The 72,089-nt window shown below is 39.0% G+C and overlaps 1 protein-coding gene and 1 long non-coding RNA gene across 2 annotated transcripts; both read right to left on the reverse strand.

Moving 5' to 3' along the window:
- Positions 1-4,933: 4,933 nt before the first annotated feature.
- On the reverse strand, positions 4,934-46,542 carry LOC110676773. The gene is made up of 2 exons (XR_002500708.1): positions 45,997-46,542; positions 4,934-5,368 (listed from the first exon to the last, which is right to left on the reverse strand). It is a non-coding gene; the product is annotated as an uncharacterized LOC110676773 (long non-coding RNA).
- A 2,292-nt stretch (positions 46,543-48,834) lies between these two features.
- Positions 48,835-50,010, reverse strand: LOC110676776 (uncharacterized membrane protein DDB_G0293934-like). Its single transcript, XM_021845926.1, has 2 exons — positions 49,895-50,010; positions 48,835-49,804 (listed from the first exon to the last, which is right to left on the reverse strand). Exons 1-2 carry the CDS (start codon positions 49,922-49,924, stop codon positions 49,220-49,222), a joined length of 615 nt encoding a protein of 204 aa, XP_021701618.1. The 5' UTR covers positions 49,925-50,010; the 3' UTR covers positions 48,835-49,219.
- Positions 50,011-72,089: the final 22,079 nt, after the last annotated feature.

Here is a 72,089-nt window from a genome sequence, read left to right on the forward strand (position 1 = left end):
TCAGTTTTCGGTCGAAACTGCATCACGTTTTTTACGGTTCGAAGGTGGGCCAGCCGGTTCCTAACTACCGACGCTAAGACGTTCCACGTTTCCAGTGGCTTCGTCGTTTGCAAAAATCCCGCGCCAAATTCGTCATCAATCACTATCGGGTAATATCTCGGCACCTTTCAAGCCGCGTTCACCGACAACATCATCGGTTTCTGAGGGAATTACCTAGCCACTCTCCGACTGGTTTCGGAAAGCAGCATCAGGATATGTGGACGTTGGGCTCCGCTCCCCGATCACGTCCGCAACGTTATTGGGCTCTCCAACCAATTCTGTATCGCTCCACGGGCAACCAGGACGACCTCGATAGTGCTTCGCAGAGTGTTCACTCGTCCAGCGTCCAGCAATATCATCGGCCACTTTCCAGCCACACCCCAGCCACACCACTGAAGCGAGGCCTGTATTCGACGTGTACCGTCACTCCGCTGTAAGACGAGCCCCAGAAGAGGCAACATAAGGTGATTGCTGACAAACTTTGTTTTAGGACTTCCCCGCCGAAAACTCCGTCACCTAATTACGCCCTGGGATCCGGGAGGCAAAAGAGGCCTTCGGTGCCCACCCTGAAAGCTTCCGTTGACTAGTACCAGCCAACCTAACCGGATATGGTTATGAAGGTTATGCAGAAATGCTTGGATGAAGGTCAATTTCCAGAAATATGGATAATTCAGAAAGTGGTTGCTGAAACCAGGAAACACACCCGGGGATGCAGGATCATATAGCTCTATATGTTTATTGGATATACTCGGTAAACTCTTGAAACGGGATATCCTCAACAGTGTGATGAAATGCACAGAGAGCGAGGACGGACTATTTGAAAGGTAGTTTGGATTCCGGAAAGGAAGGTCGATGGTGGATGCAATTCGAACGGTGCTAGAGAGGGTCGAAACAGCATTGAAACAAAAGCTGTGACGAACGCGTTTAACATCATCAGGTGCCATTGCCACAGCTGTGCACAGAAGGCGGGTTCCCGAATACTTGTGCCAGATTTTGAAGAGCTACTTTCAGAACCGCGTACTGAGGTATGATACCGACGCCGTCCCGAAAGAGTTTAGAATAACGACTGGAGTCCCACAAAGTTCCATGCTGGGTCCAACGCTGTGGCATGCGATGTACGGCGGAGTTGGGTCGCTGGAGCTACCAAAGGGGGTCGGCTTCGCCGATGATGTCGGCACAAAGGTAAGGTGAGACGCAGGAGGAAGTAGAAATACTGACAATGGAGGCAATTGCCCTGGTTGCCCATGACCAACACCATCTATCTATGAAGCAGTAAGAGGCATCTTCAGGCTGGCGTATCACCATCGCTTCTAAGATACCGTACACCAGCCTGAGACGCAGCGCTACGGACCAAGCGGAATCAGGAGAAGTTAAAAAGCGTGTTCCGGAGGCAGCATGCGTAATCGGTAGGATGATCCCGATCTGCATCATCCTGTCCGAAAATAATCGACTGCTATCAGCGAAGAGAAACCAGGCAGGCGAGAAAGTTGGCAAGAATTCGTTCGCTGGCTATGTGGCCAGAATTCGTTCGCTGGCTATGTGGCCTTCCACCGGAATCGTCGGACTGACCTCGACACTCGACAAGTTGCAAAGAGTACATAAAGGAGACCATCGAGCGCTATGGGAGAAGGCTACATCTCTCCACGACTTTAAAATCTTGTGAGTTACACGTGAATGTCGAGTTTTTTAAGTATATTTTTGATGTGAATTTTCTCAATTTACAAAAAATACGTTCTCACAGTTTTTGCAGCAAAAGTTGCCTATTGTATGGCCTTTCTAATGCCACTTAAAGAAAAAATTTATCGAACCAACTCCATGAGTTATGGGCATCTTAAGATTTCATAGTTTTTCACTTAAATTTGCTTATAACTTCAAAAACACAAGAATTACAAACTTGCGATGTTCAGCAAAAATGTGTATCTTTACTTCCTCTTCAACTCTTCTAAAGACATTCACGTAAAACTGAAAACAAAAAAGTTAGATCAAAATAACTGATTTTTTGGGTCCACCCTAAGTTAATACTTTCAAAATCAATTTACTTAGCTCAAATGAAGAGTTAGATCAAAAATGTCTTCGACAAAGTTGTTTCAAAATAATATTTTCTAATAGCGCAGCCACAAATTTAATCAAACAAAAAAGTTTGAGTCAAAATTTTAGCTTAAATATGGGCCACCCTATTTAACTTTTTCCTTAAAAGATGCGAAACTCAATTACGAATAACTTCTCTGAAGACATCGAACGTCTTAAATCTACAAGAACAGAGATAACACTTTTTTCCGGCTAAATTGTCGATTCGGTCCAATGTATAAGTCGTCAAGGCGCGTGCAAACCGGAAATCACCCTCCAACCGGAATTGCAGAACCGACCCAGACACTTGGCCGACTACCATCGGGTCGGAGTAGGCTAGATCCTTCGCCGGGGATTAGCTGAGTGGATCGCGAAATAGCACCGGCAAATGGTCGTCGGGGCACCTATGAACCCTAAATTTCCCTTCACCGGAATCGCTGAACCGACCGAGGCATCTTCCCGGATAGCATCGGTTCGGGAGATCTTTCGACGCCGGGGTAATCTTCGTCGCAGTACGAGCGAATCACCGGCTTGTGTCGTCGGAGTACCAGTGAACCGTAAGCCATCCTCCAATCGGAATCGCTGGCCCAACTTTGGCACTCTATCGGAGTATGAATATCGTGTAACGTTACCGATTTTGAGAGATATTCCTCCGTCTGGGTACTCGCGATCGGAGTAGGCTAGTTTCATCGTCGGGAACTACGCCGAGTAGTATCGATCACGACGAACCGCCGACTTTGGGTCATCGCGGCGCTTGCGAACCGGAAGTCACCCTTCAACCGGAATCGTAAGACCGACCTCGGCGTCTAACCGGTCCGCTCGTAGAACACGACGAGCAGAGTAATGAAGTCAAGCGCACCAACAAACACAGTAGCATCTATCGAAAAAAGTCTTCCAAGGCCCAGGCGTGTAGCCGGCCCCAAGATGTGAGTGACGTAGAAGAGACCAATTGCAGCCAGAGCGAATATAGCAAAAGGCGACGAAATGACGTAGAGGCATCAACAAGCCCTCAGCTCCCTGAAGTAATATCACGAGGTAGTTCCAGGGGGACATTGGATTTGTAGCCCAAGCCGAAGAAAGTACAGAGTTGCATCCGCAGTAGACCGGTGAGTAATAGACCATTGAGTGAGAACCACAGAGCCTAAACCAAATGAGCTCCCCAGATAGCCGGATTAGGTGAATGGATTTTCGGATTACATTCAAACGCCCATCCCAGTTGCACATTCTTCCGCACGATCGAAATCGTTTATCTTTATTGAAATACTCTGACTCAAATAACAATTATTTCTATATCTCTCGCTATCAATATCACATTGAAGAGGAATATAAAATTTAATCTTTATTACCAATTTGTTTTTCATCTCATACACATTTCGCTTTTCCCCACAGTAAGTTCTGTACAATCGACAAATGTTCGCTTAACGTTTATTTATTATAACTTTGTTGTTCTCATTTGCTTCGTGAGCTTTGGTTTGTGTTTTTTTTCATTTACTTTCACTAGTACTAAATTTTTTACTTCTTACCTTGCTTACACACAAAAATCGCAGCCTGATGATGATTATGATTTATTGTTACCGGGTGCTTCGTTTGTGTTGCCGTTCCGGTACATAATCTAAATTACACGTCTCATGGTGCATCGAGCCCTATACCAGGCAGCCAGATGTGCACCATGATTCGCAACAGAAGAACCATTACAGTACAAAAAACGAAAATTTATGCCTTGCACTACTCCTCCTAGCTTTTGCTTGCTTTGGTTTTGCAGAGTTTTTTGAGTGGTGTACGTACTTTATTCGCTTTATATTGGGAGTTTTGCTGGGTTTTCATTTGGATTGTTCTGTCTACCTAAATATCCATCTAAAACATTACTTAGCAGTTGGTTTTTCATTTCTTATATCAATACACTAACATATCTCACTTTAATTGTTGCTTTTGTTAGCTAGTTTTCGACCCTATAATTGGTAGCTTGATTTACACACGCGGTAAAACGGCTGTGAAAATTGATCTTTTCTGGGAAACATGATGATGAAAATTGTGTAGGAAATGTAAGTCGTATGTGCAGTAGCAATTTAACCATTTCTTTGAGAGCAATCAAATCTAAGACGAAATCAAAAATCTTTGTTTGCTTATGACCCAAGCCTCTTCGCTAAAAGACGAAGCCGGCGTGTCATCTGTAGTAGATTGCAAAATAGTTTGGATATATTATCTTCATACTTGCAAAAATGGAAGTTTTCTTCTAATGCTTCCAAAACTCAACTGCAAATATTCCCACATGAGCCAGAAGCTCTTTATTTGCAACCTTCAAATAGACATGTTGGTTTTTGGAAATTGGTCAGATGATCTTAAGTATCTAGGGCCAATGTCAGCCTATGAGGAAGTGATCAAAGAATACTGTTAGATGAGAAGTGGACTCTGTTCCAGAAAGAAGTAGGAGAAGCTTACAGTTAGAATGGAAAGACATTGTTTTCGTGCGTTCTGGGCCATCTCGTTTAGCTATTACATCCTTGATAAATATTAAGCATAGCATGAAAATTGACCAGAATGTAATTACAAAAACCGGAAGTTATCCCATATTTTTTGTTGCAACTGCTGAACAGTTAAATGTGATTCCAAAATGAATATCTCGCCGATGCGAACACGTTCATCGCTCAGCACGGGGATGGGAAATGTGTCGGAGCGGAAATCTATTAACGAATCAAAATGACTTTTCAGCAGGAGTAACAAAAATGCGTATTCCATGTTGGTGGATCCGGCACATCACAAATGTAAAACGAGAAACGCTATATATCGTCATTCGAAATTCGATTGGTTTGGATTTATTTCCGATTTGTTTTTTTTTTTTCATGTGATTTTAAATGAACTTCGAGTTTGTTCAATATAAAGTTGCCGCTACTAGATAGGAATCAATCGTCCCGTAGAAAAAAGCTGTTTCCTGTATTTTTGATATCAACGGCATCCTCCATAGCTTGCGGCAAAGCGACGGAGCCGAAGAGAAAAAAAAAATAATTGCCCCATTCATTTCAGCATAATGATGGCAACGGATAATTTGCCGCCTCGTGCTGTCCGCCGGCATTCCATCGTATATACTGCTGTTCCAACCCAATTTGATTAAATTAAATTTATACTGATGCTGTCTCTCCATCATTACCATCACCGCCGTCGTAGACACTAAACCCCAAAGCGAGACAGCATTTCAACATCATTGCTTCAGGACGCGTTAACCGAGCTTCAAATTTGATCATTTTCTTCTAAATGTTATCAGGACCTACAAAAGAAAGAAAAAAATACTACAGTGGAATTGGATTTCTTCATTAGTTTTCGGCCAACTGTGGGTAATGTGAGTCTTGTAACATATTCGTGCACTATAACTGGACAAAAGCACATTATAGGTATTAACGTATGTAGCTAGCGGGGGAAAAACCGGTGGAAATTTTCTGCATCATGCAACCAACGCTCCAGAAGAACGAAATTGCGCGCTAGGTTGCACTTGTGGAGTGGTTCCCAATTTGTTGGAAGCTGCGACCCCATCAAACTACAAACTCGTGGAACTCCCAAAAGGATAATATACAAATGAAAGTTTATGGAAGCTTTCCAAAGATCACATTATGAATCAACAGATAACCTTTTTTCGTTATTCCTTTACTCGCAGGCTTAAACGCCGTCAAGTATAACGGAGCCGAACTCATGATTTATTAATAAAATTCTTAATATCTAGTGTTAGCTTTGGGGAACCATAAGGCTCGCGGTTTGGTCGACGTTAGGGATAACAAATATTGTAGGAAATGACGGTGTTAAAGATCTTTCCGTTGTCTATCAACAGCATAGTTTTCTAGCGGTTTCGATGCTGATCAACTTAGAGTGGACATAACGACAACCTCTAACGGCACAACAACCAGAATTCGAACGAGTCTCATATAGTCGAAATCCCGTTTACCTAGCACATCTATAATGTCTCCTTATTCTGGTTTTCCTTGGGCTCTGAGGGTAACACAAAAATTGAATTTGGCAATTCCCATAATATATGGCTGATATCTTGGTAGCCTGCACCACAGCTGCAATGATTGTAACTTTTAAGTCCTATTCTATAGAAGCCCTGTTCTATAAAAGTGCGAGCCCAAGGAGTGGTACATAAGTCGACACATTACCTTAATAAAGTCTCGACTTAAGTCCAAGCCCGGTCATAAATTTCGCCTTCCATCGCACTCACCTTGGCAAGAGAGATCGTTTTCTTATTGCCCTGAATCGAGCAATGTGAAGGGACCCAATCCAAGGTGATAATAGATAATTGATTAGATAGAGCACTCAGAGTGGATCGTATTTCGCGGAAGAAATACGGGGAGAGCTTTACCGGTCTCATTGTAGCAATAGCCTCTATTGAGCTGAGACTATCCGTAAAAAATAAGTTTTAACCAGAGGGAAGAGAACACACCAAATCCATTGGAAAAATTTCCCAGGTAGTTTATAAGCATTTCAATGCGCCGCATTTAAAATGCTTACTGTCCTATCGAAGCAGTTTGCTTGCTTTGCTGTCTTGAATCAGCAGAAGCATTGATATTTAAAGTTTATCGGCTGTTGGTATGAATTTTCAATGCAGGCACTGTTCTTAGGGTCGATTTCTTCACCTTCGCTTATGCCGTAAACCTCGTTTACCCATACGAATAAACCAGGTTTAAGGCCTAAGCGGTGGTGAAGAAACCGCTTATTAGTGAATTAGAAATGTTAAATTACCGCTTCATAAATACCAAGAGAGAAGTGTGGATGATGGCTCCATCCCATTACACCGAACGCCATTACCCCGAACGCCAATACCCCGAAAGGGTCACTACCTCGAAAACCATTACCCCGAACACCACTACCCCGAATGAGCCATTATCCAGAATGGACCATTACCCCGAACAGTATGAGATACAGTGCAGTATCTTGTATTTCGGGCAAAAATGTTGACCATACTGTTATAAAGGAATGAATATTCATGTATGCGTCTCTAATGTAAACTGGTAATGCTTTGAGCTTGAGCTTGAACTTGATTGGCCGCCCGTGGTTGCTACTCCAGTAACGCCAGATCAACTGCATTTACACATGGAACCAACCAGATGACTGCTTGGGATTAACAGACACCCTCAGTGTATAAGAACTTCTATTTTCAGGCCTGTCACGTCAGAATGCAGACCAATGATGGGAAGGGGAGAAATTGATGATGCATTAAACTGGCTCGTACAGTAGACCGTATATATACCACTGCATCTTCGCCAGATCATGCGGGATAATTTTTATGGCACAGAGGCTCGTTGTTTGGTTAGCAGACTGCCTATGTATCAGGCGTAAGGAAAGCCGTGCTATAAGGATGGAAGAATGAAAGCGTAGGAAAACGACCTCAGTAAAACTTTTCGCCGAGAACCCAACAGCTGAGCGTTCGGTAATTTTCAATGCCGAATCTCGGTACTTATTTTACCGAGATTTCGGCAAACCATGTGATATACAACTACAAAGTACGAGAAAATGTACTTTTGTAGTTCAAGGGTTCATTTACAAATTACATAACGTCAAAAATTTCCATTTTTGACACCCACCCAACGCCTCGTAATGCTTTTTCAATGGAAATTCTGCACATTTTGTATGAGGTTTAACATTTTGAGGACAACCACCCACAACATTTTTCAGCGCTATGAAAGTGGATTTTAGTAAAATTAGTTATTTTTGGACTGAGCGTTTTGCTTGTCAATTTGCCATTCTTGCACATGTGCCTCTATGCCCAGGGATGTCAAGGAAATTTTCAATAGAATAAGATCCGCCACCAGAGGAATTCGAGCCCATATCCTAAATATGGGTTTGTTGAACAGCTGCGTGCTCACCGGTTTTTAGACTTCTTGGTGGTATTCATCTTTTAATTTATTTTTTTAAACAAAGATTTTTTTCCTTTCTTATGACTATAGGTTGTTTCATAGCATCACGTTGTTACAGTGATTATTCACGTCAGAGTTGCAAGCATTTATTGACAGCAGGTTATCCTTAAGGTATTATTTGAAATTAATTCTGTTATAATTCTAATTAGAAATTTTCCCTTCGTATGTCTTCTTGTATTTAAACAGTCAGGTATCTTATAGAACTGTTTACCACTTTCTGCCATCATCAGTTTTTGATTATTATTTTGATGCATAACTATTTTTTGTGGCTATCTTATTGAAATTCAGCTGAAAGATCCCACAAGGCAATGAAAACTTCTACTGTGGCGATCAGAGGCCGCCGTTTTTCTAACATGTACAAATGTATTAGCGTTTCTATGCCACAGCGGAACGATTGTCTATCAGATTCCATAGAACAACACTTGCAGTGATAATATCCGTGTGATATCCGCTGCCATCGTTTACGAAACAAAATCTTTTAGATGATGTTAATGCTAGTAGACCGACATCTAAAAATTGAATGAAGGAAGTGGGTAGCAGCGCCCAAAACGAGACTTTACTAAATCCTAATTCTGTACATATTATAGCTATGCTTTTCATGATAAATTCACCCTTATTTTCCATATACGTTGTTCTTCAGAGCATTGCAGTGTGGTTATGTGAAATTAGAAAACAAATCCAAACGAAACTGAGTGTGTAAAATTTAGTTTCTGAAAATCTAGCTCCTTTTTTATCTTCTAACATCCGAAATATAAATTGTTAAGCCAAACTTGTTTAATACTCATAAGGAATCGTACAATTATCTCCCCACCTTCTAATTAGAATTAGTCTTAAAATATTATGCATTCAGGGAAATGACCCATTCGGGGTAACGGCTTTCGGGGTTGTGTCATAGAGTCGTGGGTGATATGTTATTCATTTGCTGAAACATTCCCTCCCTTTCTCACATTTGTCCTACATGTGTGGGTCTCTTTCGACGGCAGCTGAAATTGTTGCTGTGTGAAAATTTGAAATTCAGCTTTAAGGCCCATGTAGACAAATTGTCTAGATAGGGTTACCAGTAGTACTCTCTTTAGATTACATGCATTCTTTTTTACCTTGAAAATTCGTGTACCGTAAAACGGGGTAACTTTGATAGTTTTTTCGAAGAAAACTTGAATATTTATGCATGCTGTTTCAAAGAATTATAATTTATATTTTTAAAACAAGTACTGGCATCCTACCTATCGATTGCTGTTGATAGATTGCCAAAAGATTTATTATGAATGGATATATAATTTTTCATATAATCGAAAGTTGGTTTTCTGTTTTGGGGTTACTTTGATAATGGAGTATGAATCGAACAAAATTGAATGAATAACGAACATTTGTAGGGCATTGCATACCTCTAGGCGTTTAACGTTATATGGAAATTTCTGACTTAGATTACAAAAATGGTCCCAGTTTGTGAAAATGCGATTCGCTAAGAGATTTGAGACCGTATTCAAGTTCTATGATAACTAGGCTGTCAAAGATAAGTGGCCAACTATTCAAAACTACATCAAATAGTGATCGTAGAACAGATTGTTTGTAAGCGTTTCGAAAATGCTAAAATTGTGTCAATTTTTAATATTCGTATAAACAGCCCCAATCAAGTGCATTCCAATGAAAATAGTTTTGACATGAAGTGTCATACTAATACTCTTTACTTTTGCATTCGTTTTGCTTAACTGATTAACAGAAACTTCGTTATTTCATTCAATATGTTGTGGGTCTCGCACTATCAAAGTTACCCGCATTATCAAAGTTACCCCGTTTTACGGTACTATTCTTTATGATAAACAGGCTCAAGGGTACTCTGGCTCTGGTACTACTAATGTTCAAGGCATTAACATGTAATTTTTGTGGAATGATTATTTTTGTAGCAATCTAGTGAATTTATTTGGGAAGAATTTTTTTTTCTATCTTTAATAACGAGATTTTTAGCCCTGGGCTAGTTCATCTCGGGACCAACGGCTTTACTTCCCTTCCGAAGGAAGTCGTCACTATAACCTTTACGTCATAAGTGACTATCTCGGGGATGGGATTCGATCCCAGGTCCTTGGCGTGAGAGGCGTGTGTTCTAACCACTACACCAGGCCCGTCCCCCTTGGGAAGAAATATTAATTTTTATATAAACTCTATATTTCTTTTGCTAAAAAATTACGAAAAAACTTATTTATTCCAATTGTGTGCCTGTAAAACGAGCATCAAGGCTATGACAAGTACTTTTACGACATGAATTTCATTGGACAAAAACTATACCCATGTGAAATTCTAATGAAAATTTTAGGTCAGACTGAAAACTTCTTTAAAAAAATTGCAAAAACTTCTAGTTTAAGAACCTGTTTACCTGTAAATCAGAACAACAATGGATCCAAACACTATTCAAAATGAACGCACACTTAAAAGATCTCGAAATAGGTAGTCTATTTTGAGTTATTGAGCTGGCACTCCCTAGTTTTATCTGTTACGCTTTTTGGCATAACTCAACAATGCAACTCCATTCCAAGCAATAATATATGGTATTTGTTGAAAGTTCTAAAATTGCAATGAACATGTTTGCATGAAGAAATAAATTTTATTATTAACTTCAAAGTTCACTTCACTTAAAACCCAATTTTTCAAACCTGTTTGCCTATGAAAAAAACTTCAACCCGATAACATTTGTTGTAATTGAGTTACTCTTTCGATATGTATTCAATTATCGAAGCCCAGTGAACATGTTTAGGAGGGAAACGAAATGTTTGATTACAATCCTAATTTCCTTTGATTAAAAAAACTACGAAAACCCTGTTTTTAAACCTTTTGCCTATATTATCAAATTAAAGGCAATGAGTTTTTTTTTAACATAAATTTCAATTCAAAGGACTTGTGAATATGATTGACAACATGTTACGAAAATCACTTCATGTTACGAAAATCTTACTTTTAACCTGGAGAGTGCGAATTGGATATCAAAAAGCAGCCAGGCTGCTGTCAAGCTCAAATATTCGTCAAAATCTTCCGAGTATGCCTAGAAGTGTGCGGTCATTATTTCACCACGCTAAAAATGTTATACATTTTATGTGACACAGAAACAATCAGAAAACGTTTCTCTTGGTCTTATTTATGCGTAATAGTTTCAGAAATATATTTATACTAACATTCGATTTGAACCTGTTTAAAACTATCTGTTTCAGCTGATTCATTGGACTAATTGCCCTCATCAAATTGCAGAAGCTTAGTGTGAAGCATTTATAGTGTGCACCTTGAAAATGGTTTCCTGCGATACAAACAAACAAACAACGGTTAGCACTGGTGGAAAAATTTGTGTTCACATCGAATGGCCCAAATGTTCGTGACCGCACCCCTCAGCTTTTAACAACTGTCTGTTTTCTGTAAATCTTAATTGAATTTGATCTTGTGAAAAAAATATTTCGGAAAAAAACATGTCATTGCTTTGAGTTTCGATTTAAATAAAGTCAGGCTCGAATAGGATAAATGTTTCTAAGAGTTTTAGTACAAGAAATTTTGACTGTTGATTTTCAAGCAAGTAAAATAAATTTAAAGTGTAATAAAACATATATTCCTGCGTTAGCATGTTAACTTGAGCTCTGCACCTCTGCACCCCTACGAACATGTTTTTCATCTCGTACTCAATTTTAGAATATGGACATGAGATAAGTGAAAGAATTTTGAATATCGGTTGAACCGTTGCTGAAAAATGGCTGATTGAAATTTATGGTACAACTGATATTTGATCCCGGGGCTCTTTGTGTTAATAACTGTGTTAATAATGCTCATATCTATACTAAGCTAAGAAGCAGGAATTGTCCCAGTTGGAACATTAAGACCAAAGAATAGGATTACAATACAATGCAGATTTTGCTATGAAACCAGTGAATCAAATTGTCATCAAAACAGACGAAAAACAAACAACAAAGCAAGCTCACTCACAACCGTTTGTCCCAACTGTTGCGGATAAGGATACAATCAAAAGTAAAATTGTCATGACAATCACAGAGCGCAATATTATTGCAACCTTTTCAACTCGAAATTAATCAGTTATTTTAAATACAAAACCAAATTTGTTTTATGGATGCTGTTCGATAATGTGGCAAAGCTCACCAACACGGAGAAAGTTCTCGAAAATTGCAATGCGAAGGCCGGAAAATCGCAGCGCACGTGGTGATCGATTATTGTCATATTCTGTTCAAGTGGTGATAAAGTGATGTTGCGGAATGGAATTGTTGCAACAAGAATAGGAGATGACAATGTCTTTGTTGCTGCGTGTTGGATGACAATTGATTCACTGTATGAAACACTTTCACAATATTTGAATGATTCTTACCAGCCAACCAAAGGATTTTGGCCTTCAAAAATCTACGCAGAAATGTTTCAAGCATCACTACTACAGATCAAAAATCTCAAAGAATATCCTTCAGGAAGATTTTAGAAGATTCCGTCGATGGTTTGAGTGGGAATAGTGAAGAATTTCAAATTTCAAATTTTTCAGAGATTTTATCAGGAACTTGTTGAAATCTGCCAGGGATTTATCCTGAAATATACCAGGATATTTCCTATGTAAACCTTCTCCGCTATTATTGACCCTTTATAAATGGAGGCATTAAATTATGCACACTGTAGAAGATTATGATCGATGCCAGCTGAACTTGATTGTTGATTTTTTGTGCATCTTCACTAGACTGGCCCAGCTCAGTATGGGAGAAAAATAAAGTTGTATGATTCCACTGGGCACCCCCCAGGATTATTTCTTGAGGTTAGAGGAAGCCTTTCTGAAAAATTCAGCTCATTTGGTTTATTTGAGATTAAATCCAGATACAACCTTCTGCAATTATGTTCATTAGGGTGTATTTGTCATTCTGGGCTTATTTGAACGCGAACAATTAGTATACGGAACGAAACAGTGACATAGGGTCAATTTTCAATGTATTTGAGACGAATATCACATACAAACTTCATAACGATTGCGCCAGATGGTGGAGCAACCAATTGAGTTGAAATTTTGAGAGAGCTTTTTTCTTACCCTAAGGCTCATTCTTTTTTGTTTAAGGGCCAGTCTAATCTTCACTGACTTCGGTCAATCACGGAATGGCAACCATAGATATGGGGCCGTACACTAATTACGTAAGACCTGAAACGAGACTCGCGGAGACGATCTTCTTTTTCTGCGATTGCTGAGTTTTTTCCTATTCCACTTAGTATTTACACCAATCTTGCGCAAGCCGTTCAAGCTCTCACATGACCATCTCACCAAAAAACTATTGCGTTTGCATCACACCGGAACATAAACGGCATTTTGAGTGAAATTTCATGCCAGCAAACGTAGCAGACTTTATAAATAACATGTCTTGTGTTTAGATTAATCAGCAACTTAGAAAAAAACTGCTCAGCTGACTGAGGTTTTTAATAATAGTTTATTTTGAATACAATACTTTTCACTTTTTCAGCCATAAAACGATGGGTTGCATTTGACGTTTCGTGACAGCGGAATCTTGCATATGACGTTGAAATTTTTCCTCTTCGCGAGTCTCTCTCAGCGTAAGACTATTTTGGTGATTTTTCAAACCCCCCTCCCTCCATGGTAAGATTTTTTCAATCTCAAACACCCCTCCCTTCATGGTATTAATTACATAATTAATGGACAGCCCCTATGTGTAATCAGTCTGAGCCCGTGGAGGCTAAAGTGCGGCCCGCGGGCCGCACCTGTTTACTAAATCTCCTGAATGTGATAAACTTCGTACAATTTCTCGTTAGGAGTCTGTACTACCCCTAAAGTTATCATGCACACTGATCTATTCGGAAAGCTATCAACGATCAGAAATACAGGCGATTGAAAAATGAGCCTGAGCACCACAGTGACTGGTCTAAGCTAAGCTAATAATTGTGTGGATGAAGAAATCGATTGTAGGGTTTTGTTCTACTTCGTCGTAAGCGCTACTATTCGTCGTATCAAACTTTAAATGTTCCACTACGGCGGATATTCAAACTTACCTGCAACATAGATTCATTATCCAAGTGTAATTTTGTGAAACCTGTTATGGTTTGTACACTTGTACACCAAAAATGCAATAAAACTACTGTATTTTGGTAAATAACTTCAGTTCAATTATCCACTTTGCACTTTTTCACCGAAATCGCATGGACGAACACGATTTGAGAGAAATGCTTAGCGATCGACTGAGCCACACCACTTTCCAACACAAGTTTCTTCCCGCCCCCGTAGGTGACTTACTTCGCCGGGCACTTATTTTCACTATGGAAAACCTTCGTACTTCTTCACTGAAGGATTTCATTCCAATCACACGCCGTAAAACTTCAATAAATCACCAAATTTTACGAAATTTCGGCGTATAATTGAGAATGTAAACAAAGTTCAATCCGTCGTACTGAGAAAAAAAAGCTTGTGCGCATCAATGTGTGCGCGACGCTCGACGTAAAAATACGGTTCCTTTGATTGTGTTGTTTTCGCTGTACTGTGAGCAAATGCCATAATTGTACGGTCTAAAGGAATTGTGTTCATATGTGCGGGCTGAATTTTGATGACGAACAATTAATTTTAAAGGAAATTAGTATATTCCATCATGCTCAAGGAATGGAGAGAGATGCCCGTAGATCTATATATTCTAGTAAAACATTTTATTATAGCGTTGATATGTTGTGTTTTAACCACTCAATACACACAGTGAGCCGTAAGTTGTGAGACGAATGTGGAAACTGATTGCGACGGAGTTGAAAACGATACGACGGATTGAGAATACGGTAAGATGCATTTTCTTTGCATTATTTCCAAAAAGAGATCAAGATTTTTCAAAATGTTATTGTACAATCCCAAAGCCGTTTTGAGAAAGAATTGTTTGGCATCGGTTTGTATCAGCATCATTCACTGCAATACTGGGAAAATTGCAGTTCTCATCGATCAGTGCTAAATACGATGGATACTAGCACATCACCCCATCCCGTCGTATTCTCACTAAATTTGTTCTTTTGTATCAATAAAGGCTTTCAAAAACCTATTTGGTCCAAGATTTACGTTATTATGATCTATATTGAAGTGCATCTTACTGTCGAGTTTTAGACGATTAAGCTGAATTTTGCTGAAGAAGAGAACAACATTTTGGAAAATTAGCAAGGGAAAGTCAAATTTTGCAATTATTTGAAATATCACCTTCCTGAGCCTGCTTCTCAAGTTTCAATGAGCACTTTCACAGTTTTATTAACTGAGAGCTTTCTTTGCCAAAGTTGCCATTTTCACATTCATATATCGTGTGGCAAGTACGATGATACTCTATGCCCAGGAAAGTCAAGGGAATTTCCATTACGAAAAGATCCTGGACTGACCGGGAATCGAACCCAGACACCTTCAGCATGGCTTTGCTTTGTAGCCGCGGACACTTACCATTCGGCTAAGGAAAGCCCCATCTAATAACAATATTAGAGATTCCTCAAATTTATCCATCAATCAACAAAAACGATATTATATTCAATTGCCTCGTGAATCCTGTGAGAAGTCGTTACGCCACCCTAGGGGTCCGTGGACCATCGATTGGGAAGCCCTGCACTAGTGCTTCCCACGGTATTCACGAGCTTACATTCACAGGATAAAAAAGCACAAGTTGATAACGATAAACTACAAGGATCTGCCGGAGGATAAACTCGAACATTGTGCTGTGCTGCACTAGCTCTTGAATGCAAGAGCACAATCTGCTCATTTGGCAATACATTGAGTGTAAACGGTTGGATGTTTGCGGGAGGTCAAGAAGCTAGCCCATTCCAACGAGTAGTAGACTGACTGGAAATGGTAGCTTTTGTTCTCCTAAGTAATGGAGCTATTTGGTGTTTTTGCATTATGTTTATAGTGGCAGTTGCCGAAATATGTACGTTTGTTTGCATTAACGGTGGATCCTAAGAGATGGGAATATGTAACTATTGTGAGTGGTTACTTGAGTTTTCTGGGTTTTGGAATTGTTAAATTTTGTGGTTGTTGTCAATGAAAATTCAATCTATCATCGCTCAATAATACTGTTTGTCCCTTAAATCGTTATTTCACTAAATAGCTCAATAATTTGGTAAGAAGTAGTGTTTGAAAATTATAAAAGTTTCCTCTACAGAGAAATTAGCTAAAGAACCGGCTTATTGCATTGGATGGATAATATAAAAACAATATTAATTTAAATTGGGTACGGGTGACCGTTCAATTTTGTTCAAAATCATATGGAAACAACCCTGTTGATGCCGCCGCAGGTAACTTATATTTCGTCTCTTCATCAACGAAAAACCCCCACAGAAAATCAACACAAAAAGTACCTTCTTCTAGTAACATGATTGAGGGGCCCAGATAGCCGTAGCGGTAAACGCGCAGCTATTCAGCATGACCATGCTGAGGGTCGTGGGTTCAAATCCCACTGGTCGAGGATCTTTTTGTAAAGGAAATTTTCTCGATTCCCAGGGCACAGAGTATCATCGTACCTGCCACACGATATACACATGCAAAAATGGTCAATCGGCAAAGAAAGCTCTCAGTCAATAACTGTGGAAGTGCTCATAAGAACACTAATTTGAGAAGCAGGCTTTGTCCCAGTTGGGACGTAACGCCAGAAAGAAGAAGAAGAAGAAGTAACATGACTCCCACTGATTTTTAACTGAACAATTGAATCAAACGTTTGATGCAATGTTCAAAACCACCTCAATGGCTGAAGCAGTCCCAGTTGGTTTACAATTTACTAATAAATTTGTTATTGGATTACGTTTCTCTGATGGATCCACATATTTTTCAATTTTTTTTTGAATTGGAAATTAAACAGCTAATAACGTATATATCGCAGTAATTACTGAAACCTATTTGAAATCTGTAAACTCCAAAAGAGATCCAAACGTTTTTTTGTGTATCTTAATGATCGACTGGATGAAGCATGTGGTGGAGTACAATCATCAACATATACTTTTTACGTCATTTAAAACCAAAGTTTTTGAAATTTTGGGTGTTTCTGTTAAAACACAGCTGGGTAAAAAAGCTTTTATAGCTGCTTATTTGCATTTTCAATGCACTGGACAGCAAGTTAATTTGCTTCAAAATGACTTGCGAAAATTGATTCGCAATAAGTCATTTTTTTACTTTAAATACACCGACACGTTAATGCTTCCAGTGGACGATTTTCCCATCGAAGGAAGCACTACACTAGACAAGCATGCAACGCCCAGTGGCACAGTCGAAAAATCTTCCTGATGAAAAGTTTTCCGGACTGAAGCGGGAATCGAACTCACACCCCTTGACTCGATGCGGCTAAATGCTTGGTAACACTCATCGCACGGCCACGAAGCCCACATCGCACATGCAATAATTCGCAAAGCACTCCCAACAGAAGATTTTTGTTTGATGAGTGCTCTTCAGGATATTTCTCAATTCAATACCCTGACAGCCCTATTTGTTTTTCCTCTTCTAGAAACCCTTCTACGATTGATTTGGTCTTAACTGACTGTAGTTTCACAATCCTATCAGCTCAACTTTTAATTGTTTGAGAGCCAACTGGAATACATATGAACCATACATCGATAATAATCTTGATGTTAATATTTCTTTGCAAGCAAAACTTGATATTGACAATGTTCTCGAAACTCAATTAAGAATGAAAAAATTGGAACCTGGTTCATAGCCTTTTTGGAAATTATCCAAAATTAAAATTATATCTCAGAAGCGGTGAAAAAGGAAAACAAATTATTACTAACTAATTGCAAAAAGCTCAAAAACTTGCTATACACTTCGAAAGCGCGCACAATTTTAACCCGTATAGGCCTGTGTGAAAGCAAAAATACTGAAACTCTCACCGCTCAGAGAATTCTTAACGGATTCAAATTATTTTTTGTCGGTTCACTGGCCCACATATCTAGTTTCTATAAGGGGCCAGAGGAACTTGGAAATATTCCTGTGACCGGAGTTATTGTGGTGGGTTACTGGGTCAAGTCGGGTCAAAAAGGGCTTTTTTTTGGTACATGCCAAGCTACCTTTATTTATTTGCAATGACAATCATTTTAGTTTGCATAAATCATTAAGATCTGATATTCAACATTATAAATGAAGAGTTTGGCACCGTATAAAATATACCGGATGTGGCCATTCGGACGTAATGCCCGGAAGAACCGGCTATAGATTTGTTGGATACTAAACCGTTTCGATTCTCGAATAGTAGAAATTAAACATAATTGTAACCTTAAATGCGTTCCCATAAGCATGAAACAGATATTCAAATACAAATTGGTCACTTTATCGTAAGTTTGAGGCGTCCCGGCACCCGAAAATGGTCATTTGTAGGATTTATCAAAAGCAATACTCATAGTTATCCAATTCAATCGTTTCTCAAAAGGTTTACACTGATGCAATTTTCTTAAAATTCCGTCATGTAGTGGCCACATTATAGCCGATTCCGTAAATTATCTGTGACTTGAGATTTGCCTACCTCCAGGGGCACAAACGCACAGTACCATTCTCACCCGACCTGACCCAGTGATCCACCGGAATAACTCCGACCACATGAATATTTCCGCGTTCCTCTGTCCACTTCTAGAAACTAGATATGTGTGCTAGTATACTGACAAAAAAAATCATTTGAATCCATTAAGAATTCGCTGAGCAGTGAGGGTTTTAAAATTTTTGCTTTCACTCAGGCCTATACGGGTTAATTTAGGACTCGCTAGTCCAAATGAAATTCAGGTCCCTCAGGATTTCTAAAGCATTCTTGATAATAGCGTAATATAGTTTTTTGCAATTTCTCATCGTAATAGGCTGTTTTTCATCACGCCAATCTGTCATGAAACGGCCTACTTTCCTGCACTGAAGTATGCAATATGTGAAAATAGTCATTACGCAACTGTTTTGAGTTCAGAAATTGTAAAATAATGATGAATGCATTCCGATATAATTTCTGATATTCTCAAGTGGTCTTCTACGAAATTGCAAAAAATATTGTACCTAACTCGTTGCAGAACTCGATTTTTACAGCACTCGTCGTAATTATTTAATTATTTAAATTTACGATTTGTGCTGAAAAAATCATCATTCTGAAACTTGTTCCGTAAACTACTATTATCAAATTTGGATGATGATGTTACTTTACATAGAACTCCTAGATGTAAGAAATAAATGTAATGTTTGAAATGATACTTATAAAGATAAAAAATAGTTCAAGTTCACTTCATTCAAAACCCATTTATATCAGTATACTTCCGTTAATCGAGAAGTATGAAATATACACAGGACTCATTGAGCATACTTTTTTCAGTCAAATGCTCCCCTCGAATTTCTTTTTTTTCTGTCCACAAATGAATGTTTTGAATCTGCTCCATCTTTTCCATCCGAAGCGTCACATTCTATCGCGCTTGGTGGGATTTAGCCTCCGGCGAAGCACGCAGCCTCAAGCGGAACGGAGAGAACCAAGTTTCTGTTTAAATTACGGCTGGGTAAAGTTATGTTTTATAAGCCGGTGAAATGTGAACTGTGTCATTGCCTCAGGTATTAAAGTGCCAACATCAGTGAACCGTGGAATAATATGGTGTAATATATCGTCCCGTACTTTGCTATGGCGGCAGCATTCCGCTGGATTTTTATACAAACTGGCACATTCCTCGTCGTCCTTGTTTCGTTCTGCGATAATGAGAACTAAAATTAAAGTATAGAATATTTCTCAGTGGATTCATTTTGGCAACAAATGAATATCTGAAATATGTGAAAACATCCAAAACGTCGATAAAATATTTTTTTCTGATCAAATAATCTGGAATGGCAAATAGGGATCTGCAAAAAAAAATCCATCTCTCTTTTTCTCTCTACCTTGAAATTTGTAAACAACAAGGCCAGTTAACGTCAAAATACCATGCAAAATCAAAACAGTGCAGAGCCTCATACCTGGGAGGGAGGCACCAATACTACTCACGAAATTGGATACAATTGTTTTATAAATTGCAAGATAAGTGAAAATCGCTAGTTTTCATCTTTCTGGACAAACATTGAAAAAGGGCCACAGTTTTCTAAGCGTTTAATTTTCAGTTTTAATGAAAACAGTAAAAAGAGCCTCATTCCAATACGTTACATTAAGGTGAAGATGAATCGAAGCAAAAGTTCAAATTTTCAAGAGCACGAATCTGGAGAACCAAACATCCGTTTGAATTGAAAACTTAATCGATTGGTCACTAGCTGGTGGTGACCAATCGATTAGGTTTTCAGCTTGAAAATTTGAAGTTTGGCTTCGATTCACCTTCACCTTAAATTAGAATAAAAGGTGCTCTCGTGACGTTTCTTTTGAATGTGCATTAATTGATTCTAATTCGATTTTTGCTACTTTTGATGAAATGCAAAAATATGCTTAGGCTAATTACGCGCTTTTATCATGTTTGTCCATTGTTTAAGATCCGGGCTCACAGTGACAGTTCGTGACAGCAAAATCTCGGCTCACTGTGACGTAGAGAAATTTTGTATTGGTTTCTCCCTCCCAGCCCCATACAAATTTGGCATAATCCAGACAGAACGATTCCAGACTGTACATAACATCCCAGACTACTGGATTGGGAGGAATGCTCAGGCGTTATAGAAGTTCGTTTTTTAATCCATTTAATCTGAATGACTAAAATGAACTGAATCATAGTCCATTGAAAACCATTGATTCTCCATAACCGGCTGTTATGGCTGCTGACTGTCTGATAATGATTCCAGATACAATCAAGTATTTTCTATAGAAAGGAACTTTATACAACAAAAGTGAATCGTTTCCCTGAACCTAACCGTTCGTTGATGGTACCGTAAAATGGGGTATCTTTGATAATGCAGGTCATTTTAATGGTGCGGGAAATGAAGGGTGTTAGTATGACATTCTATGTCAGAGCTAATTTTATTGGAGTTGAGAACATTTATGGCATTATGTTCAAGTATAAAAATTGATGATACTGTAGCATTTTTAAAACGCTTAAAAACTATCCGTTCTACGTTCATAATTTTGATGAAATTTTATAAGATTTCATCATTTTTCTTGACAGCCCAGTCATAGTAGAACTTGGATTCTGTCTTAAATCTCTTAGTGAAAAGTATTTTTACAAATTGGGGGCATTTTTGAAATTAAAATCATATTGCTGTGTGCACCTAACGCGGTAAGCTTTTTCACAAGAAATGCGATGTCAACGATAGATTTTTCTTGCTAAGGCGGCGGTGATTTATGTAGGGGAACTTACGTATTCTCGGCAGCTTTAGCCGATACCGTTCTTCTTTTGTAATTTTCTCGGACATCAGCAGTCAAATTCCGTGTTTGTCTATTTACATTTATGCGTTGCTCAATCCTCTATCGATTCACACCGACAGACTTGTCAAAATGCTTTTGGAAACGTTTTTACAACGCTGCGAACATCCCTTGTCAGTGTGACTATTGTCGGCAGCCTCAATCTCTTCGGCAACTTTCCCATAACAACAGCTGGTGAATCTCTTCGGCAGCTCCAAATCAGTCGCATTTTGAGGCGTGCTCATTTGAATTGATGACATCTCCGGCGATATCGTTTGTTTAGTCTCGGAAATCTCGCCAGCGGGAAGCGGGCAGAACAAAGAATCATCTGAATGTTTCCACTGAAGTGTTTTGATAAAAAAATACTGTATATATGGCGTTTGAAATTTGGTTGCCGATAATAGTCGAATGGTGCCGAAGCCGTAAGTCTCCCTAATCGTTGCTAGGTGTCCTTTGATTATTTTGTGTTACCGCATTTGGAGGACGTTTACTCAACATTTGCATCTCAAATGCAAACAGCAATAAATTTCCATATATCGTTAAACGCCTAGAAGCATTTAAAAACCCATAAACTCCACATAATTCATTCGTTTATGTTTTAAATATACTAATTAATATTGCAACAACAATTAACTTTTGTTAATTGTTGTTGTTAACAATTAATCAATGAAAAAACATAATATATTGATATATTGTCAGAAATATTTCATTTGTTAGCTCATATAGAAAATGAATCGTTATGCAATATTTCAACTACAGCCGATAACTAAGATGCCAGTAGTTGCTTTAAGTTTTAAAATTGAAATATATTAGACAGAATGCAGAAATAAATATTTTCTCTCCCACAAACTTATCAAAGTTACCCCATTTTACGGTTCCTGTAAGATGTAGGCACTCAGTGGTAAAAACGGAACAGTCTGTCGACATTCTAATTGGACAAGGTACACAGGCGACCAAAACTGCTTCGGGCGAAGAAGCACTTACTTCCCGAGATCTTACTTCTTCCATTCCAGCCCACAACCAGGAGACGACACTTGATCCGGATGAGAGTGGCTTCGCGTGGGCTTTACTCGGACCCACGCCTTTGCTTTCGGCGTTCGTTTGGCGTGGCGTTATTTATTCAAACAATTTAATAGAGGACGTTGAATTTTTAATTCGTTATTCCACACTGGCGGCAAACTGAAGAAAGTTTTCTTTAAAGGCGAAAAGTTCTCACCGACACGGAAGAGAGTTTTCCCCGGGATAATCGAGGATACAATTTACATTTTTATGAGCTTAATGAGAAGTGGGTGGCATTGTCCTGATGGAATCTACGTGGCGAAGATTGCCATCTAACGATAATGGAAATCTTGGAGCGAGAGCACTCTCGGTTAAAAATATGAACTGTTGAATCTATATTTTCAATGGCACTGCAAAGCAGATGCCATTGAATTGTTTTCTAACTCAAAAAAGTCGTCAGATAACCTTATATCCTGATGGATTCCCAGGTGAATGCATAACAGATTGACAGTTTTCAATGGATTCCTTAGAAATATAATAGCTGGACAAGCAAAGATTTCATTTTCGGAGTTTTGAAGTGCGCATGATACCGTTTTGACTCATATTCCGAACACTTAAGGCCAACAGTGACTTCAAATGCATCTGATGGGCATATATTAGCTGACATTTGTGAAAATTTTGATTTCTTCGCATGGTCTAACTGTTAGCTGTTAAGTGTTCTGATAAAAATGTTTATTTAAACTTATATAGTTTTGTTTATAGGTAAAAGTATGGAACAACATTTTGATTCAAATGCCGAACACTGTGTTCATTCTGTCTCATATTCCGAACACCTTGATTCAAATTCCGAACAGCACGAATAAATCGTATTTAAATGAATAATTTCGCAAATAAATTTATCTGAGCTAGTTTTACTGGTCTCGAACTAGAGAATCATCACTACTCCCGAGGTATAAAATAGATAGAACGAAGATTAAATTGAATTGCAATTGACCGTCATTTCCTGGTAATTTGATGATATATTTCAGCGAAACATTTCACCCTCTTCGCCATACAAAAATCGAGTGTTCGGAATATGAGTCTGTTCGGAATTTGAGACAAAACGGTACCCTCGTACCGTGCGTACACAACTTCTTTACACTCTCGGAAGTTTTTATAACTGCCTAAATCAATAAAATACTACTATCCAGTGCTACAAAAACAGTACTTTTCACAGCTACTTTTTCTACCTATTGATCCCTTTTCGATCTTTGTTTGGACCTGTACTTTCGATTTTTCGTTGGACCCGTTAGCGAAAGCTAACGGTGGTTATCCTTCTTGGACACCGTCTTGGGAAAAAAAAACTCTCGAAGGTCACGTCTTTTTTCGTTTATTCACTAAACATGAATGCAACTACAAACCAAAGGAAGGGTGAATCTCTGAATTCACAACTTCCTTCCAAAAAAGTGCAATTTAAAACTGTCACTAAACGTGGCACGAAAGGAAGAAAGGACGTTTCTCCGGAATGCGAACTTTCTTCCAAGGATGAAATGGATAATGTTGATAATTGCATCAAAATGAGCAATCAGTTCGATACTCTAGACAAATTTTTCAAACACTAAATCGAAACAGTCTTTAGCCCAGGCTCTTTGATTCAAGTGAGGTAGCAAAGTGTTCGCCGCAACAGCCCCTCGTATCGAACACCCTTACTGAGAGCCATGGTGAGCTACCTAAAAGTCAACAGACAGTTTTAGATCTTCTGGTATGAAAAACTAAATTGAATGCGTAAAAGATTATTTGTATTTAGAAATCTAATTTGATCGATTGTGAAAATTTGTGAACTAAAAAGTAGAGTGTCCATTTCCCGACCATTTTCGTCATCCCGGGATTCGGGATAAAATTTGTTGCGTATCCCGGGAAATCCCGGGATTTTTTTAGATTTTCTATAGAAAAAGCGTGTTAAGTGGAATGGAAGTAAAATTAAATTTACTATTAAAAAATTAAAAGCATTTTTTACATTATAGGGGCCCAAACGCAATAAGGTGTAAGTGAGATGTTGGTCGGTTTTAAGTGAAGTGTATTTAAATATTCTACTGTAATCAAGCTTTCTAAGATTGTGCGATATTTGCCAGAAAACCATTCGCCAGAAAACTATTCGCCAGAATGACATTCGCCAGAATGTACCATATGCCAGAAAACCATTTGCCAGAAAGTACCATTCGCCAGAAAACCATTCGCCAGAATGTACCATTCCCCAGAATTGACCATCCCCTAGAACTTTTTTTTATTTTTTTTTTTTTCAGGTGAATCAAGTTTGCCATTGTAGAGCATTAAAAAAATTTGTGAGATTATTTTGGTTAATATACTCAAAAAATTACAGGGTCTCTTGGACACAACCTACCGTTGACTTCGTGAGCCAGCTTCGAATATCCATATTCTAATTGTTGGACTAGGTACATATAATAAAAACATCGATTTCTCGAGCATTCAACCGAAATATTTGAAGTTTTATGAAAATGAATTGAAAAAGCAACACTTAATACTGGGGGACCGTGGAACTAGAAAGAAAAAAATATACAGTAGAATAACGATTGCATTCATTAAAAGCTGCTTCACTATGTATGAAAGATACTGCTTATTTAGCATGACGGATAGTAAAGTGAGTTTTTTTTTTTTAATATAAGTTGCCCCTGTAAAATGGTATTATGGTTTGAAAGGCTTCACAAGCGGTTCGCCCTTCTTTTCAGCATAAGCTGTTCTTCAAATTTTTGTTGCTTTTTTTCGATATACGTTGCAACTATCATTCTACAGATGTTATAGCATGAGATTATGCTATTTTATAATTATTAAATTCCATCTTTCTGTTTTTTCAGTTTCAATTAAATGTTTTTTTTTCTAGATAATTAAGTTTTACAGGGAATTATGGTTTGGAATATTTCACAAGTGGTGCTCCCTTCTTTTCATCGTAAGCTGTTCTTAAAAGTATTGTTGCTTCTTAAGAGCTAGTTTATTGGATATTTACAAGATTTCGATATACGTTGCAACTATTTGTGCCATCCGTTCTATGAAGTAATGAATGCCTCCATTCGCAAACCAAAGTTACATTTACTATAACAACTTCAGGAGCTTTTAGACAAATAAGACAGTTGTAAAATCAAGAAGAACATCCTATACATGGGGAATTAAGAATTCTTATTTGCCAAAAACCATGTCAAGTAGCGGTAAGCAAATACTCTTATTTGAATATTTTTTCATGTACTGATATTTAGGTGACCATTATTAATTAAAGCCTTTTGGTCTATTTTTAGCCGAATGTTGTTCCCACGAATATCAATTCCCCGAACGCCAGATACCCGAATGACAATTTTTCCTGCTATCCATTCTCCCGAACACGGGAAGAAATTTGAATCCAAAAAGAAGATTATGACTCATGTTATCATGATTCCAGCGTGTTTTCATCTTATGAAAATACACCATAATTTGAACTCATGATATCATGAGTCAGATTGCCGTAACACAACACACGCGTTATGTTTTTTGTTGCTGATTGCACGAAATCATGATTCAAATGCCAAAAATGCTGAGTCGCACATCCGTTTATGATCGACGAAATAAAAAAAAATAAAAATAAAAAATGGCATGCACTGAGATTTGAGCCAAGAACCATTCGATTAAAGGCACGTACTCTACCACTGAACTACTTCGTTATCTTGAATTATGGGTGATCGATACGAATGAGTTGAAGCAAAGCGCACCGGTTTGTGTTTTCAACCTGGATGTTACGCTTATGAAGAATCATGATTTTGACTCCAGGAACCATGATTTGTGATCCTGATATTATGACCTACCAATTTGTGAACTTCATGATTTGTAAATCATGATTTGGGGATCAGATTTTTATCCGTGAATGACCCAAAATTTATATGGATCGTGGTATTATGATAGAACCACCCACTTCTACTCCCTCTTGAACGACCACGTGGTTCATGGACGGCCCCAAAATAGATGCAATTCAAAATGGATAAGGAACAATCTTCAGAGACAGAGTGGTGAACTAGAAAGAACGATAAAGAAAACAAGAAAAAATGCTGATCTCGGAGAAACTTTAAAGAACCGCTGATCAAAAAAGAAGGGTGCATTTCATATGAACCGTTCATCAGCCTGAAATAATCGATAAGTTCCGATAATTATGAGTGCCAAAACATTTTCGAGGAACCTATTTCCTTGAGAAAACGGGGTATTCAGGGAAGTGGTTTTCAGGGAAACGACATTCGGGGTATCGATATTCGGGACAAAGTAGCACAACCCCAATAAACTGTCCATTGAAAAGCATAAACTATCTGGTAGTTGTACGAGAGATTCTGTACAATACAATATTCTGATAAAGAACAGCTCGCGGTGACATGAAATGAAATTTTCTTAAAACTAGGTAAAACAGCTTAGAATATTGTATCAAAATCTCATAGCCAAAAAAATCTCGCAAGAGATGTAGAATAACAGTGTTATATTGTCTTCGCTCTGTGCACTAGCAGAAAATTTAAAATGAGAAGAACGAGATAGTTACCGTACTATTTGTTCCATTTAGTGCTTTTGAACATGTGAGTCGTGGCACAAGTCGAATATTGTGACGGCAATCCTTGGATTCCGAGATATTTCATGATCAAAATCGACAAGAAAAATAATTCTGGGGAATGGTACTTTCTGGCGAATGGTACATTCTGGCAAATGGTTTTCTGGTAAATGGTACATTCTGGCGAATGGTTTTCTGGCAGATGTCATTCTGGCGAATAGTTTTCTGGCGAATGGTTTTCTGGCAAATATCGCACAATCCTTTCTAACAGTCATTTTGAGCTGATTTTTCCATCCAACAGAAAAATATCGTAATTTGTGGAAGATTGGCTAATTTTTGGCCCCCATATAATTTGTTTTAAGTAACCAATTGCTGAAAAACTTCGAAGCCATTTTGCTCAGATGTAGGTTGTTGTCACTTACACCGATTTGCTTATATCCCCATCAATTGAGTTTGAAGAGATTTTTATGTTCTGTATGAAGTTCGGAGCTAATTAGTTATAACTACATTCCGCTATCTTATATTCGTGACAAGACTTAATTTTTCATTCATGGAATATAAATCATCATTTATCTCGATGTGCATTACAAATATGTATTAGGAGTTTTTTTTAACTTATATCAAAGTGAATGTTAACAGTTTATGTGTTAAAAACAAGATTATTTGTTTCATATTCCAATGTATTTAATTTTTGCTTTCTCAGTCTAATGATAATCAAAACAGAGAGATTTATTGAGTGAAGGCATATTAAAGTACTATGGAGGACCGAGCTCGAAATTGGTAACAGAGATTCCAATACTATAGTCTCATTTGTTTTATGATAACTTTCTAATCCAAATATTAATTCTTGATATATTATCCTGTGAATTCCAGATAGTTTCAGTATTACTTTTATTAAGAACCGTGGACGTTATTGCACCACAAAAAATATACCATTACCTGTGTATTATCCCCATTTTTGAGTAAGGATTGATTTTAGCAAAAAATGGTAATGTTTTGTATTAAAATTTATTGCTTTCGAATAAATTGTTTATTCATCCCGGGAATCCCGGGATTTTCGGGATTTTCAAAATAAAATCCCGGGATACGGGAAATCCCGAATTTTCTCAAATCCCGGGATGTCCCGGGATGGACACTCTACTAAAAAGGTATAAAAGTATGAAATTAAATTGAATTTAAGTAGTATTCAATAGTGCATTTTTATTATAGCATTTTTTGAAGTTTTTGTCTGTTAAATCGGAGACTAAAATGTGAGTCGTAATATGAGTCACGAGTGTTGAATTGATTGCCAGTAAAATTATGACTTACAACTGTGAGCTTAACCTACTCCTAAAACTAGTGTTCTGGTGCTAGATCTCCGAAAGAATCCGTTCTCAACATATTCTGAAAAATTTTAACTGGACCATAATGAACCTCCAGAGTTACGTGCGGCAGACTCGGTCAAGAACGAGGGCTTTCCAGCAGGAGAATGCTAACCCTACTCCGCCGGGTGAAGACGATAAGGTGTCATTCGTTCCATCCATGGTAGACCACGATGGAGGTGAGTTACGGTGTAGTGTCGGTTGTGATCGGCTGAACAACGCAGAAAATACATGGTACAATGTCAGAAGTGTACTCTATGGTACCATATCTCCTGTGTGAATGTCAGCACGGCTATGGTACGTATGACTACTTTCGAGTGTGAGAAATGTAGCCCAAGCGGTGATCCGCTTGGACCTGCGAGAACGGTGAGCGTAGCAAGTGGAATTTCTAGCTCATCTTGTGCACACAGGGCCAGAATCGAACGTGAGCTGAAACTTCTGGACGAGAGGAAAAGAAGCTTATGGAGGATTTGAGTCTTGAAATGATCGAGTTGGAGCGAGGTCTGCAAGAACGTTGACTTCAGGAGAAATTGGACCGAGAAAGACAATTCATCGCACGGATGCATCAGTTGTTAAGCCAGCAACATGGTGAAGAGGGTAGCATACGTAGTATGCGTAGTAGCCGGAGTAGCACCAAGTGCACGGAGGATTGGGTCAGGCAGTTAGTTGGTAGAGCGGCCGAGAATTCCGGCCGGAGTGTCGTAGAAAATATTACGTCAATCGCTACCATCTCTGACCTACCGGACGACGTATGATCATAAAATCCGCAGATTGTACAACATTCCTCAACACCGCTGAAGGCTAGCACATCCACAGTTCCTCCACTCATTGGTAACGCTATACGGGTTGCAGGATCAGAGGCAAAATCGATCGCACGCACGCTTGGAAGCATTACGATTGGAGATGAATCAGAAGTGTCTCTGGAAGGCGCAGGAGATGCGGACAATGAAGACAAAGGACCGCCCAATTTGCCTTTCGTTGATCTGCAGCCCTGCACTGATCTGTTGAACGTTGAGGAATTACCGCCAGCCGGCGTAGATCCGAGGATTAATCGTTTCGGCTCTCATTGCTACAAGCTTTGGAGCGTTCAAACTGGTGAGCTCCGTAATCGGGTGTTCTGTTTTTGCACGGATATTTTTTACACGGCCGTGCAAAAAAAGTTTCTATACATTTTTTTTCGCCAAAAACTTATTTTTGCATGAAACGTCGAGAAATGGTGTTACTTTTTTGCACGGTTTTTGAAATTTTGAACTGAAATCTTTTTTTGCACAGTACGCATCCCCCGTGCAAAAACAGAATCGGGTGTAGTCAGATTGCGATCAACGGATTCATGTGTTAGCATTAGCGTTAGCGTAGTTACGGTATACTTCGTAGATTGGATACTAGCAACATTCATGTTTCTTTTTAATAATCTCATCCTGACTACTTTCAAGAACAAGGCAGGGGAGTATACCTTGTTCAAATCATAAACAAGAAAACTTAAAGCATGAATATCGCTATTCCCGGCCACGCCCATCTTTACCGCAACTTGGGATAGGGGAAGGAAATGTTGATGTAGCACTTACTTAATGAGAGGCCACCGACTCAGCGACACCCTCATAAGTGCTACGGAGTTGGAGGTTGGGGAAGGTATATTGTCAGGATTCGCCTAGAAACCTGGCGATAGACCATAAATATTTGTTGTTTAAGCGTTTTCAAATTAATCTTTTGAATGCCGGCAATCAAAAGAGAAAAAAATAGCTTATTTATAGTATAAATAGTATTTCGCGAAATGCTTGTGGATTGTGCAGTAATATTTTTGCTCAATAAACAGTAAAAAGCAAAACCGATCCCTCCAGGGTCATCGGATTGTATAAAATAACGATACGCGTAAAAAAATCTCCGGCGACAAAAACACGCACGAAACCGTGAAAAAAATCTATCTGACGACGCAAAACCGAACTGTCCTGCTTGAGCTTCACAAAGCACTACCCAGCAAGACGCTCCAAAACAGAAAAAAAAAACAAACAAAAAAAAATCTCCAGCGACGAAAACACGCGCGAAACCGTGAGCCAAATCTATCGGACGACGCAAAACCGAACTGTCCTGCTTGTGCTTCACGAAGCACTACCCAGCAAGACGCTCCAAAACAGGAAAAAAAAACAAAAAAAAATCTCCAGCGACGAAAACACGCGCGAAACCGTGAGCTAAATCTATCGGACGACGCAAAACCGAACTGTCCTGCTTGGGCTTCACGAAGCACTACTACGATCAACGGATTCATGTGGATACACTAATTCGGAAAATCTTCTGCGGCTACACTCCACAGTGATTTTTTTTGCCGATTTTGTGATCGAAATAGAATAGCGTCTAAACCGTTGGTTTTAGCGAAAAAGTTTGTTCAGGGAAGTTTCTTGATTTGTAAAAGCGCTTCTTTTGATACTAGCGGCCAGGTGATTAAATCACCTAAAAGTGAGATAAAAAAATATTTTTTTTATCTGTTGAAGATAGACGGTCGGTGTCTTCAGCAAAGTTGTAGCACATGTTAATTCAAGACACTTTGTCGAAGACACCAAATTTCTAAACTAATAGCATTAGTTTGGACGCAGATTGACGCACTTGGCGATTTGCGATTTAGAAAGGGCTATTTTATGACTTTCAAATGACACTAAGAACTTTTTGCCAGAAGCGGTCTATTGATTGTTATGTTTTAACTAGTTAAACCATAAAAATGCATTTAATTGCGGTTTCACGACATTTTATCGTTTTCATTACGTTATTTCATATGAAACATGTTGCATTTGATACGTTATGGTAATTTTCAATATATTTTTATGAACTCCCTCAACTACAGACTTCATTTAGCATGGAAATGTTTTTCTTTTTTATTATTGTTTGAGTCATAACGTTTCACCAACTTTTGCATCTTCATAGAGCATTACGTAATTTGTTAACGATGCCATTTGTTTGTCATGCAACTATTATTTGTTAGTGGAAGATCGTAACAAACTTGCTCATTTCAAAATCTCGCGATACGCAACATGGCTGATAAACAATCCTCACTGCTTTCTTTCCCACGTTCCCTTCTACTTCAAGCATCGGTCTGTTTTGCCTGTAAACAAATTTAACAAACAAATAAAAATGATTAATCATTGTAATAAGGAATGGTACAACTAATTTATAATTCAATTTATAGTTGTATTTGTTCAACCAGACATTTTTCAACAGCTCTCACTTAATTCACGGGGTTTTTAACAGTTATAACCAGTGCTGTCAAATGTCAAAAGTTTTGAAAAATTAAAATGCTTATAGCACGTTTCCACTTGAAATTTAGCATCAGCAAATATTGCCAACCAATAGTAATTCGGAAAAAGTCACAGGGAAAAACATTTTCCGATGACTTTTTCCACAGGATAGGATGATATTAGCAATATTCAAATGTTAAAGTCACGTGATATTCATGACATTCAACAGCCCTGGTTATAACGGAATTCAAAAACATGCACTGAAGTTAAAGTTCTGATTCATGTGCAGGCTCACTGGTACAGTTTTATTTTAAATCAGCAAATACTTTGTCTGCATTAGTATAAGTGAAATGTCGGCACACATGTTATTCACGATCAGTTTTGCTTAAATTTTGTGTAGGAACAAATAGAATACGAATTTAAATTTTGTGTAGGAACAAATAGAATAGAAGAATTTGTATAAAACGAAAACGATTTTTATTAGCTATGTTGCGTGTCGCGAGATTTTGAAAGGAATAAGGACATTACATGGTAGCAACAAAAATAAAAGTTGCGTGACAAACAAATGACATCGTTCACAAATTACGTAACGTTCTATGGAGAGTAAAAAGTTGGGTCAAACGTTATAACCAAAACAAAAATAAAAAAGAAAAACATTTCCATGCTAAATGAAGTCTGTAGGTGAGGGAATAAATTAAAAATAATGAAAATGACCATAACATACCAAATGCAGCATGTGTCACAAGAAATAACGCAATGAAAATGAGAATAAAGTCGTGAAACTGCAATTAAATGCATTTTTATGGTTTAACTAGTTAAAACATAACAATCAATAGACCGCTTCTGGCCAAAAGTTCTTAGTGTCATTTGAAAGTCATAAAATAGCCCTTTCAAAATCACAAATCGCTAAGTGCGTCAATCTGCGTCCAAACTAATGCTATTAGTCCAAAAAAGCCCCATAAAAATCGATTATTTAAAAATAACTATTTTACCATAAGAGATAGCAAGTTGCAATGTTCAGTAAAAACATGTAGTTTTGGTAGTTGAACAACTTTGTAGAAGGCACAAAAAATGTCAAAAATGTCAGAAAAAAGTTATACTAAAATTTTGATTTTAAGGGTCATTTTAAGAAAAAATGACATATCTTATTATTATTGTTATTGTTTATTAACTCAATAATTTTGAAAGAGGGAAAAGCCCCTTTGAGTGATTTCCTTTCGAAATCTTTCTCAAAAGGGCACAAAACCTCTTTATCTTTTCTAATAGAACGTTATAAAATAAATATTAAAACTACAGGCTCATTCGGAATGGATCCATCACAGAGCCGAATCATCCGGAAAAATCGTCATATAGGTCCTCCCACGCGTATCCACGATGCCTATCGACAACACAAATGGAGGCCAAACTTGTTATATCTGAAAATAAAAAAGAAAAACAAAGCAGCAAGTATCAAACAAAACAAGAAATTCCACACAAATATTGATATAACAATTTCAATATTGGAAGGTTATGATTTCCCAAAATGTCTCGGACAGATACAGGAATTTCATAACCCAAACTACTGATTCTGTCAAAGAATTGCTCTCTAGGTAAATTGAACCGAGAACATCGAAATACAATATGATCTATATCTTCATATGTTTCATTACATTCACAAATATTTGAATCTATAATATTCATACGGTATAAATAACATTTACAAATGTAATGGTTGGACATTAATCTAGAGAAGGTACAAATAAAATTACGTCCAACCGAAAAGTATCTAAACCAGGGATATACCTTTACCTTTGGACAAATGGAATAGCAATATCTCCCTTGGTCACTTGTATTCCATGAAATTTGCCAATTATTTAGAGTATATTTTTTTAAATTAGAAAAATATTCAAAGTGTTGTATACCACGATTGAATATTATACCACGCGAAACACCCAATTTCGCTAATAAATCAGCTTGTTCATTGCCATAAATATTACAATGAGCTGGAACCCAAACAAATTTAATCATATATCCTTTAGAATATAAATTATGCAATAACCCTTTTATTGACAAGAGAATATGATGGGTTTTAAAATGAAATTTACTAGAATTTAAAGTTTGCAGACAACTAAAACTATCTGAACACACCACGAATATGTTAGGTGCATAATTTTTAATTAAACTGCATGCAAAATATATAGCAGTCAATTCAGCTGTGAAAATTGAACAGGGAGAATCTAATTTATAAAAATGGGCCAAATAAAAATTATACACTCCAAACCCTGCTACATTTCCAATCAGAGAACCATCTGTAAAAAATATTTGATTATTATCCACCCCAATCAATTTGCGTTTAAATAACATATTAGCATAATTTGAATGAACGTGATAAGGAATTTGTTTTAAATCTTCGTATAAAGAAAAATCAATGTAAGGACAAAAGGAATGAATATCTATACTATATTCATGAAAACCTGGTGAAGAATTTGGAATAATGTTCTCTGAAGAGCAATAATTGAACGATTTCAACATTCTATTACTAGAATTTATTTCAAATAAGGATTTTAATATATCAATTAGCGGATGATTAATTGAAAAACAATGTATTAAAAATTTACAGTTCAATTCAAAAATACGATTTTTCAGTGGAATAATACCAGCAAGTATTTCAACAGTTTTGGTATGAGTAGAATTCATTAATTTTAAACTAATTCTCAAACAACGAAGTTGAATTTTTTCAAGTTTGGAAAAATGTGTTTGTACAGCACTTCCAAAAGCAAAACAACCATATTCCATTACTGAACGAATAGTTGTTTTATAAAGTGTTATCAAATCATTTGGATGAGCACCCCACCATGTACCAGTAATCATACGAAGAAAATTAATTCTTTTAGAACAAATTTTTTGGACATATTGAATATGATTATTCCACGTCAATTTCGAATCAAACCATATACCAAGATATTTATAATCAAAAACTTGTTCAATTTGAAGATTATCAAGAAACAAATCAATATGAACTGGAGAATGTTTGCGAGAAAATAATATAAATTTTGTTTTTTGAGCTGAAAATGTAAAACCATTATTATGTGCCCAAGTGTGAATATTATCTAAAGAATTTTGCATATAATGACGAATAATTTCTCTATTCTTGCCATTGATAAAAATGACATTATCATCCGCAAATTGAACAAAATAGCATCCATTAGGAATAATGGAAATGATGTCTCTGGTGAATATGTTATATAAAAACGGGCTTAAACAAGAACCCTGAGGTAAACCAAAATAGCTATAACGGACCATTCTTGAAGATCCGTTATGGAAAAAATGCATTATTTTGAAAGAAAATAAATTGCATATAAAATTGGAAATGATGATAGGAATTTTACAATCGTTCATTTTATTAAACAATAAATCAATCAATACAGAATCATATGCACCAGAAACATCCAGAAATGTTGAAACTACATCCTGTTTTTTATTGAACGATAGTTCAATTTTTGAAGCAAGTAAAGCAATACAATCTCGAGTTCCACGACCTTTTCTAAATCCGTATTGAGATGATGAAAATATATTATGTTTCTCAGCCCACAATTCAAGACGATTTAAAATCATTCTTTCCATCAGTTTACGGAGGCACGATAATAAACTAATAGGTCTTCTACTTTCTACTAATGAAGGATTTTTATCAGGTTTAAGTAAACTAACTACTTTAATAGAACGCCATTCCATAGGAAAAATATTCTGAAACAAAAATGAATTATATAAAGAAAGTAAATGTAATTTACCATCAATCGGTAAATTTTTTAAAACAATAAATTTAATGTTATCAATGCCAGGAGCAGTGTTGTTAGTAATAGTTAATGCCAATTCCATCTCCTCAATTGAAAATTTATTGCAGAGATCAGGATAATAATTGTAACATTGATGTTTTTTGAATGTGATGGGGGTAGGAACGAAATCTGGACAAATTTTAGAAGCAAATTGATCAATCCAATCTTCTGAATATTCCAAAATAGATGTAGAAGGAATATTATAATTCCTTAAATTTCGAGCAACTGCCTATAATTTAGTTAATGATGTTTCAGAATCAAGATTTTCAATAAAAGTTTTCCAATAATTTCTTTTTTTAAATTTTATAACTCGAGTAAACTGAGCTTCAGTTTTACAATAGAAAATATAGTGATCCCTAGATCCAGATTTTCGAAATTTTTTGAATGCATTTGATTTATTTTTAAGTGCTAAAGTACAATCATGATCCCACCAAAAACAAGGAGGTCTTTTTTTAGAAGGACCTAAAAATATTTTTTTGCTCTGAGATTTATGTAAACATTGAATTAAGATTTTTGAACAACTGTTATAATTTTGAAGAGGTGGAAGCGAATTATCAAAATTGATAAGAGCTGAAGAAACTAAATCTGAAAATTTATTCCAATCAACATTTTTAGTGAAATCATGAACAAAAGGTTCATGCTGAAACTGATCACGCGAAGGATCATGAATTGATATTTTAATAGGTAAATGATCACTACCATTTGGATCATTAATGATGGACCAAGAAGATCTTATGGACAAATTATTTGAACAAAGCGACAAATCTATACAAGAATGATTAGCAGGAGGGACCGCAACTCTAGTGAAAGATCCATCATTCAGAATATTTAAATTTAATTCATCAATTAGATTCATAACTAGTTCACCTCTACCATCAGTTATGTCACTACCCCAAGCTAAATTATGAGCATTTAGGTCACCAAGTACATAAAATGGTGAAGGAACATTATTCAATATTGTTCTGAGGTTTTGTAAGCTAAATTTTGCTTGGGGAGGAATATACAAACATACAATTGAAAATTCCAAACCTTTATGTTTGACTAAAATAGCCACATATTCAATTGGCGAATCAACAATAAAATTCAAAAATTTAAATTCAATGTTTTCACGAATCCCGATCATAACACCCCCATAAGCTATGTTACGATCTTTACGAATTATATTGAATGAAGGAATTCGGAAAAATTTAGTATCAATCAACCATGTTTCATTTAAACAAAATATATCAATATCAAAATTTGCTATTAAAGCTTTAAGTCTATCAATTTTTGGAATGACACTACGACAATTCCATTGTAAAATATTCAAGTTACTATTTTTGAATGAAGCCATTAGGAACAAAACAAGGAACTAATGAGGGGTCCAAATGAATTCAATTTTTCAAGAATTTTTGCTAAAAAGGGTAAACATTTTTCAATGATTTTTTTCCAAAAATCATTCAATCCCAAAAAATTCACAATATCTTCCAAAATATTCAAAATACTACCCTCATCACCATCATGCTCATAATTATGAGATTTATTATTGTTCTTGTTAAAGTCATTATGATTACCAGAAAAACCTGGAGTAGTTTTCTGAAAACCAGGAGTAGTTTTCTGAAAACCAGGAATATTTTGAGTTGAGCTTGAACATTTGATTGGAGGAAAATTCTGATCATAAGAAGTTGAAGGTTGTGGATTTAAATTATGGTTATGGTTATTTGATTTATTTATTCTTTTTCTTTTAATAGGTGGTTTATATACAAAATTATTAGGTTCCTCATTCAAATTAAGGTCATTGTTTTGAGATAAAGGTTCAAACATATTTTTAGTTGAAAACACATCAGAAGTTTTAATAACTTCCGAATAAGATGATTTATTTTTATTTTTTATTTTTAGATTGAATTGTTTCTGATGTGCTATATAAACCGAACATTCTTTCAAAAATTCATGCTTTTTGCCACAATAAATGCAACTATCAGATTGTTTTTTACATTCAGATGGAGAATGTACCCCACCACATTTTAAACATTTTGGTTTATTGGAGCAAAAATGTGATGTATGGCCAAAAAGAAGGCAACGATCACAATGCATGATTTTTGGGTAAAAGAGCCTAACGCGAAATTTAACATTATCAATGTCCACATAATCAGGAAGGACAGATCCTGAAAATGTTAATTTTATACAATTCGAATGAGTATATGAGGAACCTTTATCGGAAAAAAGTAATTTAGATAACCGAACACATTCTAAAATTTTTACAGGGGAAATCGTTTTATTTTTGAATACACCAGAGCCATAATTTAAAACATCCTCACAATCTAATGACTCGTCATAAATTATACCATTTATTTCACATGAGTCGCATGGAGCATAGACTCGATATGAATTATAAAACAATTTGGACTCTAATAACGCATTAGCGTCCTCACGAGATCCAAAAACGACCCGCAATTTGTCAAGAGAAATCTTTTTGATTTCTTTGACAGATTTATATAATTTATAAACTTCTGATGAAATTAAAAGAACGTTAATAGGTTTTTCTTTTTTACGGAAAAACACAACAAAAGGACCAAGATATGTAGAAGGATAGGTTTTAATGCGAATGGGTTTAACCGTAGATGAAGATTTGTCAGAATCTTTATCTACTACAGAAACTATATCCCCGTCAGTTTCCATAATGGAAAAATGACGGGGACGAAATTCAACTAAGCAAACACCGAAAAAATAATAAAATGAAACACTAATCTAACTAAAAATGAAAACAAATACTTAACAAACGCCAATAAACTTCAGTGACACCAGCAACAGCACTCAAAAACGACAAACGGCTTGTATCACCAACAATAACCAGGAGTCTTGCGATTTGAAGTTTTGCAGCACACTTATTCCTCTGTTTACGCAATTCTAATCAGCAACCAACACGCAAAAGCAATCACCTTCAAAGGACAATACTTCGGGGTAGAAATTCACCTGAAACGAAAAAAAAATGACAAGCGCAGAAAAAAAGACCTGTAACCCGGTCAAGGCCTACTTACCGAAGATAAATGACATATCTTGTAATGTATAAGAGATAGAAATTTGGTGTCTTCGACAAAGTGTCTTGAATTAACATGTGCTACAACTTTTCTAAAGACACCGACCGTCTATCTTCAATAGATAAAAAAAAATCACCTGGCCGCTAGTATCAAAAGAAGCGCTTTTACAAATCAAGAAACTTCCCTGAACAAACTTTTTCGCTAAAACCAACGGTTTAGACCAGTGGTTCTCAACCTTTTTGAAGCTGCGGCCCCCTTTGAAGTTCTACAAACAACCTGCGGACCCCCAAAAATTGATGCTTTTGAAATCTATGTTCATGCAAACCTCTCAAAGATTTCAAAATGATTTGTCAGACATAAGTACTTGTCAACTTGTCACTTGGCAGGAGTACAAAAAATAACGTAAACGTAAAAACATGTAAAGATTTGTGCATTTTTTGATTACGGAGATTGGGACGTGTAACAAATTGGGGAAGATTTTGAACTTAAGAACTCAGTTTTTTTGTGAACCAACCAGAGTTTGGATTTTGATCAGAATAAGCTGATCGATCCATATTCGGAGAGTGTAACAGTTCATGAATAATAACAGTTCGTGACACATCGCATTCGGAGAACTCTATGAATGTTGGTATTCATTCTCTCTCATGGTACGTGACGAGAGAGCATTCAAGACTACATCGATATCGAGCCATTCGAGAGATTTATGTTTTGCTTAAAATTGGTAAGCGAATGTTACATGTGATGACACACAGTGCTCGGCACCGAACAGAGGATATCGTGTGTTCTATTTCTTTATCGAGTCTCATTACCTTCCATGAACGTTAAAAATAATGCGTGTTGTGAGAATGCGGGAATGGAATAACAATTATGACTCGTTGAAAAATATGAGCCCTGTAGCCTTCAAGAAATCTCCAAAAAATCTCCTGCCAAAATAAATCAAAAGAGCCGGGAATAAGTAACGAGATAATCACAAGAGATCATTGCAGATTGTCTCGAGATTCACAAGATTGTATGGAAAGTTTCACAAGATTTACTCAAGGACTCAATCAGAAATTCAAAAAGTCCTCGCTAAACATGGTATCTATTGATATTTTAAGGTGAAGATGAATCGAAGCCAAACCTCAATTTTTCAAGAGCACAAATCTGGAAAACCGTTTAAGGTGATGACCAATCGATTAAGTTTTCAGCTCAAACAGGTGTTCGGTTCTCCAGACTTGTGCTGTTGAAAATTTGAGGTTTGACTTCGATTCATCTTCACCTTAGGGAAGTCTACGATTTGCTTCTCAGAAGTAACTTATCAGCCGTGAGGTGAATTCGTAAAAATTTCTCCAAGAACCCTCTGAAAACCTTGTCATATATCCATCAAGTAATTTCACAGAAATCTACCAATGATCACTACTGTGAAAGAATTTTTTTATTCCTGCCGATAACAGAGGAACTTTTCGAAGATCTCATCAGTAAACTTGCAAAGTCATATCTGATAAGGATTAAGCTGCGAATATTTAAAAAAAAAATCCTCTAGAAACGATCCCAGTTTCACTTTCAAGCTCACACTGCTGAAACATTGAGCAACGTTTAAGGAATAGAATTATAACGACTGCGTCCCGATTAATTAATCTTTGTGTGTATTTTTTATTAATAGAATGATATCAAAATTATTTGCGTAGCTATAAAAGGAAAAATCAGTTAGGGAGACTTACGGCTTCGGCACAGTATTTTTCCATCAAAACACATCAATGAAAACATTCAGATGATTCTTTGTTCTGCTTGCTTCCCGCTGACGAGATTTACGAGACTGAACAAACAATATCGCCAGAGATGTCATCAATTAAATTGAACATTCTTCAAAATGCTACTGATTTGGAGCAGTTTTTATGGGAAAGTTGCCGAAGAGAATGAGGCTGCCGACAATGGTCACACTGACAAGAGATTTTCGCAGCGTTGTAAAAACGTTTCTAAAAGCATTTTGACAAGTCTGTCGGTATGAATCGATAGAGGATTGAGCAACACATAATTGTAAACAGACAAACACGGACATCAGCGAGAATATTACAAAAGAAGCGCGGCATCGGCTTAGACTGCCGAGAATACGTAAGTTTCCCTATATTTCAATAATATTGTATCAATAATATTGTGTCAAATGCTTTCTTGAAACAAATTTAGTATGAGATGTTTTCCATTTATTCATCAATCAAGAAAAACGACAATTATTCCTCAATGGCTTCGCGGACCCCCTGAAAGGTTGTCGCGGCCCCCTAGGGGTCCGCGGACCACCGGTTGAGAAACCCTGGTTTAGACGCTATTCTATTTCGATCACAAAATCGGCAAAAAAAATCACTGTGCACTCCTTGACACGATGCGACTAAATGCTTGGTTACACTATCCGCACGGCCACGAAGCCCACTGTGCCCACTGTTTATGCAAATTTTGATTCGTCAGCAAGATCGCAGCGTCTTATAGGGAATCCCCGCAACTGCCTGCGCAACTGTATCGTTGTGATTTTCGGCGCAGCATGCTCGCCAGCACACTCACAGTACATAAAGAATTTAAACGCTACAGAACAAGAAGTAGAGCTTCTACAAAAGTGTGCAGGAGAAGCTAGGAGAAAAGCCAGGAACCGTCAAAGGTCATGCTACCTGAAAAAGACATTAGTTTTGAACGAGTGTTGGGGCTGGCATGGATGCCTGAAGAGGACGTCTTAACCTTTTCGTTGAGGTTTTGTAAAGGAGTGCAAGCCTTACTGGAAAGTATTCAGATTCCCACGAAAAGAGATTTGCTTCGATTGGTGATGAGTATTTACGACCCTTTAGGGTTCATAGCATCGTTCGTCATCCAAGGAAAAATCCTCATCCAAGAAGTATGGCGTACGGAAACAGATTGGGACTGCCAGACCCCATTAAAAATAGCGTCTCGCTGGACCGAGTGGATATCGGTACTCAAGAAGATCGACGGGTTGCGTATTCCTCGGTGCTATTTTCCGGGCTATGATCCAGAGAGTTTTAAAAACCTGGAACTACACGTGTTCGTGGACGCGAGTGCTCAAGCATTTACAGCAGTGGCATACTTCCGCATCATAGATCGGGGACAGATCAGAGTCGCGCTTGTTTCCTCGAAAACAAAAGTTGCTCCGCTTCGCGCACTTTCGATTCCTCGACTGGAATTGATGGCAGGCTTGTTGGGCATTCGATTGCGGAAAACTGTCGAGACAAACCATTCATTGAAAGTCCAGAAAACCTTTTTCTGGATCATGGATCGGTTTGCTCATGATTCAAGTCGGACACGCGGCGATACAGACAGTTCGTCGCTTTCAGGGTCGACGAGATATTGAGCCTCTCATCTGTCGACGAAAGGCGATGGATTTCAACGAAGGTGAAAGGTTGCCGATGAAGTCACAAGTGGGGTAAAGGTCCAACGTACAACGATGAAGATTGGACGAACAACCCTGAAGAAGGTATAGACGTGAGTGGCAGAGAATTACGCGAAGCGTATGTTTGCAGCCATCTAATAAGACAACGGTTGGTGAACGCTGAAAGATTTTCAAGGCTTGACAGAATGCTACGTTCAGTTGCGTATGTCCACCATTTCGTGGAGTGTTTGCGGACAACGAAGAGCCGGTCCGCAGATATTGTTGGGCTGACTAGTTCGGATATCCAAAAGGCTGAAAGAACGGTACGGACGTTAGCGCAGTCAGAAGCGTTTCCGGGCGAAGTTGCTATCCTCAAGAAGTACTTGGAGCGTAGCCGAGAAAACCGGAAGCAAATAGAAACACTCTTTCGAAATTATCACCAAAAATTTCATGTTTCAAGGCTGCGGGTGGAAGTTCGATTAGCAAGAAAACGATGTATGTGGTGTCGAGTTTACATAGCAAGGCCGGTAGCTCCAAAAATGGGACCTCTTCCGGCAATACGGTTCGAACCAGGTGTGCGGCCATTTACCTACGTGGGCGTAGATCTTTTCGGTCCGTGAAAGTCGGACGAAGCGTTGCAAAACGTTGAGTATGCCTTTCCACCTGCCTTACGATCAGGGCTATTCATCTAGAGATAGTTACAAGTTTGTCAACGGATGCGTGTAAAAAGGCAATCAGAAGGTTCATAGCTAGAAGGGACTCTCTGTTTGAAATCTACTCCAATAATGGGACAAACTTCGTCGGAGCAAGTCGAGAGCTGCAAGACAAAATCAAGAGGATCCATACGGAATTGGGCAGTACTTTCACAAACGTTCAAACCCAGTGACGGTTCAATCATCCTGCAGCTTCTCATATGGGGGGTTGTTGGGAAAGGATGGTTCGTTCTGTGAAATCAGCATTAGGATCCGTTCAAGTAGAAAGATAGATGACGAGTTATTTGCTACAATACTAGCTGAAGCGGAGAGTATGGTCAATTCCCGGCCATTAACTTTCATCCCTCTGGTAACCGCGGACCAAGAATCTTTAACACCGAATCACTTTTTGTTGCTGAGTTCAAGTGGCGTGCGTGAACCAGAAAAGTTTCCAATGGATGCAGGTATGGCTCTACGAAGCAGTTGGAATTTGGTGAAACATACACTGGACTTCTGGCGACGATGGTTGATAGAGTACTTGCCTACTATTATCCGTCGCACAAAATGGTTCAAGGACGTACGACCAATCGAAGTTGGAGATCTAGTGCTCGTCGCCGACGAAAATGTCCGCAATAGGTGGATTCGTGGACGAGTGATCCGAACCGTTCCGGAAAAAGACGAAGTGGTACGTCAAGCGGAAGTGTGGACTATGGGAGGAATTTTGAAAAAACCTGCTACGAAGTTGGCTGTGCTGGACGTTGTAGGAACTGGTGACGCTAATCTAGAGATAGAGGCGACACGGGGAGGAGGATGTTCGCCACAACAGCCCCTCGTTTCAAACACCCTTACTGAGAACCATGGTGAGTTACCTAAAAGTCAACAGACAGTTTGAGATCTGCATTTAGAAATCTAATTTGATCGATTGTGAAAATTTGAAAGGTATAAAAGTTTGAAATTGAACAGAATTTAAGTAGTATTCAATAGTGCATTTTTATTATAGCATTTTTTGAAGTTCTGTTTGTCGAACTGGTAGTGATACAGTTAAATCGGAGACAAAAATGTGAGTCGTAATATAAGTCAAGAGTGTTGAATTGAATGCCAATAAAATTACTAGCTACAACTTTGAGCTTAACCTACCCCTAAAACAAGTGTTCTGCTGCTAGATCTCCGAAAGAATCCGTTCGCAACACAAAGAGTGCCGCCTATCGTGGTCAGTTGTTCCGAATTTGGGGGATTCAGGCAGAGGATCTTGAAATCCATTAGGGGAATCAAGGTTTCATTCTAAATCGCAAAAAAGGAGACTGTCGCGTTTTGCCGGAAATTCTTAAAGATCGCGAACTTCTTCTCAAATATCTTGAAGAGAAGAAGCACAATTTTTTACTTATAAGGACAAAACTGAACGTTTGTTCAAAGTCGTCTTGAAAGGTCTTTTAAGTGACTATAAGTCACCTGAAGAGATCAAAAATGGAATAAATGATTTACTTGGATTGTACCCAGTTCAAGTAATCATTATGAAGGAGAGGACCCAATCTGGCATTGTTCGGAAAGGGCTTTCTCAAGAATATTTCTTAGTTCACTGTAACAAAAAAGATCTAAATAATATAAAAGCTTAAGAAAAAGCTAGACTTATGTTCAATGTCCGTGTGACACGGGAACATTTCCAGAAACCTGGAGGAAATTACCAGAACCCCACTCAGTGCCGTCGGTGCCAAAAGTGCCGCATGGATGCTAAATGTATGATTTGCGGAGGTTCTTCTCACGCTAAGGACGTCTGTCCAGTGAATAATGATACCACAAAGCTTGTATGCGCGAATTGCGGGGGCCCTCACAAGTCAAACTTTTTGGGTTGCCTTTCGCGTAAGCGACATGTCAAATTATTGAAACAAATAAATAAAATTGAATTATTGATTATTTTAGACAGAAATCGTATCTTCTTTTGCCTTTAAAACCGTTATACTTTGAGGTTAAGTTTACACAGCGCAGCAAAAATGACATTTTTGCGTGTCTCAAGGATCAAATTATGTGTCTCTAGTAGATTTGGGGTTGCTGAATCTAATGCCGTTCTCAGAAATGTTCCAGCACGTCAGGATTTTTAGCTACAGGTCACCAAAGTTGTTTAAAACACTGGTTTTATTGATGTTTACATGAAATTTGAAGTATGTTTTATCAAAAATTTTCGTGATCTTATCGATCAAGCATGCAAAATAGGTCTTTAACTTTCATTTTAGATATAATTTGGTTGAAATCACACGATAAAATTTTGATAAAATCGATTTTTTTAACATACTAACAGTCTCCATACAAAACTCTTCGTTTCTTTTATATGACAAAATATAATACTTTTCTAAATCATCAAAAAAATAACTTTTGAGAATCAAAAATATTATGAACTTTGTTGATAAGTATTGTTATACACGTGAAGCATGAGTTCTGAGGCAAATTAGGCAAATAAGTTACCCTACAAGCTGACAAACTTGCATGCAAGTTGGCTGAAATAGCCAATTTTAGTATTTTCAACAGTCTATATCTCAAAAACTAGACGTGCTATGATGTTTCTGAAAACGGAAATGTATTCAGCAACCATTAATTAAGTAAAAAGCGATATTTTGGTGCTTGAGACAAAAACGTGTTCCGCAGTGTTATTGAAAGATTATTTTTTTCTCATATAAGCAAGTGAAATCAACTCACCTGTAAAAAATCTAAACTGCTACAGCAAATGAAATGTAATATGTTGTGAACAAAATGTTAATAAGAATCTAATTTAGTTCAATCAAATTAGGATGATAGTGTTGTATAACACTGCACACCTAAACGTGAGAAATGAATGTAATGTTGAAGCTGATACTAATAAAGGGATTAAAAAAATGAATAAGTCAATTAATGGAAGCCATATATGTATTCGTTTTCAGTCGGGCAGAGATACTTTTAAGAACATTTAATAAACAACCAGTTTAGTTCCACCTCTGATCCAATTGAAGTGATAGAGGATATTATTGTTTTCCGGCATAACCATCTATTAAGTGTGGTGAAAGTTGTATCTTTCGAATGCCAAAGCTTGTAAACAGCTTCCAATGCAAGGCAACAACTGCTTGCATCTCACTCTCTCACTTGAAACCATTGGGAAATTGCTACTGCACATTTAAACACTTGACTCTACTAGTGTGATGATGACGGCGATAGGTTTTTGCGCGTTCGGAAGGTGGTTTATACACCTAGCTGGAACAATTTGTCCGCGTTCCGGTTTGCTGGTGTTTCATGATGCCAAAAACGTACTTCGGAATGGCTGCACCACAGACAAACAGACGTAATACTGACTAAATTTCCATCGGTCCATGATGATGGTGTGAAATGGGCGATGGATTTTAATGGTATCATAGTTTTTCATCTTTTTGTCTGTGGCTGTGCGGTCGGGTGTTTATCACTAAAATCCGCTGTGGTCCGGTTGTATCGTAAATTTTGTTAAAGTTGTTTTACAGTCCGGGTTGGTGTTCCGTCCATGTTGGTTTGTGCGGTTCTGTTCTGCTTGCCGGATTGTTTGTGCATGAACTCAAATTTTCCCTTAGTAACTTCGGAATGGTACACAAGCCAACCACTGCTGGAGTGAAAATAAACTGTGATCTCGACTATTGGGTGGGTGGGTGTTTGTGTAGGTGCGTGTGTTTTTTCTAAACGATCCTGGAAATATATTCTAGTCTCTATAATTTACTTACAGTAGCTACAGTTTATTGGGACCCGTATCATTCTCTTATTTAGAGGGCGTGGAGATTTTTTTTTCTTCTTTCGTGACTGATCGAGTTGTTGGTGAGTTGGACTATATTTTCTGTGGAGTTACTGAAATGTTGTTTACGTTTGAATAAAACTATGCAATTAATTGTTATTTAAATGCCTTTAAATGATTTATGTGAAGATTATAAGGTCATGCAAATCTTTCATAAGGATCCGGAATTGTTGTTCTCGTGCAAAACTTTGAAGTTGTTTTGATGTCTGGAATCAACACAACACAAACAACGTCCTTAGAATTAACACTCCTCCAAGAAGTACTTATCGGATTAGGATACGTATCATGTTTATGTGTTTGAGTCTTTTGTTGTGTGCTCGAATAACTAACAAGATAAGCTTGTTCTGAGGAGCCTGGAACATGTTACATAAAGACAAGTGTAGCTTGAAGTCAGGCAATTACTGACCAGTGGAGAAGGATAATCCATTCGGCGTAGATTTATCGTTGTGAATTGTTGCCCATCAAGTATCAAGTAAGTGATTCGAAGATTTACCATTAATTTCTAAGCAACATATGGTTCCACAAAGTGATGTGAGCTTGGCAGATAATACCTCGATATACTTTCACAGCAAAACGAACAAGGCTGCTGCGAATAATATGAAATCAAGTATGCGGACTGCAGACAACCTTGACGTTAGATCCACGATTTTCAATCGGGATTCATGGATCCTTAGACCATGTGGATGAAGCACTTTTCAACGAATCGTTTTTCAGTGGTGCGCACGAGGATGCGATAAGAGCATATGGCGTCTACAACAGGATTAGAGAAACGGCACTACCATCGGATGGTCACTCCTCGGATGGTCACTCCTCGGATGATATCATCCTCATTGGAATCGATGGACCCTGATAGACTGACCATTTAAGTGCTAAGGTTGATAGGCGCAATTTCGGATACAGAATAGCTATCGGAGAAGTGAATAGAAAGGGTGATAGAAAAAGGATTGTGAGAAATTTCGAGTGACCAGTACTTTAAATGCGGTCTACAAAGTGTTATCCCAGATCATCTTCCGTCGTCTGTTGTATATAGTAAACGAGTTAGTTAGAAGTTATAAAGCCGGCTTCGTTGCTGGCTGATCAACAATGGACCAGATCCATACTGTGCGACGAACCTTCCAGATATGCCTTGAATACCAGGTCCTAACGCATCAGCTTATCTTCGAAATCATTGGCGGAAACAGCCGGGGATAAGATAAAAAAAACTTTCGTGTCTGTTATTCAATGTTGCGGGTTCAACAGCTGAAGTGTGATTTTCAACAGATCCAGTCAATTTGTTTACTTCGAAGATTACATGGATATTGCCATGAAATACGGAGCTCGTAGTAGCCATCAGTAAAACTTAGGGCTACTACGAGCTCCAGAAGAAGCTACGTTTAAAACAAATTATCCCCCGCACCAAATGTACCATGTACTAAACGCTTATAAGACCGATAGCCCTCTATGGGAATAAAACGTTGACTATGCTCGAGGAGAACCTACAGGCTCTTGGGGTCTTCGACCGCTGGGTACCTAGGTACTTAGGAAACGTCCTTCGGTGGGGCTCAAGAGAACGGTGTGCGTCGGCGACGAATGAAACACGATCTCGTCCAACTATACGGCGAACCCATTATCCAGAAGGTGGCAAATACTGAAAAGATACGAAAGGTAGGGCATATTGCAAAAATGCCGTACAACAAATTTGTAAAGATGGTGTTCGGCTGCGGTTGGTACTACAAGAAGGCGTGCAGTGCAGCGAGCGTTGGGCGGATCAAATGCGCAAAGATTTACGGTCAATAACCTCTTTAGAATTTAGCTAAATACATTAATGGAACCAGGTGCATGTAAATTCGGAAGAGATATCGATAACGATACAGAAGGAGCTGTACATTACTCCATGCAAAAACGTGCAATGCTGTGGCAAACGAGTTACTAAAGGTAGAGTAAAGTGGGGCAAAAGTTCGAGTGGGGTAAGAGTTTCTTTTTAAGATTTTCAGCTCAATTCAAAACAAATCTTATAAATGGCATAGTGGTTCGAATGCTATTCAAGTAAGAGACTTTCTATCCAAATATCATAAAAATCGATTGAGATTTGCAAAAGTTATGGCTGTTTGTTGTTTTTTCGACGTGAATATTGTAATTTTTGGTCAAACTTTCGTTGCATGGAACCAATTGAAGATAAAATCTTTTCCAATATTTTATGTAAGGGCGTTTCTAGGCCTATCATAAGGTTGATTTGAGGTGTATTAGTTTTTGCATAGATGCTTGAAAACAATTTTTGGCCCATAGTGGGGCAAAAGTTCGAGTCAGCGGGCAAAAGTTCGACCCATGTATAAAATCACGGAAAAATTTGCAAATTGCCTAAAATCCACATATTGTCTTCAATTTCAGTTAAATTTGTCTGATCGTGTGAAAATTGTCACCAAAATTTTACATTACCACATAGTTTTGTGAAAAACTGCTATTTTTGAGTAAATTACAATCAACCCAGTTTTGGGCAATTTTTTGATGAAAATTTAGTGTGGATTTTTCATCAAACTTAAGTTCACGGCTGGTGTGAAGTATGCCTATCATAAAAGGATCGATATTTTGTGTTTTAGCCAGCGAACTTTTGCCCCACACTAGATTCGAACTCTTGCCCCACCGAGGGGGCAAAAGTTCGAATAAGACAATTAATTTTGAAACTGTTATAATTAAAAGTGGGTAAATAATTTGACACAAGTTTGTTCAACAAAATTATAGCCAATATGTTGACGGTTCACTGTATGGTATTTGTTTTGTTTTAACTGCTATTGTTTGCCTGGAAACTTTGATTATATCACTAAGGTCGAACTTTTGTCCCACCTTACTCTAATCATTTTTCTAGTGCAAATTATATTAACATTCAATTTGGTTGATTTTGTTGAGCACTTTCATCGTTCTTAACATTTTAAAAGCTGATTGAATTACCCTTGTCAATTCAAAGACAAGTTCTTGATAAGAATTTATTGAAGTTATATTTTCCATTTGACATACCTTATGATGGTATAGTCAAAGTAAAAGTAAACATGTAACGTTCTTCAAAAGCACAAAATACAAACTCTTACAACTCTCGATCAGTCACTCACCGAAAAAAAAAACTATCTTATCTCCACATCCAACCCCTCTTTACTCATCATCTACATTTATGTACTCGTCATTCACTCGAGAACCCTCAGCGTCGAGGTACTGCTATTTGAGCTCTGGCTGTGCACGGTAATGTGTGGATTGTCATCAAATTGCATCGATTCTCGCGTACCGTGACTCACGAGGACCGAGGTAGGATGCGATCTCCCGGGATTTTTGCGACTGCTACTGAACCGGCTACTACTACTGCTGCCCTCACCGACCCCGACCACGCTGCTGCTGGGAATGGTGGTCGTGGTCGCCGCAAAAGTGCACCGTTTTCCTCCGCCTCCTCCAGCCATTGCTCCCCTGTGGTGGCTGTTATGACCATTGTTGATTGTATTGCTACCGTTAGTGTTATTGTTTTGGTTGTTGCAATTGGGGGCTCCGATTCCACTTCCGGTGCCGCAACATTCCTGATGAAGTCCTTCGTCCCGCCCTAGGGACGGTGCCCCGCCTCCTCCCCCTCGGTTGATGGTTCGCGCCGATCGGTGACGGTAGTAGTGGCTATTGCAGTAATGATGATGGTGATAGTGGTGATGATGACTGTGATGATTGTGCTGCCCGAATGATTGGCGGGTATTCCGACGATGGTGAGTACTATCGAATAAACTACTGTTCTGTAATAGAGAGAGAGAGGGAAAATGGAACCAATTGTTAGATGGTTGTTTGCGCTTCGTTATGGGGCTCTTTAGACTGGGATTACTTACAGATGATGAAGCCGCAACAATGGCAGCCATGTGGCACTGGAACGAGAGAGGAGAAAAGACCGGCTTTTAGAATTATGATGTAAGCTGCATGGATCATTTTCAACGAATAGAGATACAAATTTAAGCAAATTGTGGTTTCCCTTGTAATCTGGTGTGCCCCCTTTAGTAGGACAACTACACAGCGGAACAAAAATACCCTTTTCGCGTGGGTTAAACATCAATTAAGTGTTTCCAGTTTATTTAGCTATGCTAAATCTGTTGCCCTTCTCAGAAATGTACCAGAACATCACAATTTTGAGCTGCAGTTTGTCAATGTTATAAATATACTGGTAATATCATTGATGTTTAAATAAAATTTCGACTATAATTCTTCAATTATTTTGGCAATTCAATCCACAAAACGTGCAAAATAGAACTTAAATATTTTTGTGCGACATAGTTTGACTCAAATTGTCCAACTTAATATCGATTGTTTTGAAGTTATAAAACAGCGTATAAAAATATTGTTCCTTGTCCATAAAAAATGTTCTTTCTTCTATATGGCCCGATACATTACCATTTTAAGGCGAAGTAGGTCGTCATTGAAATTTGTTCGCGTCATTGATGATTGTTGCTAATTCATCTCACGATTTCAAATCAAAGGAAATTACCGTAAAACGGGGTAACTTTGATAATGCGGGTAACTTTGATAGTGTGATACCCACAAAATACTAAACGAAACAACAAAGTATCTATAAATCAGTTAAGCAAAACGAATGCAATAGTAGAGAGTATTAGTATGACACTTTATGTCAAAGCTATTTTCGTTGGAATCAAGTACATTGGAAGATTTATATGCAAATATTAAAAATTTATAAGATTTTAGCATTTTTGAAACGCTCACAAACAATCTGTTCTACGATCACTATCTGATGAAGTCATAATGAGTTCGTCACTTATCCTTGATAGCCTAGTTGTAGTAGAACATGAATTCAGTCTCAAATCTCTTAGCGAAACTCATTTCTAAAAACTGGGACCATTTTTGTAATCTAAGTCAGAAATTTCCATATAGCGTTAAACGCCTAGGGGTATGCAACGCCTTATAAATGTTCCGTAATCCGTTCTATTTAGTTCGATTTATACTCCATTATCAAAGTTACCCCAAAACAGAAAACCGACTTACGATTATATGAAAAATTATATATCCTTTCAGAATAAATCTTTTGGCAATTTATCAACTGCAATCGACAGTAGGGATACCCGTACTTGTTTTAAAAATATAAATTATAATTCTTTGAAAAAACATGCATAAATATTCAAGTTTTCTTCGAAAAAACTATCAAAGTTACCCCGTTTTACGGTAGTTGGTTTTGCACTGTCACAGCTGAAAAAGTATCAGCATACTTTATGCATGTTAACGCTGCCAGTGATACTTTTTCAAGTCAAAATAAACTATCAAGACTGAGTTTTATCACTTTGAAATGCAAGCTGAAAAGTCATCATTGTTGCCAAAACGAATGACAGGCTCCTTAGTCTTAAATCATTAAATATTACAGTTTCAGTAATAATATTTTTACCGTTTTGTTATGCAACAAAACAAAAACAGTTTACCTGTTTTTCACATATTTTTAATTTTTGGGAGGATTTCTTTTATCTTTATTAACAAGATTTTGGCCCTAGACTAGTTCATCTCGGGACTAACGGCTGTGCTTCCCTTCCGAAGGATATAACTTTTACGTTGTAAGCAACTATCTCGGGGATGGGATTTGACCCTAGGTCCTCGGCGTGAGAGGCGTGTGCACCAGGTCCGTCTGTCCATATTTTTAAAAGGATAGTTCAACCGATCAGAAAAAATAGCAAGCAAGGTTCATAGTAGTCTACGCCCATGACGGTGTATGCTCGGGCAGATGTTGGGTGTTGGGAGTTGACCAGGAGGTTGGGTTATAGGGTCAGCGTTGCTTAGAAAGCATCGAATGCAATTCCGGAAAATAAAGGTTGCTAGTGCCTTACCACGAGGTGGCCAGAATTCTTGACGGATTGGTATGCGATTGCCATTTTCCGTGTGAAAAAATGGTTGCTTGGGAGGATCATGGGGTGCCGGACAGTGTACAATTCACCAACCAGGTGTAGCCAGCTACCAACGCGAAGTATGCCGTGATGATCGAGAAAGGGATGAAGCAGCTTTAGCGGTGAGTGGAATAAAGGTTAACAAATCACAAACCGATCAGAAAATCATAACAGAATAAAAAAAATCTCAATCATGTCGGTATTTTGTCACAAACGTTCGAAATATTGGAATGTTTTTCTTAATAACGATCTGACAACACTGTAACCTTATATCATAATAATTACAAGATAAGTTATTATTGCTAACTAAATATGTAGCTTTTCATCAAAATTTATTCAATAATTTGTAATGTAATATTGAATTTTGTTGATCTAGATAAAACTATGTTAGAGCTTGTCATAATTGTAATATCCTGTGTTCATTTTGTAATTTTCTTTATAAGTACCACTCCAAACATAACATTGACAATATATCATAGGGATAGTTCATAAACCATGTGGTCATTTATGAAAGGGAGAGGGCTCTGTCCAATGACCACGGTCCATACAAAAATCATAATATTTGTATGGACAAAAGATCACTAGCGGAAGGAAGGATCCAGTAAAATGACCAAGTGATTTATGGATGACACCATAAGTTTTTCTATTTTGAGCAACATTATCTTTCTAAATTTTCAGTTGATATATTTAACAAATGTTTAATGCCGTAGCCGTGCGGTTAGTGTCACCTAGGCATTTACGTGCATCGTGCTAAGGAGTGTGGGTTCGATTCCCGCCACATGCCGAAAAACGTTTCGTGAGGAAAGTTATTCGTCTGTGCCACTGGGCGTTGCATGCTAGTCCGTTGTCTAGTGTGGTGCTTCCTTCAAAGGGCGAACAGCCCACTGGAAGGATTAACGTGTAGTGTCTTTAAAAAAATGTTTTCAGTTTACTTATTCTTCTGGGCTAATACTGCACACTCGCATTGCATGGGGCAGCAGAGTGACCAACGCAAGAGGATATATCCCGCAGGAAGCCTTAGCGAAGCTAGATGTACGATTGTGCAATGAAAGCTCCGTTAGCACTCCATGAACTGGAGAGTTTGTGAGGGGTACACCCATAGTGACCATCAAGCGATTCGCTGTCGCATCGGTCAACGGAACCCTACGCCAATAATGGGAAGAAAAACTAGCGAGCAGAAGTGAAAGACGAAAGCCTTTGACAAGGAACTAATCGTTGAAGCACTTCGTCAAGACTGCGATAACGAGGATATCTACGCCACCGAGCTAATATAATGGATGATAATGGCTTGTAACGCAACTATGCTGAAAAAACTGGAGCGGGGGAATAAACGACGAACAGGTGGAATGACCCGCTCAGCACACTTCTCGTTGCTTGTCTCAGAGCCAGAACGCGGGCTCAGAGAGCAGAAATGGAAATGAAGAGCAAGGAGCGAAGAATGGCTTTTTAAGAAACTAGAACTGCTCTCAAACAGGAGATAAAGCTTAGTCAATCTACAATGAAGCCGCAGAAGCAATCACTGAGGAAGGGCAAGTGTCCAACGACGAGCTTGAAGAAGCGGCGAAGCGACTAAAATCGAAGAAAGTCCCTGGTCCAGATGAGTACCGCACGTAGAACTGAAAGCTACCATCCTGGCATATCCGGGCATGCTCATGAAGTCGTTGCAGAAGTGCCTTGACCACAGTTGTGTAAAAGTTCGCATCACGAAGCAGCTCACGAGTGTATACCAACACATAACAAGCATCACAGACTCGGGAACTGGCTAGGTGTGAGTAAGTCCGCACCCGTCTGCTCGTGAGAACATGTCCAAAGAAGTAGCAACAAGCTCGGGAACGTTTACTCGCGAGTAACCGAGCAAAGTATGATATATTATGGTGTTGACATACAAATTAATTGTATAACCATCAAATCGACAGTAAACTACTAGTTTGTAGTCAACAACCCTTGGAAACTATAATTCTCAAAGGGGAAGCAGCATTTCCCCCAAAGGTACAATATGACTCTGAACAGCTCCGAACACGTTTGCGAAACACTTTTAGCTTCGGTTACTCGGGAGCTGAGTAAACCAGCGCTCTGACACTCGGGAGCGTTTGGTTTTGTTTTTTTTCCAGTTCAGAAGAAATGTTTGCCACTTTTCATCACTGCTTGACGAAGATAACTTTCCAAGAACATAGTAGATCCAGAAACTGGTACTGCTGCCAAAACCAGGGAAGCCACTTGGCAGATCCAGCCTCTTTTAGGCCCGTTTGCCTGCTGGATATGGTCGTAAAATTCTTGGATAGAATGACGAAGTGTACGGAGAGTAAGCGTGGGTTGTCGCAAATGCAGTTTGGATTCCGCAAAGGTCATACGCATGCGAAAAGTCCGAGAAAGCAATTAACGCAATAGGAAAGATCATGTCAAACTTAGGCGATCCAAGCAGCAGTACGGCGTCTGCTAGCTAACGTCTCGTTATCGATTCTGAGGTATGGAGTTCCAGCTTGTGACAAGACACAAGAAACAAAGCAGAACCGTGAAAAGCTGAGCAGAGCGTTTCGGCTGATGGCAGTGTGAGTCGCGAGTGCGTATAGAGCCACGTATAGCCGATATGATCTCCATTTGCATCACTTTCGCGGAGGATATCGAGTGCTACCAACTAAGAGACGTCAGAAACATACGGAAGACGGCCAGAGTCGAATCTAGGACTTGACAGCACAAGTGGGACTGCAATGCCGGGGATCTCTCCCCTCGCTTATCACTTTTCGTCTACGGAATGATTTCCTAAGAAATCTGGCATCGCTGATTATTTCTAGCGCAAGCAACTACTGCTGTAAATTTCGAGAATTGAGCTTCGGGATAGTCTTAACGTCGTAGAATATCCCAGGACATGAAAAGGCATGTGAAGCAGTGTTTTTCTTGACATACAATCACCCCACAGTTATGGATCAACTAAGGGTCATTTTTCAGAACAAAATATGATTAAACAACATGGTGGCGCTGTACAAACCAAAATTACCTTCCTGATACTGCAGAATATAGTCGTTCTTGAGAATACACGTCAAAATTTGCGATTATTTACCAAAAAGTGTCGATTTAAATTGAAATTCCAAACAATGTCCACCCCACAGATGTGGATCAGAGGAAGAGGAGGATACAACTCATACAAGGCATACACCTAAAATTTTTCCCTGACAGAGAAGTATATTTGCAATGACTTTTCCGAAGACAGTAAATTTTATTCATTGGTTCTTTTTATACAGCCATTTTCCGACTGCGGTCATAAATGACCGTGCCGGCCCCAAAGGGTAAACTTTGATCATTTTAGCGAGAAAAGTAACTGGAACAAGGGTATACCTGAAGTTCTGAACTCCAGGGTAAATTGGAGGGCCTGGAATATCACCAACGTTCCTTGAAATAGTCAATTGGTCTGTGAGAAGGTTCAGTGAACATGGTAGATTATATAACTTCACTCAGTTTAGAAGGAAATATTACTGGAAAAATAGTTGACTTGAAGTTCTGAAGTCCTGGGGAAATTTTGAAGGATCTGCAATACTTCAATCGTTCCTTGAAACAGCATATTGATCCATGAAAAGGTTCAGTCAACATAGTAGATTATATAACTTCACTCAGTTTAGAAAGAAAAAATACTGGAACAAGGAAAGACCTGTAGTTCTGAACTCCAGGGTAATTTGGAGGGCCTGGAATACTTCAAACGTTCCTTGAAATATCGTTTTGATTCGTGAGAAAGCTCAGTGAACATTAAATAACTTCATCGTTTAGTAAGAAAAATTACTAGAACAATTGTAGATCTGAATTTCTGAACTCCGGGGTAATCTGGGTGGCTCGGAATACCCCAAACGTTCCTTGAAACAGCTAATTGTTCCGTGAGAAAATTCAGTGAACATGTTAGATTTTGTAACTTCACTCAGTTTAGCGAGATAAATTACTTGAACAAGTGCAGACCTGAAGTTCTGAACTCCAGGGTAATTTGGAGGGCCTGGAATATCCCAAACGTTCCTTGAAAGAGCTTATTGATCTATGAGATGGTTTAGTGAGCATGTTAGATTATATAACTACACTCAGTTTAGTGAGATAAATTACTGAAACAAATGTAAACCTGAAGTTACGAAGACTAGGGTAATTTGGAGGGCCTAGAATACCCCAAACGTTCCTTGAATTAGCCTATTGATCCGTAACAAGGTTCAGTAAACTTGGTAAGTTATATATCTTTACTCAGTTTAGCAAGAAAAAATACTGGAATAAGTGTAGACCTGAAGTTCTGAACTCCAGGGTAATTTGGAGCACCTATAATATCCCAAATGTTCCTTGAAACAGCCTATTGATGCATGAGAAGGTTTTGTGAACAGGAAAGATTTTATAAATTCACTCAGTTAAGCGAGATAAATTTCTGGAATAAGTGTAGCCCTAAAGTTCTGAACTCCAGGGTAATTTGAAGGGCCCGGAATACACCAAACGTTCTTTAAAACATCCTATTGATACGTGCGAAAGTTCAGTGAACATGGTAGATTATATAACTTCACCCAGTTTAGCAAGAAATACTACTGGAATAAATTTGGAGGGCCTGGAATACCTCAAACATGTCTTGAAGTAGCCTTTTGATCCGTGAGCAGGTTCAGTAAACATTGTAGATTATATAACTTCACTCAGTTTAGCGAGCACTGGAACAAGTGTAGACCTGAAGTTCTGAACTCCAGGGTAATTTGGAGGGCCTGCCATATCCCAAAAGTTCCTTGAAATAGCTCTTGAGATTCTCAGAGATTGGTAGATTCAATTTGAATTTGTAATGTTATTGTTTTTAACCCAAACAATTACTGTTACGGTTGTAGATTTCAAAGAGTGCGCTTCAGGACAGTTTGGACGTTCTAGAACATCCCAGGACATAGCAAAGCAAGTGAAATAGTGTTTTCGTTAAAAGAGTAATTCTGTATTATCTAGCCTGAACATCATTTATGTTCACAAACAGCATTTCACGCTTCGTATGTACTTATAGTTCAATTTTCCAAACTTCAGGATGTTCAGGATGTTCTAGGTTGTCAATTAGGTCATAAAGGCATATACTTCATATTTTTCTCTGATAAAAGAGTATATTTGGGACAACTTTGCCGAAGACAGTATATACATTTGTTCATTGGTTCTCGGGACTAACGGCTGTGCTTCCCTTCCGAAGGATATAACTTTTACGTTGTAAGCAACTATCTCGGGGATGGGATTTGACCCTAGGTCCTCGGCGTGAGAGGCGTGTGCACCAGGTCCGTCTGTCCATATTTTTAAAAGGATAGTTCAACCGATCAGAAAAAATAGCAAGCAAGGTTCATAGTAGTCTACGCCCATGACGGTGTATGCTCGGGCAGATGTTGGGTGTTGGGAGTTGACCAGGAGGTTGGGTTATAGGGTCAGCGTTGCTTAGAAAGCATCGAATGCAGTTCCGGAAAATAAAGGTTGCCAGTGCCTTACCACGAGGTGGCCAGAATTCTTGACGGATTGGTATGCGATTGCCATTTTCCGTGTGAAAAAATGGTTGCTTGGGAGGATCATGGGGTGCCGGACAGTGTACAATTCACCAACCAGGTGTAGCCAGCTACCAACGCGAAGTATGCCGTGATGATCGAGAAAGGGATGAAGCAGCTTTAGCGGTGAGTGGGCAGGTACGAGCGCTTTGATTTCTGCGGCGAAGGGTTCCCGTTGAACACATCGTATTAGTGCGTATATGGCTTCTTGCAAACCTGCAATAGTCAGATTCGGGGTTGCTGGGGGCAATCCGCGACGCTGACAATCCCGGATGAACTTGAGGCAATACGCTGTAATCCGCAGGAGTTTCCAGTAGCAAGAGTACCGGTCGAGAAGTGGATGGAGTTGAATTGATTCTGTTGCTACTAGAATTATTTTCTTCTTCTCCTAGAGTTTTGCCGCTGGTGCTTCGTACGCTAAGTGCTGCTCATTGTTCCAGTGGTGGGCAGGGATTGAATCCTGAGAAAATTGAGAGAATCGCTCACGTATCGCTCTCTGTAACTATCATAACATGCTGCACATTATGAGAGACTATTTATCGTATAATGCTACAACTTTGATCAGATTGGGGGGATAGTAGTGTATGATAAAACCCCTCTAAACATGCTCCAAGCCTGGGGGACACTAATGCTATTGGAAGTTCGTGGATTGTATTTCGTGCCAGTAAAGAAAAATACCTATCCCCAACGGTAAACAAGCGAGTAAAATAGGTTTTATCATTGCTCTCTCTTTGGGGCTCTCGCTCGCTGCTTCCATTTATCAGACTTGTTACACCTTGCGATACAATGACGATCGTGGACCGCAACAGATGGGATGTTTTTCTTTGCTTGCTTTGATCGTGCTTCATACTCAAATGAGAGCGAATTCTGCAAAGCCTGGTGGTGGCCAAGCAACGATAACCAGTGTGGACCGTGAAATCAATTCTGCATATCGACGAGGTACTTCGACATTACTCCTTTTGACGGAAGATCGGCGGGATTTTCGGTCCCCTTCACATGATTCCATCGATGTTTCTTTGTGAGCTCCTGAATGTGCGCAACTCGATTAGCGACGAATGTAGGCCAGACATATGGAGACAACTTCATCCAGGATAGCACAACCGTCGAATATGTCCAAAAGCAGGTCTCGGTATCGGTATTGCACGGTAGAGTTTTGCAGAAATGTGGGCACCGTATAGTTCCAACTTCGCAAGAGTCGTCTTTTTCAACGCGGCAGGTCGAGATTTGGCTGCCAAGAGTTTGACTTTGATTTGCTCAGATTGATCGATAGATCTGGCGTAGATACACGCCCATAAGCAGGTTTAAGAGGAGAAGAATGCAGCGCGGGCTGCAATGCTGCAGCATGATACGCGGCAAAACGGGGAACGATACCGACTGAAACGGAAACAGCAATCCCGCCTATTCCGGGACAAAACGCGCCGCCTGGAAGAGGTGGAATGCCAAGAGCTGGCGTTGCTGTACCGTTCTCAAGAAACGCGGAAGTTCTATGAGAAGATCAACACATCCCGCAAAGGCTTCGTGCCGCGAGCTGAGATGTGCCGGGATAAGGATGGGAGCATCTTGACGGACGGACGCGAGGTGATCGAAAGGTGAAAGCAGCACTACGATGAACATCTGAATGGTGCCAAGATCACAGGCACAGAAGGTCAGAACAGCGAAGGCGATGGCTACGTCAGCACAGCGGACAGCGGAAACCAACCAGCTCCCACGATGGGGGAAGTTAAGGATGCCATTCAACAGCTCAAGAACAACAAGGCCGCTGGCAAGGATGGTATCGGAGCCGAACTCATCAAGATGGGCCCGGACAGATTGGCCGCTTGTCAGCATCGACTGATAGTCAGAATCTGGGAAACGGAACAGCTACCGGAGGAGTGGAAGCAAGGCGTTATATGCCCTATCTACAAAAAGGGCGACAAACTGGAGTGTGAAAATTATCGTGCAATCACCATCCTAAACGCCGCCTACAAAGTGCTATCCCAGATTCTTTTCCGTCGTCTATCACCTATAGCAAACGAGTTCGTGGGAAGTTATCAAGCAGGTTTCATCGACGGCCGCTCGACAACGGACCAGATCTTTTCCGTGCGACAAATCCTCCAGAAATGCCGTGAGTACCAGGTCCCTACGCATCATTTGTTCATCGATTTGAAGGCGGTATACGATAGTATCGACCACGTAGAGCTATGGAAAATCATGGATGAGAACAGCTTTTCCGGGAAGCTCACAAGATTGATCAGAGCAACGATGGACGGTGTGCAAAACTGCGTGAAGATCTCGGGCGAACACTCCAGTTCGTTCAAGTCTCGGCGGGCACTACGACAGGGCGACGGACATTCGTGCCTTTCGTTCAATATTGCGCTTGAAGGTGTCATGCGGAGAGCCGGACTTAACAGTCGAGGCCAGAGTTGCACAATATCGGTCATATCAGCTGATGGCTGATGGACTAAAACTATCAATATCAGATGCGAACTATCAATATCACTTCGATCTGACAACCAACAGCAGCGATGCGACATCGCACTCTAGATCACAATCACTGCAGAATGAGTGATCACGTGGTAATTACTCACGCTATTATTGTTTTTCAGTGACCAACACACAGTTTCAATCCGTCTGCAGCACTATAAAGAATATCGTACTGAAAAATTGCCATTTTATTTGCTTAATTTAAGGCTAAACTTGACCCATCAGTGATATCCATAGTCTATCGCCATCAATGCACTGGTGATGGAGTAAACAGCATGATGTTGATGTGATAAAGAATGATCCGAATTGTATCGTAGTCGGCTTGTATAAATCAGCAAATTTCAAGCGTTGATAGTGACAGCAAGCAACTCTGGTCGAGGCACGATTTTCACGAGACTGAGCGCGACAGGGTCCGCCTAGGAAGCAGTGTTACGAAAGACGGGGATACCTTCGAGGTGGTGGACGAGTTCGTCTACCTCGGATCCTTGTTGACGGCTGACAACAATGTTAGTCCATACCGAAGGCGCATCATCAGCGGAAGTCGTGCCTACTATGGGCTCCAGAAGAAACTGCGGTCAAGAAAGATTCACCCCGCACCAAATGCACGATGTACAAAACGCTCATAAGACCGGTAGTCCTCTATGAGTATGAGACGTGGACTATGCTCGAAGAGGACTTGCAAGCTCTTGGGGTTTTCGAACGCCGAGCGCAAAGGACGATCTTCGGCGGCGTGCAGGAGAACGGCGTGTGGCGGCGAAGGATGAACCACGAGCTCGCTCAACTCTACGGCGAACCCAGTATCGTGAAGGTAGCTAAAGCTGGAAGGATACGCTGGGTAGGGCCTGTTGCAAGAATGCCGGACAACAACCCTGTAAGGGGCGGTCCATTAATTACGTAAGACATTTTTCGGGGTTTTCAACCCCCCTCCCCCCATGGTAAGAGTTTTTGTATGAAAATTAAAAATAAATTGTATGACGCGTAAGAAATCTCAGACCACCCCCTCCCCCCATATACCCTTACGTAATTAATGGACAGTCCCGTAAAGATGTTGCTCGCTACAAATCCGGTCGGAACAAGAAGGCGTGGGGCGCAGCGAGCTAGGTGGATTGACCAGGTGCACCAGGACCTGGAGAGCGTGGGTCACAGTCGAGGATGGAGAGAAGCGGCCATGAACCGAGTGAATTGGCGAAATATTGTTGGCGAGGCTTTATCAAGATAATTGAAGTAAAGCCAAATAAGCTAACACGCCCGTAAGCAGCATCGGAAGCATGGAGCTGGACCAACATGGGATGGATGGTAAAAGCACGTCGTTCCACCTTGATGTTTGCAAGAGCAGGTAGTTGTTCGTAGAACTTTGTCCACTGATCTGGTTCCTTGGACAATGGATCATTCCAGCCTTGAACAGCTATTCATAACATCTGCATGTGTATTTTGGCCCAATAGATTACTGGAGCTGTAAGGCCGCTGGGATCCAACAGTTTAGCGACGACGGAGTACAAATTTTGCTTAGTCCACTGCCCGTTTACAGTGAGATTCGAAACGTCGATGCCCAACAAATCCAGTCCTGGTTGCCAATGAATCCCAAGCGTCTTCACCTGTTCTTGGTCGAAGTTTAGCATTGACTGCGCCACAGCCAGTCCTTCCAACACACATTCCACGTTTCACCAATGGCAAAACATTTTGACATATTGCGAGTCAATTTCCACAAGTCAGTTTGAAGCAAATTAACTTGCTGTGCAAATTTGAAGCAAATCAATATTTTGAATTTAGAATAAGTAAACTAGCTTTCAAATCAAGGATTATTCTGTGAACATTTTTTAACTCAAGAGCGGTCGCGCGTTCAGCCATCGCCAGCGCCACCTCGCTCGAGCAGTGTATGACACGCGAGCTTTTTACAAGGTGCGTGTACTCAGTACACGTATGCGATCGATCTTGGGTTAAAATCGAAGGCTGTAAAATAAATAAATAAAATAAATACAATCATCGGATTGATGTCCTTTTCCAGGGTTCTGTAATTGGATCTAGAATATCCCGGAGTACTTGTAAATGATTCATGCCCTACAATGATCCATGATTTCCTCAATTTGCATCATATTATACTCCTGGAGAAAAATCTTGACGATTGATGTGTGGTATGAAATGGTTTGCAAACATCGGATTGATGTCCTTTTCTAGGGTTCCGGAATCGGCTCTAGGTTATTCCGGTAGTACTTATAGATGGACCTATGTTGCAAGAAATTGCGCAATATGTATATGGTAACGAAACTTGAATGGTGTTGTTGTGTCCAAATTTTATCGAAATCGTCTTCAGCCATAGGCTGCACAGACTGAACATAACTAACATTAGAAAACGGACACACGGAACGACCAATGGACCAGTGAAATTTTTTTCGTTTGATTAAAAGTTTTTTCCGACTGGGGCGGGATTCGAACCCACACTCCGTAGCACAATACGCCTAAACGACTGACGCCGCTATCCGCACGCTACGAAGCCCACTAATTAAAGCCAAAAGATTATGAAATTTGGTTGTAAAAATAGGTCAGGGACGCAAAGTTTGATATGGAGTACATATATCAAATTTCAACCAAAATATAATTTCATATGATGTTTTACGATTTCATCTTACCCCAGTCGATTCAAAATAATTGGAATTTAAATACCCATTATGAACAGATTTTTAGGTCTTCCATTGAAAGAATTTAATAGCATACGAAATAATCATAACTATACATTCTTGTCTCATCTTTCCTGCAGCTATGCCCTAATCAAACGGCTGACAAATAACACATGTTCGCTCGAAATAGGTAATAAAATCCGAATACATATTCGCAGTAATATGCTGGCACCCGTTTTATTATCTCCTGTCCATGCGGATCAGTAGATTCGTCGTAGGATAAACCGTTCCACTATTAGGTTGTTCCCTAATAGCCGTGTGTGGCGTTCTACCCGTGGCAGTAATGTGACTCTCACTAGGGTGAAAGTATCGGTTTTAGCCAGCCTAAAAGAGTTTTAATGTATGACAATCCGTATATGCAGAGTCTATGAAAAGAGAGTTGCGCGAAGAGTGAAACCAAATCTACCTATCGAACTGTCAAACCGTCTACCTATTGAGCAGACCAGCAAAACAGATAGGGGCTATTATAGAAGACGAAGAAGAACAGCCATTCAAAGAAGTCTCTTCGCGCAACTCTCTGTATATAGACTCTGCGTATATGTATATGTATGTATATCTATGAAAAATATCGGAACTGAGCAGAAATCTAGTTTCGCATTTTAAATTGCATTAGTCAAACAGATTCGACTAGATATGTAAGTTTGGGTTTTAAATTGGTTTCTTATGAAAGTTTCCTAATTAGGAATACCCTGGCCAGGAGTTTAAATTATGAGGAAAATAGTTCTTTTTTTTCAATTTTTGATCAATCAATTAATCGGACGATTAAATTAATGTATCACTATCGTGTGACTGCGACTGTGATGCAATAAGCACACAATTTTTCATATATATATCATAGGTTTTGGAGAATTTGTCAAAACCGGAACCTCTACCCTATAGACCGAAACTTTGTGCACTCTGACCGCCGAAGGACCTTCGCAGCTGGTTTGCGGCTAGGGTTGACGGTAACGGCATAGAAAGCAGCAACATGAGCAACGTAATTGAATAAGTTTCACTCAACCGAACCAGAACCATTTGCCACGTCATTCGGAAAATTGTGCTGGCTCTTTCGTTCGGCGGCGAAGTGGTCTCGGCGCATTGTCGTTGGTGGCAGCTCTTTCTCTCTCTCCACGAGGCATTAGTATTGGGGATTGGTTGATACTTTCTGGTCATAATAAGCGAGTATTGTACCTCTATACGTGTACTACATAACTTGGGCCCATTGTGGGTAGTATTAAGGGTGGGCAAAGTGATTCAAAATGCACTCATGGGATAAAATGGTCCAGTTTACGTTTTAATAAATCTAAATTTTTAGTACTTGTCTAGTAGAAAATGCTTGAAATCATTTCATTGGTAAGATTGTGTCACCTGAACTGTAGTCTCTTGTATTTCATTTTAACAGAAAATAATGCAGAAATCGGTAGGGTTTGGAGAATTTGTCAAAAACACAGGTTTCAAAATAAACTTTTCAAACTTGTATGTATCATTATAATACAGTGCAGCATCTTGCTCGAATAAGTGATAATTTAGCATTTTGCTCAGTTTCAGCCATTTTTACGTTGCAGGGGTTTTGCTGATGAGTTGCATAAATAAATACTTGTTGGGGGTATAGAAGAAGAAAAGTTTTATATCTCCTATTAATGTATGAGGAACACTAAGATATACAATTTATATTTAAAATCTTTTTAAATTTACTTAATCATTATTTTGAATTTAAATTCTATTTATGCTGGGAAAATATTTGATTTGACGATAATAAGTTTTGTAAATAACTGTGATAAGTTACAAGTTTCTCGTGAAAATATTATATCGCTATAAACAGAGTTGCTTAATATCAATCATATCAGCTGATGGCTGATGGTCCAACACTATCAATATCACATGCGAGCTATCAATATCACTTTGATTTGACAACCAACAGCAGTGATGCGACATCGCACTCTAGATCAAAATCACCGCAGTATGAGTGATCACGTGGTCATTATCCATGCTATTAATGTTTTTCAGTGACCAACACATAGTTTCAATCTATCTGCAACACTGTCGAAAATATCGTACGGATAAATTGTCATTTTATCTGCTTAATTTAAAGCTAAACTTAACCCATCAGTGATATCCATAGTCTATCGCCATCAATGCACTGGTGATGGAGTAGACAGCTTGATATTGATGTGATATGGAATGATCCGATTTGTATCGCAGTCGGCCTGTACAAATCAGCAAATTTTAAGCATTGATAGTGACATCGAGCCTATAAATTGCGATTGATTTGTAGTCGGCACTTTGAACCACGTTCCCCTACAAATAGCTGCGGAATGATGTGAGTCCTTTCGTTTGGGTTCACGAGATGTCTGTGGGTGTATTTGATTGTTAGGTGAAACCGCAAAACTGTTCACTGGAATTGTCTGGATGCCCGCCCGATCTGGCATCCGAGATGCAACTTTTGCAACAAGCTTACAGGTATTTTAAACACTTTCGTTTTGTCGACGGAGTTGTGATAATTGAATTTTCTGCGGGGAGCACATAAGCTGATAAACCAACAGTGGAATCAAGTTAATCTCTGGCGGCATCCTGTGGCTGGAGTTTCGGCATTGTAGTTCTTTACTATTGGGAATATCTGAATTGATAATAATTGAAGAATTGCAGTAGGGTGACTCAACTGCCTCATCCTTGCGAGCATGAGTATAAGCACAGATGACTAATTCGTAGTTGCTACTTCTTGAACAATCAAAGTTGCAAAAAGATTTAATGAATAGGGCTTGAGGTTAGCTTGCTGTTTCCAATGTTTGAAAACTCGAAATTTAAAAGTTCATAACTTCGTCTTTCACGTCCAAATGGTCATCATGGAAGGGAAGGAATGTAAGTAAGTCAACCATTTTTAACTAGAAACCGAATATTCTTATACATGTCAACAAGTTAATTCTGGGCATAGCGTACCGTAAATTCGGGTGAAATTGATCAGTAGGGTGAAATTGATCACTGTGTCACTCGATTTTATTTCTTCCTAATGGAGCACAAATATCAATGTAACCTGCAGTGAATGAACGTTGTTTGTCGTAAGTATGTCCAAATTGTGTGTTGTGAAGTTTTTTGCGTTGAAAAATGTTCATTTCTATTAAAATAATGTAAAATTTCAAAATCTTGTACGGTGCAGTGTTGACAAACATCAATAAACTTCTAGTTCTAGACAAGGATTTGGACATGGTATATTCCTGAAAGTTTGTGAGGATACTTGAGATATATCCCCAAACTAGATTTCATAACCAAAACTCGTACCAATTCGTTGATTTGGTTGAAATAATTGAATTTCTTGTATATATCAGGAAATTCCTTAGGAAATTGCATACTTTTAGGCGTTTTCTGCGTAATTCTTGAAATTTAAACATTCATTATTTCTATAAATATTGCATTGTTAAGAATTTGGCAAGCATATTCTGATTCAGGGAGCTCAAATTTATTATGCAAAGTTGTTTTGAAAACTAACAATAATGGCATTGATAAGTGATCAATTTCACCCCGAAATGAGATCTCCCGATTTTTTATTTTAGACATATATTTTAGCACTAAAATTACATTTGTTAGAAAATTTCGATACTTGAGTCAATAAGGCTCACCTTCATACTTGTTTTCCTGCATTCAGTTTTTTGGCATTGTCAACATTATAGAAATCATACAAGAAAAACCGTGAAAAGTGATCAATTTCACCCGAAATTACGGTACTATTTTTACAAACTGGGACCATTTTTGTAATCTAAGTCAGAAATTTCCATATAGCGTTAAACGCCTAAAGATATGCAACGCCCTACAAATGTTCAGTAATCCATTCAATTTTGTTCGAGTGATGCTTCATTATCAAAGTTACCCCAAAACAGAAAACCGACTTTCGATTATATGGAAAATTATAAATCCATTAAGAATATTTTTTTTGGAAATCTATCAACTGGAATCAATAGTTAGGATACCAGTACTTGTTTTAAACATATGAATTAAAATTCTTTGAAACAGCATGCATAAATATTCAAGTTTTCTTCGAAAAAACTATCAAAGTTACCCCGTTTTACGGTACATGTCCTCGTGCCTATGATTTGGATCGAGATTTGTTCTAAATGTTACGTCTGTTTGTCTGTGGTTAAGCGCTCATTGTAATTGATTTCGTCGCCTCAAAGAATATGGCTATTCGTAGCACCTACTTCCAACACAGCCTTCTATACCGATACACCTGGAGATCTACACAGCAGACAGCATCACAAATCCACCACGTTCTGATTGCTGGACGGCACTTCACCGACATTATCGTCGTCACGACCTATCGTGGCGCTAACATTGACTCTGACCACTATCTGGTGATGATTAAACTGTGCCCAAAACTCTCCGTCGTCAACAACGTACGGTACCGACGGCCGCCCCGGTACAACCTTGAGCGGCTCAAGCATTCGGATGTAGCTGCATCATACGCGCAACACCTCGAGGCTGCATTACCGGAAGAGGGTGAGCTGTAGGCAGATCCTGGAGGAGAAGAATGCAGCGCGGGGGGTCATGCAGCAAGGGACCCGGCAGAATATGGAACGTTATAGACGAAAACGCCAACAGCAGACCCGCCTCTTTCGGGAGAAAAAACGCGGCCTGGAGGAGACGAAGTGCGAGAAGATGGAACAGCTGTGCTGGTCTCAAGAAACACGTAAGTTCTATTAGGAGCTCAACACATTCTGCAACGGTTTCGTGCCGCGAGCCGAGATGTGCAGGGATAAGGATGGGAGCATTTTAACGGACTAGCGTGAGGTGATCGAAAGGTGGAAGCAGCACTTCTATGAGCACTTAAATGGAGCTGAGAGTACAGGAAATGAAGGACGGGACAACGGAGTAAATGCCTGCGTCAGTACTGTGGGTGTTGGAAACCAACCAGTCCCCCACTTTGAGGGAGGTCAAGGATACCATTCACCAGCTCAAGAACAATAAAACTGCTGGTAAAGATGGTTTCGGAGCTGAACTCATAAAGATGGGCCCGGAGAGGCTGGTGATTTGTCTGCACCGATTGATAGGCACAATCTGGGAAACAGAACAGCTACCGGAGGAGTGGAAGAAAGGGGTAATATGCCCCATCTACAAAAAAGGCGACAAGTTAGATTGTGAGAACTTTCGAGCGATCACCATTCTAAATGCGGCCTACAAAGTGCTATCCCAGATCATCATCCGTAGTCTGTCGCCTATAGTAAGCGAGTTCGTGCGAGTTCGGCTTCGTTGACGGCCGATCGCCAACGGACCAGATCTTTACTGTACGGCAAATCCTCCAAAAATGTCGTGAATACCAGGTCCTAACGCATCACATATTCATCGATTTTCAGGCGGCATACTTTAGTATCGACCGAGTAGAGCTATGGAAAATTATGGACGAGAACAGCTTTCCCGGGAAGCTTACAAGACTGATAAGAGCGTCGATGAAAGGTGTGCAAAATTGTGTGAAGGTTTCAGGCGAACATTCCAGTTCGTTTGGATCCCGCCGGGGACTACGACAAGGTGATGGACTTTCGTACCTGTTGTTCAATATTGCGCTAGAAGGTGTTATGCGGAGAGCCGGGGTACGATTTTCACGAGATCCAGTCAATTTGTTTGCTTCGTGGATGATATGGACATTGTCGGCCGAACATTTGAAAAGGTGGTCTGAAACTCGAGGCAGCAAAAGTTGCACTGGTGGTGAATGCGTCAAATACAAAGTACATGCTAGTTGGTGGAGCCGAATGCAACAAGACTCGCATAGATAGCAGTATTACGATAGACGGGGATACGTTCGAGGTGGTCGACGAGTTCGTCTACCTTGGATCATTGTTGACAGCGGACAGTAACGTTTGCCGTGAAATACGGAGGCGCATCATCGGTGGAAGTCGGGTTCACTATGGCCTCCACAAGAAGCTGCGGTTAAAAAAGATTCACACCCGCAACATATCTATTATGTACAAAACGCTCATAAGGCCGGTAGTCCTCTACGGGCATTGAACGTGGACGATGCTCGAGGAAGACTTGCAAGCACTTGGAGTCTTCGAACCTCGGGTGCTTAGGACGATCTTTCGCGGTGTGTGGTGGCAAAGGATGAACCACGAGCTCGCCCAACTCTACGGCGAACCCAGTATCCAGAAGGTGGCCAAAGCTGGAAGGGTTCGATGGGCAGGGCATGTTGCAAGAATGCCGGACAGAAACCCTGCAAAGATGGTGTTCGCTTCGGATCCGGTTGGTGCAAGAAGGCGTGGAGCGCAGCGAGCTAGGTGGGCGGATCAAGTGCGTATCAATGGGGCCAAGAACCGAGTATGGTGGCGTGGAATTGTTGATTCAGTGTAATCTGTTTAGATGTTAACTAAATAAAAGAATGGTGATATTACTTCTTCTGATTAAGGTGAAGATGAATCGAAGCCAAAGTTTAAATTTTCAAGAGCACGGATCTGGAGAACCGAACATCCGTTCAAGCTGAAAACTTAATCGATTGGTCACAAGCTGGTGGTGACCAATCGATTAGGTTTTCAGCTCAAACGGATGTTTGATTCTCCAGATCCGTGCTCTTGAAAATTTGAACTTTGGCTTCGATATATCTTCACCTTAAGATGTTTTAGAATGAGCATTCAATACACTTTTCTCCGGATGTGTGGACCTAACATCTATGGATAAACCAAATGTCTTGTTATGTAATTACAAGTCTCTGGCTTCAGCTCGCAGTATCCTAACTACTGAATCGATTGAATGGGCACTCAACAGCTCTGCTCCTTTCAAATCTTTAGGAGCGGATGGGATTTAATTTTTCATTCTGCTCCAGACGAGGTATAAGTTTATTAAACATATTTTGAAAACGCTACTTGTAGGGAGTTTTTCTACCGGGTATACTGATCCTGGTGTGATATTACTGCAAAGCAGTGAATCAATTGTCACCCAACACGCAGCAACAAAGACATTGTCACCTCCTATTCTTGTTGCAACAATTCTATTCCGCAACATGAGTTTATCATCACTTGAACAGAATATGACAAAGATCGATCACCACGTGCGCAGCGAATTTCTGGGCTTCGCATTGCAATTTTCGAAAACTTTCTCCGTGTTGGTAAACATTGAGATCCATAAAACAAATTTGGTTTTATGTTTAAAATAACTGATTATTCGCGAGTTGAAAAGATTGCAACAATGTTGCGCTCTGTGATTGTCATGACAATGGATCATTAAAATAACCAAAACGGCCGCTATGGAAAGCATAGATAGCGCCACCGTAGCCTTGTGTGTTTGACAGAACAGCAATGCTGTCACAATGTTAAATCCCATATACAGTGGCGCCTTTGTTTTGATGCGGTGAGCACTTGCAAAAACTACCTTCAATGATCCATTTTGCTTTTGATTGTGTCCTTATCCGCAACAGTTTCGACAAACGGTTGTGAGCAAGCTTGCTTTGTTGTTTGTTTTTCGTCTGTTTTGATGATAATTTGATTCACTGCTGCAAAGTTTATCCCGAAAGTAGGACGTGCGTCGTATGAAGGAGCTTAGAATTTTAGACCAGTCAGTCTGAGCTCTTTTCTTCTGAAATGTCTGGAACGCATTATCGATCACCACACATCCTCGATGTTTATTTGGAAAGCATGCTTCTTCTTCTTCTTGGCATGCACGTCCTCATTGGGACAGAGCATGCTTCTCAGTGTAGTGTTCTTATGAGCACTTCCGCAGTTATTAACTGAGAGCTTTCTTTGCCAAATTTCCCATTTTCGCATTCGTATATAGTGTGACAGGTACGATTATACTCTATGCCCAGGAAAGTCAAGGAAATTTTACGAAAAGATCCTGGACCGACAGGGATTCGAACCCAGACACCTTCAGCATGGCTTTGCTTTGTAGCCGCGGACTCTAACCACTCGGCTAAGGAAGGCATGTCTCTTCATGTGAATCAATATGCTTACCAATCTGGGAAGTCCAAAGTGACTCTTTTACACAAAGTTGTATCCAGCTTTTTACGCTAGCTTGCTATAAATTTTGAATCACCCTCTTCTGACATATCTTGTCTACACTATAATTTTTTATAGTTTAATCGAAGCAAGCTTTGTGATTCAGTTCATTGTTGGCAACTTATTCAATGTCAGATTTTTCTACCTTTTCCTTTCAGGCGATCGTAATTAGAAACTATTTTTTATAATGTTTTGTCTTTCTTTTCAGGTTTATAAGCTAGGAGTTGAATATAGCTAAGCAAGGCAAACAAAATCAACGGACTGGCTTTTTTGTGCATCTTTTTTCAATTATTGTGTTGTAACTGTGTTAGTGGAAGGCAGGCCAATAAGCACTGCTCAACAAAACAATACGGAGATAGTGTAAAAAAATGTGCCAACATTTATTAAAGCATTCGTTGTCCTTATTGATATGCCACAATAAATTGAGACATCTTTAATTATATGATTTGCAATGGACGATTAAATATATACGTCTAGAAATCGTTTTGATTCAGGGAAAACTTTGGCCAAAAGCTAACTAACCCGCAAGTCGTGTCTGGGTTGTGGGACGACTCGAATAAGGTGACAACTCGAATAGGCTTCCATTTGAATTATATTAGGCTTTTTACGTCATTTAAGGTGTAAGCTACTCACATAATTACCCTAAATATTGAATTTGCTTTTGAACCTGTGTTTAAACTGGTGTTACTCTGACACAAACCCTAGGTTCAACCTAAACTCCTTTACTTTTGGTTGTTTCTGGATTATTCAAATCAGGTCAAACTGTACATAAAATTTAACTATATTTGCTCTAAATGTCGTAGTTCGGCGTCGTAATGATGGACAAAGACAATACTCATTTGCCGGTGAAGCTCATATTAAAATGCCGACCACATACTTCACCGACACCTTGCGACAATTTTCGCGCAGTAGGAGGCTATATCATGAAAGATGCTCAATATTGGAAGAACGGCTGAGGATTACAATGATATCTATTCCAAGGATGCAGCATATGATCAAAATATCCCTTTAATTGAGGACCTAAAATCGATAAAGAAATGCATTAAAATGAAAAATAATAAATTTCTTATTAGCTTGATACGAAGTAAAGCACAACAAGTGAAAATTCTTGACAGTTGAATCAACGGGCACAAATCCTTGCCTACTAAGATGTTACCATAAAATCGATAGGCAAGGAATGTCAAAATCTAATCACCCCTTTCTGTTTTATAGCTAGCGTAAAAAGGTGGATACGATATCGAGAAAGCATTCTCTCAGTAGCAATCCTGCTTGGGTGTCTTCTTGGATATTGAGGGTGCCTTCGATAACATATCTTTCGAAACCATATTGGAAGCTGCACGAAATAATGGGCTTCCTACACTGATTACTAATTGGATGTACCAAATGCTCAAAAACCGACATCTCGTCTCGACATAGCGCCAAGCTGCGATTAAAAAATTGAGTGTTTGCGGATGCCCTCAAGGGGGAGACTTATCACCAATTTTGCGGAATTTTTCAGCAGGTACGCTATTGTGGCAACTCAATAATAGCGATTTTCCAACTTTTGGATTTGCCGACG

Source organism: Aedes aegypti, chromosome 1 (genome assembly GCF_002204515.2).
Source record: "Aedes aegypti strain LVP_AGWG chromosome 1, AaegL5.0 Primary Assembly, whole genome shotgun sequence".
Lineage (NCBI taxonomy): Eukaryota > Metazoa > Arthropoda > Insecta > Diptera > Culicidae > Aedes > Aedes aegypti.

Coding starts and splice junctions, on each gene's coding strand:
- LOC110676776 (XM_021845926.1), bottom strand. CDS start 49,924: ATGGCTGCCATTGTTGCGGCTTCATCATCT. Junction 49,805..49,894: donor TTGTTGCGGCTTCATCATCT/GTAAGTAATCCC, acceptor TCTCTATTACAG/AACAGTAGTTTATTCGATAG.